This window comes from Cricetulus griseus, assembly GCF_003668045.3.
Source record: "Cricetulus griseus strain 17A/GY chromosome 1 unlocalized genomic scaffold, alternate assembly CriGri-PICRH-1.0 chr1_1, whole genome shotgun sequence".
Classification (NCBI taxonomy): Eukaryota; Metazoa; Chordata; class Mammalia; order Rodentia; family Cricetidae; genus Cricetulus; species Cricetulus griseus.
The window spans coordinates 172,187,429-172,259,517 of record NW_023276807.1 but is presented as its reverse complement, the minus strand read 5'-3'; the positions used below and the strand labels follow the sequence as shown (position 1 = coordinate 172,259,517).

General features: G+C 39.7%; 2 protein-coding genes across 2 annotated transcripts; both read right to left on the bottom strand.

Annotated features, from left to right (window-relative positions):
• Positions 1-30,042: 30,042 nt before the first annotated feature.
• LOC100757545 (olfactory receptor 2T2) lies at positions 30,043-31,017 on the bottom strand. The gene has a single exon (XM_027389310.1). It carries the CDS (start codon positions 31,015-31,017, stop codon positions 30,043-30,045), a length of 975 nt encoding a protein of 324 aa, XP_027245111.1.
• A 20,302-nt stretch (positions 31,018-51,319) lies between these two features.
• LOC100757824 (tubulin alpha-1C chain-like) lies at positions 51,320-52,262 on the bottom strand. Its single transcript, XM_035453211.1, has one exon. The coding sequence runs from the start codon at positions 52,221-52,223 to the stop codon at positions 51,357-51,359; it is 867 nt and encodes a 288-aa protein (XP_035309102.1). The 5' UTR covers positions 52,224-52,262; the 3' UTR covers positions 51,320-51,356.
• Between the last annotated feature and the right edge of the window lie 19,827 nt (positions 52,263-72,089).

The following is a 72,089-nucleotide window of genomic DNA, read 5'->3' as shown; positions in this document are numbered from 1 at the left end:
TTTTTCTTTTCCTTTTTTTTTTTTTTTTCAATGAGACCTTGAACTCAGAAATCCTCCTGCCACTGCCTCCCAAGTGCTGGGATGAAAGGTATGTACCACCACTACTCAACTCCAGCTAAAATAGTGTTATCCTTATAGTTTTCCAGAATGCCACAGGTTCTTTCCAATTCCTTTCTCATCTGAATTTTTGAGACTTTTATCAATTGTCAATTCGTATCCATACTTGTTTGTTTCAAAAACATTCAGCTCTTTCCTGGTTGATTTTGTAAATTGACACAAGCTAGAGTTGTCTGGGAAGGGGAGCCTCCATCAGATTCCCTACAGGCAAGTCCACAGGAGCATTTTCTTGACTGACATGGGAGGACTCATCCCAGTGGGAGCCACTCTACTTCTTGGCAAGTAGCCCTGGGTTGTATCAGGAATCAGGCTGAGTAAACCTATGGAAAGCAGGCCAGACCACCCCTCTGTGGTCTCTGCTTCAGTTCTCTCCTCTAGGATCCTGCACTGCGTTTCTACCTTGGTATCCCCTGATGATAGACTCTAACCTATGAACCACATGAGCCCTTCCTTCTCAAGTTGCTTTTCATCAAGGTGTTTTATCACAGCAACAGAAACCCTAACTAAGACAATCTCTTCTTTCTCTGCAAGGAAATGGTAGCAGATCTCAAGATGAGGAGCCACACACAATGCACTGTTTATCTCAATATGCTGAGAGGGTTAGAGTATCCATAAACCATTGAGGGTACCATATCTGAGGTTCAGGGTTTGTTTCTGTTTTTGATGGTTCATTTGCTGTTTGTTTTTTGTATTATATCTACTCTCAACAAGTAATCAACATGTACCTACAGCTTTGGCCTAAACTTTACACAAACCTCAAACATATCTTCTCACTTGAGTCAGTGTCTGAGTGAGCTATGTTCTGCCTTCCAATCCCCACTTGGGCAAGGAAAAGTCTCATGACCAAGTTTGTTTGAAGTTTCTGATGAAATGGACACAGAGGCAAACCTGGTGGGATTACTCACCCCGTTCTGCCTCAAATAAACAGGAGCCTGGACTCATGCTGAGGAGAAAGTGAGACAGACTGAGTAATTTACAAAAACTGGGGCATGCGCTGGCAACTCCTAGTGAATTATCAATAACAATGCATATCTGCTGCTTCATGAGTACATGTTAGAGAACAGATACGGGTTCCCGCAGGCACAGACCCTGAGATCAACTGCAGAGGAGTTGAAAGGAGCAAGCCCAAGGTGGATGGGATTTTAATAGCAATGAAAATGACTCAGGCCCTGGCTTACCTCCTCAGGCACCAACAATTCTATGTCCTCTTCTTCACCACACTTTCATGCCAAGACACCAGGGAACGGGCAGAGAAGTGGGGACTCATGGCAACAAGTATCTGCCCTGTTCCAATATTGGTTTATTTTCAGTCAAAAATTTTAATTGGTACATAAAAATAGAAAAATTGTAAACATCAATAGAGTATAATCAGGTTAAACAGATCTAGCTCTTAAAATCATTACTTAAAAAATCCCTTCTTACAGGAACACTCCTCCATTGCTCATGGGAGTGCAAACTTGTACAGCCACTGTGGAAATCAGTATGGCAATTTCTCAGAAAATTAAGGATCAATGTACCTCAAGACCCTGCAACACCACTGCTGGGCGTGTACCCAAAGGAGACACATTCACACCATAAGGACATTTGCTCAACTATACTCATAGCAACATTTTTGTAATAGCTAGATCTCAGAAACAGCCTAGATGCCCCTCAAGTGAGGAATGGGTGTATTTACACAATGGAGTACTACTCAGGGGTAAGAAACAATGACATCCTAAAATTCACAGGCAAATGGACAGAACTAGAAAAAAAAATCCTAAGGGAGGTAACCCAAAACCAGAAAGACAAATATAGTATGTACTCACTCATAAGTGGATACCAGACATAAAGCAAAAGATACCCAGCCTATAATTCATAACCCCAGAGAAGCTTGAACCCTCTTCCGGAAATAGATGGAAGCATGGAAGCAGATGCAGAAATCCACAACTAACCAATGGGCCGAGCTCCTGGAGTACAATCAAAGTGAGAGAGGAGCAATAATATGAACAAAGGAGTCAAGGCCATGATGAGGAAACCCACAGAATCAGTTGACCCGGGCTAGTGAGAGATCACTGACTCAGGTCTGACAAATGGGGAACCTGCATAAGACTGAACTAGACTCCCTTAATATAGGTGACAATGGTGCAACTGGGACAATATATGAGGCCACTGGCAGTGGGTCCAAGATCAAACACTAATGCACAAACTGGGTTAGTGGAGCCCATTCTATATGGAGAGATACCTTGCTCAGCCTAAACACAGGGGTGTGGGGGTGGAGAGGTGCCTTGGTCCTGCCTCAACTAGGTGATGGGACAGACTTAGTAGACTTTCTAGGGGAGGTCTTACCCTCTCCATCGAGCAGATGGTAAGAGGGAGGAGTGGGGGGAGGGAGGGGAACTGGGATTGGAAAGTAAAAAAAAATAAAATTTTAAAAATGCAAAAAGGGAGAAGAGAGAGAGAGAGAGAGAGAGAGAGAGAGAGAGAGAGAGAGAGGAAGGAAGGAAGAAAGGAAGAAAGGAAGGAAAGAAGGAAGGAAATTTCTGGAACTTGGTCAAAAGCTTGGCTGTTTTGGTCTCTGCATCTGATTTCATCAGTTACCCGATGAATGCTCACTGATGACAATTAGGGTAGTCACTAACCTGATTACAGGAGAAGGCCAGTTCAGGCTACCTTTCCACTATTGCTAGGAGTCTTAGCTGAGGTCATCCTTGTGGATTCGTGGGAGTTTCCCTTGTACCAGGTTTCTACCTGACCCCAAAATGCTCCCCATATCAAGATGTCTTTTTCAGTCATCTCCCACTCAATCCATCTCCTGCAACCCAGTCCTTCATGTTCCCATTCCTGTTAGCCTCGAGTCTACCAAGGAGATTTTCTCTTTTTCTCCTTTTCAGGGAGCTCCATGCATTCCTCCCTCCCCCTTTGAGCACTCCTTGTGACCTAGCCTCTCTGGGGCTGTGGATTGTTGCATAATTTTCCTTTACAGCTATTATCTGCTTGAGTGAGTGAGAACAAACCATGTTTGTGTTTCTGGGTTGGGGTTACCTCACTCAGGGTTTTTGTTTGTTTGTTTGTTTCTAGTCCCATCCATTTGCCTTCAAATTTTCTGATGTCATTGTTTTTAACAGCTGACTACTCCATTGAGTAAATGCACCACATTTTTAGTGGGGGTGAAGGAGTAGGGGAGGTGGGGTGGGGAAGTCAAAGTCATCACAAGGGAACCCACAGAAACGATTAACCTGGGCTCGTAGAAGCTCACAGACTCTGGACCAACAGCTAGGGAGTCTGTATGGGATGGATGTAGGCCTTCTGCATATGTGTGACAGTTGCATAACTTGATCTAATTGTGGGACTCCTAGTGGTGGGAACAGGCCTGTCCCTAATGCTGGACTCCAGGAACCTAGTCCTCATATTAGGTTACCTTGCCCAGCCTTAATACAAGGAGAGGAATTTAGTCCTACTTCAATTTGATATCCCATGCTTTGTTGACACTCATGGGAGGCCTGCCCCTTTCTGAACAGAAACAGAGGAGTGGATTGGGGGTGGGCGTAGGAGGAGATGGAGGAAGGAATGAGAGGAGAGGAGGGAAGGGAAACTGCCATTGGAGTATAAAATAAATGAATAAACTTAATAGTAAAATAAAAAATTACTTTTTTCCACCTGACTTATTTTTTTTTTAATATGGTACTTTCATTGTAGGAGTTAAATTGAAAAGTGAGAGTGGAATATTTTTAAGAATAACCAAAAAATTACTTTTTATTGTAATGCATTGAAAATATTTGTGCACCATACAAAATTGCTCCTTAAGAGGCACCCAGCCATGCAGTGTTACACTGGGACTTCATGCTCCCAAGAAGCTGCAACTTCAAACTTACTGATCAAACTTCCCTATTTATCTCCTTCCCCTTCTCCTCATAAGGTTTTGTAATTGATGAAGAGATAACAAATTGGAGCCAAATACTTCTCTTTCTTCTAACTTGTGTGATTGATAGGAGTAAAAAGTTATACAAAGAAGGCAATGTATATTAACTTCAAGATTAAATTTCACCAACATCAAGGCCATATTGCTGAAGTAAATACCTACACAAGTCATTGAACATGGAGAGGTTCAGCTGGTGCCTACACAGAACCTTTACCCCTATCTTCTAGGGTCTTTAGTGTGGGAAAGGACTCTGCATGTTACCAAAAGAGAAATATAACCAGCAATCTAGCTACAAACCCCATCATCTACAATGCTGTCCTGCCTGCAAAATATCCTAGAGCAATGGTAGCACAAAGCTTGTGGGAATACTCAACCAAGCTCTGTGAAGATGGAGGTTTCTGTCCCACAGCTGATTTGCCCCAAATAAACACACGGATGCTATATTAATTATAAAACTGTTGTCCAATAGCTAGGGCTTCTTACTGGCTAGCTCTCTCTTAATTATTAACCAATTTCTATTAATCTATGTATGCCCCGAGGCTGTGGCTTACCTGTAATCCAGCATGTTACTCCTTCGGCAACATGACATCTCTTCACAGCCTCTCTCTCCCCAGCATTCTCTTTGTCTCCTAGTCCTGCTTATCTTCCTGGCTCTACTCACCAATCAGTGTTTTATTCATCAAGTAACCAAGAACCAGAGACCAGATAGCCTAGAGACCTAGGGTAAAACCAAAAAAAGTACTGATAAAATGAATCCTAATTGTAGTCTGCTATATTCATAGATCAGTGCCTTATTCAGCCATCATCAGAGAACAAATACCAGGGACCCACAGCTATACATTACTCAGAAAGAGAAAGAAAGACCTTGGAACACAGCTCTAAATGGGATGTCTCCACACAGAGCTTAGGGAACCCTGTAGAAGAGGAGGCAAAAAGAGTATAAGAGCCAGAGGGAAGGGGGACATCAGGGGAACAAGAAAGATCCTCTAAATCAACTGAACAAAGCAAATGTGAACTCATAGACACTGAAGCAGGGCCTGTGTGGGTCTGCACCAGGTCCTCTGCATATAAATTACAGCTTTCAGTTCAGTTTTTTTGTGGAACTAGTGGGTCTCTGATTCTTGTACTTGCTCCTGGGCTCTTTTTCTTCTGTTGATTTGCTTTTGTCTAACTTTAATGTGATTTTATTGATTTATTATATTACATTTTATTTTGTTATATTTTGTTGTTATCCCTTAGAAGCCTGTTATTTTTAAATGAGACAAAAGGAGAGTGGATCCAGAATGGAGGGGACATGGGGAGGAACTGGGAGGAGTAGAGGGAGGGCAAACTGCAATCAGGATATATTGAATGAGAAAATAATCTATTTTCAAGAAAGGGGGAATGGATTTCACCAAAAGAAAAAAAATAATCTTATAGTTCTTTCTGCCTATAATTTCAGATACTTAGGAGACTGAGGAGTTGAAGCTACAAGATCAAGGCCAGCCTGTGATGGGGGATGTCCTTCTGTATATATGTTTCTCTTATTGGTTGATGAGTAAAACAGTGATGGGCCAGTAGCCAGGCAGGAAGTATAGGTGGGGCTACCAGATGAGGAGAATTCTGGTGTGAGGAAGCAGAGAGAGGTGGCGAGAGAGACACCATGTAGCTGCTGAGGGAGCAAAATTCTTCGGTAAGATAAGACCATGTAGAAATACTTAGATTAAGAAAGATCTCCAGAGACCTACAAGGATGACACGATCTGACAGTCCGGGCAGTGGAGGAGAGGATGGCCTAGAAGCCCTTCCCCTAGAATGAGAGTGATGACTACTCTCTATGCTATCCTAGAGTCCTCATCCAGTGGCTGATGGAAGCAGAGACAGACATCCACAGAAATACACTGAGCTGAAATCTGGAACCTAGTTGAAGAGAGGGAGGAATGAAGAACGAAGGGGTCTGTACCAGGTTGGAGAAACCCACAGAAACAGTTGGCCTGAAAAAGGGAAAGCATGTCGACCCCAGATGCTCTTTGGGAGGCCAGTACGGGACTAATCCAGCCCCCTGATCATGGATGCCAATGGGGAGGCCCCTGCACTCCTGGGAGCCTCCAGAGGTGGACTGGCTTTTTGCCCTGGTGTATGTGGGGGACTAGAGAGCCCATCCCACTTGAAGGGATGCACTCTGTTTCTGAACACATGGGGAGGGTCCCAGGCCCAGCACAGGAAGATTTGGTGGACTTGGTGGAGCCCCAGTTGGGGGCCCTACCCTGCCTGGGGAGTGGTGGGTGGATGGGGTGGGGGGTAGGTTGGAGGTGGGGGAGAAGGAATGGGGGTAAAGGGAGGGAGAGGAGAGGGAGAGGGGAATTACATGTGAAACAAGCCTGTTCCCTAACTTGAATTAATAAAAAAAAGAAATACTTAGATTAATAGAAATGGGTTAATAATTAAGAGAGAGAGCTAGCCAATAAGAAGCCTGAGCCATCAGCCAAACAGTTTATAGTTAATATAAGCATCTGTGTGTTTCTTTGGGGCTAAACAGCTATGGGACCAGGTGGGACAGAAACCTTCATCTACAAGCCTGAGCTATAGAGTTAGTTTCAAAATTAAAAACAAACAAATACTAACGAAAAGGGGTAGGAATGAGTTTTTAGTCAACATGCATGGATTTGATCCTCAATGCTGGAAAAATTAGAATAAAAACAGTAAATAAATTATATACAGCAGTAATTAGAATAATGGTTGCTAGAGATTCTTGGAGGGAGGGATTTCAGCTGTGGCTGACATCACAATCAGAATCCAGCATGTCTCATAACCAGTAACAGGGTGGCTAGCCTTTCCCTGGGCATGTATAATGTGCCAGACCACAGTAGTTCTTTGCATATGTGCCCCACTCTGCCTCCCCCTACCTGTGGGTTAGGTTGCAGCAACATTCTAACTCAGGTTTAGAGGAAATCTGTTCTTACATTAGAGTGTGCAATAGGAACTATGCAAAAGTGCAGGATCTTCTTTCTGCCTCCATATTTTGATCTTGTCTGTGTTGCTTACCTTCTGTGAAACAAACGGTACCTAGAGAAATAGTTTTTCTCTATGCTTAACAGAAAGCCTTTGGAAGGATATACCATGGAGGGACAAAAGTTAATGTTTTTGCCTGGTTCCTCAGCAACTCAAGTTTTCCAAAATATGCACAAATAGCTTCAAGTGATGTTTACAGATCATCTGGAACTCCTGCCTGGCAGTGTGTATCCCTTGCACCTGCTTCATGAGGAACTTGCTTTGAGGAAAACAATTTCTCCGCATAGCTTCTGTCTCTAAGCTGGCAAAGGTGTGGGCCTGGGCATCAGAAAGCAAGAGCCGTCTTGAGAAACGAGGTCTCTGAGCAAAATACAGTCTCAAAAATGGTTCATGCATTCAAATGACAGAGGCACCTGGGGTCCATTGCTCATGCTGGCTGCGAACGAGATCACATGGATGTTTGGTCTCCAAGGTTTTTGCTTTTCTTTTAATTTTGCCTCCTAAATATTTCAGTTCTAGAAACGAAAACAATACATTATACTTGATCTCGGTTGCCTCTGCTCTAACATGTACTTAAGGGAGAAAGCATCCATTCTGCCTCACAGTGCAACATGGTGTATTGTATACCAGAGTGGGGAAGTCAAAGTGGCAGGCTCTGGTCACACAGCATCCACATGAGGAAGCACAGAGGAATGCATCCTTGTGATCTGACTGATCTTTCCATTTTATACACCAGGGCCCCAAACCCAGGCACCGGACTGCTCACTTCAGTGTGGGTCTTCCCAATTCAATTAATCTAATCAACATGATCCCTCACAGCCCAGTCCAGAGGCTAAATCATTCCTGACAGCTGTGCCTGTAGGTGTTGTGCCCCCTCTTCGTGACTCCAGATCATCAGTTGACAACACAGACAATGCCCCATTAAACACCACAGGCTAGCAAATAAATTTCCCAGTGCCAGGAATAGATGTTGACAAGTGAGGCCCCACAGATCTCCAAACATTATAGGCTATTGATAATGCTATGGCTCATCCTCCAGATCCTGACAATAGGAACCTATTGCTGAAGACACCACAGTTCTAGAACATGGAGAAACCAAGCTGGTAGTGATCTGAAAGCTTTTGTACTGCTTGCAGTTGCTATGCACAATACAGGAGGAAAAAAGTAAGCATCAATTTATTCAACGGTGAACTCTGAGAGCTGCAATAATGGCTGGCCTGGCAAGATGCCCAATGGTACAACAGTGGCATGAACATCATAGGAGCAACCAAGTGTTAGGAACATAAGTAAAACATCATTTTGTGTAACTTTAAAAAGTCCATTTTATATGACTTGAAATAATATGACGATTGACCTTGCCACCAGGCAGCTCTGCTAAAAACTAGTTCTCAGAAGCAAGCCCCTAGGACACAAACTGGCTATGAGCCTAGCCCAGGACAGTCCTTGATATGCTAATGAACTAACCCCAAGATGGTGTTGATGTGCTTGTGAATTAGTTTCAAGCTGTGAGTCATGATAGCAGCATGAATGCCCAATGAATGATATAAAAATTGGAACTTTGAGATTGGTCTCTAGAACTGCATTGCCATACTCCTGAGACACAGCTTCTCTACCTCAGCGTAGGTACCCATAAAGCAGAAAGACTTGAGACTGTGTGTAGCACTGGTTTCAGGGACCCTTGAACTTCTAGCACTGTGTCTGGGCCCACACAGGCTTGCTTGTCAGTGACAGCCACTGGCCATCACTCTCAAGGACCTTCTGGTCCTCTATCAGTACCATGCCCCCACCTCCTGAAGGACTTCATGTTGGACATGGTTAAGCTTGCAAGCTTCTGAAGCATCCTCACCAGAAAAGATTGCCCAGTGGAACCCTGTAGCAGATTTCTGCCCATACAACTGTTCTCTACTTGGTGAGATATCTGTTTATATTAGCATGATAGTATAAGGAATGTTTGTGTGAACGGAGAGGGCGTATTCAAATGACAGACCTTGAGTGGACATCTTAATTGCCAAGAACCTTACAACTCACAGGCCATGCTCTCCACACCAACCACTTTCTGATTTGATTTATTTCTCTTCCACAAGATGAAATCTATATCATTATTGGGCCAAGAACCTGTGGATAGACTGGTCAAAGACCACAGGGGAGAACCTACTACTATTATTCTGTTCAACGGACATAATATTAAATCGCCTCGTATTGATTTATCCTTATGCCCATAGATTAACACCTCTCTCAACCTTGTGTGAGAAGCATTCCATATCCAGTAAATGTTAACATAGAGACCTACAACTGGCCAAAGTGTCATGTGTTTTGATTAGTTTTAAAGTAACTCTTCAATGCTGTCAGCAGGAAGTCCTTTTCCTCCACAGCCCAGCAAGTCTAAAAAAGTGAATGTCTGCCATCTTGTGTTCAAAGCCACAAAAGCACCCTCAGCATGTGGAAGCAGCAGCTACACTTCAGTCTAGTCTAATGAGACAATTACTTTGCATTGTCAAGGCCACATAACTGCTTGAGTGAGATAGGAAACAGTAGTATTTGTGGGGAAAATGTACACTCTACACTCGCTTAATGAACAACTTGGCAGTCAACAAATTATATCACTGATGTCATGATCCATTTATGTATGTACCTTCTGATTTAATTACTTTTATAAACTATGCTGCCAAAACACCAAAAGGCAGCTCCAGCTCTGGGGTGCAGGATACATTTTCCACACGAACCTTAGAAGCTTGAGAAATTTTGCTATCTTGTCAAGTAATGGATTCTTTTAAACAATGATAATTTGATTTAACCTCTAGTTCTAAGAGCCATTGAACAATTAATGGAATGGAGACAGGTGTCCATGTTTTGCTTTAGGAATCTGAAGATAACAGTTTTCTCTTAGCCCATACAATTTCACTTCCTGTAATGAACTAAAGTGATAATTTAACTGTAGTTAATTGTAGTGGATGAGAAGAAAGAGAAGGAGGGAAGAGGACAAACTTTTTCAGGCATCTCCTTCAATACTTTATAGGCTAACAAATGCTGGAGAAAAGTAATGGGGTGTTGTTGTTAGTATTACTATTTAGAGTCAGTCTCTTATTATATACTGGACAGACATAGAACTCTCTCTGTAGCTCAGGAGTGGCTCTAACTCACTATGAGGCTCCAAGCACTGGGATTACAGGTGTGAGCTCAAGTATGGCTCAACATATTATTTAAATATTTAGTCACCTGCCACGAGATAGAAATAAATAGATGTGAATGTCTACCCCTCAACACTCTTACTGACATGCATTTTTATTTACATACACACACACACACACACACACACACACACCACAAACACCTTTTTAAGACAATGTAAAACTACCACTCTTCCTACTTTCAGAAGAGCCCTAAAACTAATCCAATGGTTAGACACAGAAGGTTAACCAGGACAACAGCCAATATTCCTTATTTCCTGATATCAACTCACACAGTTTGTCCCACCCATCCAAGAGAGAGCCCCTTCAGGGCATGGCCCTGTGACACATTCATCTTTGTATGCCCATAGTGCTAGGATGTGTGAAACACCGAGCACAGGAGTATATGCACAGGAGAGTTCCACAACATGGCCTAAAACATTTGTAATTCCTAATCTTTCCAAAGGGAGTAAAGGAGATTATATACCCACCCCACCCCCCCACACACACTATTGGCCTAGGCATATGTATTATCATCTAATACCCATTTTTGGTCCTTTTTTTTTTCATCTGAATGAGGATAATGGAATCCTCTGACTTGCAGCGTTTTGGAAGGATTGAATTATAGTCTCCTTAGATCACTACCATGCTATTTAAGGATCGATCAGGTATTGGAATCACTGAAAAAAGAAACATTAATAACAGTGAAGCCCACTCGGCCCTGCAAAGGCAAGCATGAAAGCAAATAGCCTAGGGAAAGCCAGATCACTGGGTTGGTTTGCAAACTTACTCTACAAAGGACTGTCTCCTAAACACATTAAACTTTGTAGGCCAAGACCATAACCCTAACTATCTCACAAAAACTAATAGTTTTTGTAAAATAAAACAAAAACTAACAATTTAAAACTGTTTATACTTTACTTTCTAAACTTGAAGACCTGATTTTGTGGCCATTTAAAAAAAAAGTGCTTTTCTTTGTCTGGTTTTCACCCTGACAATACCACTGTCAGTGCCTTTTGTCAGTGCCTTTAAAGGATGAGTGAAGTGGACTGCCTGACTTTAAGGTCCTGATAGGCAGGACCAACTGGTTTGGTCAGGACTCTCCAAGACTGCAAGCACTTGCCACTTCCTGCAGTCTGGACTAGTTGCCACCTTCATCCAGTTACCACCTGTGGCCAATCACTAGCTCCAGTCTGCACAGCTGTTACAACTTGAAGCCATTGCTTATGGTGGTGGCCAGGCATCTCTAGCACTCGCCAGGTCTTTAGGATTGGCGACGAGTTTCCTCTGTCTGGTGGCAGCTGTGGTTATGGTGTCTGTCTAGAGTTCTGCTGCAAGCACTGTTCAGCTATTGGCTAGTCAGCTTCTTCATTAAGCCAATCACTGTGACAAATCTTCATAGTGTACAAAAGAATTATTCCATCTCAGTCAAAGGCTACACAGACTCCTCATGAGCCCATAGATAAGTTACTGCTTCAAAAAGATGTGTGTCTCCTACCCTGTCCAGCATCCACAGGGTTAAGAGTGGGCTTTGAAGTCCCTGGTGTCTTCCTCCAGCTCCTCACCAGAGCTCAGAGACAATGGGGGAACTACCATTGTCAGAGGAGGCATGCCTCTGGGTGCCTGTGGGACTCAGCCTGAAAGGATGAAGAGAAAATTCTCAGTTTTGAGCAGCAGGAACTGTCTGTCACCCTGATTTAGGCACTTTCCACAGTGGAACTCTGTGCTTAAACCTGGGACACATCAGGAGGCGTGACCTCTAGCTACAGTGACCTGCACACTCATCACTGGCTAGTGTTCCTGGACTGAACTCATTGTATTGCTTTTCTGTTGCTGGATAAAACATCACAAACTTAAGAAAGCTTATTTAGTTCCAGAAGGCTAACATTGCATTGGGATGGGAAAACATGGCAGCCAGGGTAGGAAGCTGAGAGCTCACAGCCTCCTCGGCAAGAAGGAAGTGGAGAGAGCAATGAGACAGTGGCATAGGCTGGAAACTCCAGCAATGCTCCACCCTTAAACCTCCCCAAAACAGCACCAACCACTGAGGACCAGGTATGCAAATGCCTGAGCCTAAGAAGGACATTTCTCATTCAAACCACCATGTACCTTGTGGGGTTAAGGATAATGATTAGTATTAGGAGTTAGGGTTATAGTTGTGGGTTATGGTTAGGGCTAAAGGTGAGACTTTTTCCCACCCCCCTAGGGTGATGTGAAGAAATATCTAGTCGTACCATATCGGACATTGTCAACCAACAATAGTGATAATTATGCCAAAGTCCAGTTTGGCACACTGGTGAACTTATCAGTTACAAAATATGGGCAAGGGGTTACATCCAGAAGCAAGAATGACTCAGAGGCATGTGTCAGCAAAAAGTCCACTTTCCTACTTTGTGTTACTATTGCTATGATAAAACACCATGACCAAAACAAGTTGGGAAGGAAAGGATTTATTTGGTAGCCCTTCCCTAAGTAAGTCAGGACAGGAACTAGAGCAGGTCTGTTACCTGGGGGCAGGAGCTGATGAAGAGGCCATGGAGAGATGCATGAGCAACACACCAGTGGCTACATCCTCAAAGAAGAGCAGCTGTTCCTCCCTTAGTTGCCATCACCAGCCAATAGCTCCTCCACTATGGGAAGGCTGCAGCCCACTGGCTTCTTTACCTGATTCATGCTGGAGTTTTTATTGGATTGATCTTGTGCAGCTAACTATATTGGCTCATATAAACATCCCATCAGTGACTACTTTCCATTGTATTGTGATTTTTTTTTTTTGAGCCTTGGAGGCAATGATCAAGTGTCTCTCTACAGCTCAGTATTGGACCACCATGATGGATAGTTTTTGTCAACTTGTAACAAGCTAGAATTATCTGAAAGGAGGGAACCTCAATTGAAAAAAAAAAATGCCTCCATAAGATCTGGCTGTAGGGCATTTTCTTAATTGGTGATTGATGTAGGTGGGGGCCAGCCCGTTGTGGGTGGTGTCACCCTTGGGCTGATTGTCCTGGTTTCTTTAAGAAATGCAGCAAAGCAAGCCAGGGAGAGCAAGCTAGTAAGTAGAATCCCTTTATGACCTCTGCTTCAGTTCCTGTGCTATGGAATAATTCTTTTGTACACTATGAAGATTTGTCACAGTGATTGGCTTACTGAAGAAGCTGACTGGCCAATAGCTGAACAGGATAAAATTAGGAGGAAAAGCCAAATTGAGAATACTGGGAAGGAGTAGGATGGAGTCAGGAGACACCAGCATTCCACCAAGGGAGCAGAATGTGTAGAAAATGAGGTTAAAAAGCCATGAGCAACATGGCAGAGGGTAAATAAGAATAAGAATAAATAAGAATTTCAGTGCAACAGTTAGCTAGTAAGAAGTCTGAGCTATTGGCTGAGGACTTACAATTAATATTAGTCTGTGTGGTAATTTGGAAGCATCTCCCAGGATGGGAAAACTCCGTCTACATATGGCATTTCAATGTGGCACAACTACATCATACTGCTATTAGTTATTTGAAGTACTGTTATAATCATACAATGAGTCCATCACATCCTTGGATCTTCTTGGGGGGGTTGAGACAGGGTCTCCCTGTGTAGCCCTGGCTATCCTGAAATTTGCTTTGTAGAACAGGCTGGACTCAAACTCAGAGATTCACTTGCCTCTGCCTCTCAAGTGTTGGGATTAAAGGTGTGTCCTCCACCACTGCCCAGCTCCTTGGCTCATTTTATTTGTTAGACATTTTATTACTGTTTCAATTTCATTACTAGTTGTGGATCCATTAAAATTAATTTTATCTTGATTTAAATTTGGCATGTTTTATGCATCTACAAGTTTAGCCATTTCTTTTAAGATTTCTAGTTTTGTGGAATATAGGTTTTCAGGTATATCCCATGATTTTCTGAAATTCTTTGGTGTCTGTTGTAATGTCTCCATTTTGTCTATTTTTATCAAGTCTTCTCATTCCTCTTAGCTCATTTGGCAAAGTTATAAATTTGGATTATCTTTCCAAAGAGTAAATTCTTCATTTTGCTAATTCTTTCTGTTTTTGTTTCCGATTCATTCACTTATTCTCTGATTTTGATTATTCCTTGCTGTCTACTGTCTTTAGTTTGGCTTGTTCTTGTTTTCCCAAGGTCATATGGTATATCATTATTTATTTGTGTTCTCTCTAACTTTTGATAGGTGCATTTAATGCTGTAAACTTCCCTCTTAGGACTGCTGCCCTAGTTACATTTGTACTGCTTAGATAAGACACCATGACCAAGGCAACTTACAAAGAAAAGTATTTAGTTGGGGCTCCCTGTTCCAGAGGGTTTGAGTCCATGCCCACCATGGTGAGGAGCGTAGCAGCAGGCAGGCAGGTGTGGTACTGCATGGTAGCCGAGAGCTTAAATCTTGATGCACAAGCATGAGTCAGAGAGCAATAACTGGGAATGGTCAGGACTTTTGAAACCTCAAGGCCCACCTCAGAAACACACCTCCTCCAACAATGACATACCTTCTAATCCTTTCCAAACAGTCACCACCATGAGACTGAGTAGGCCATTTTCATTAAAACCATTGCATTCTACTCCCTGCCCCCATAAGCCCCCATGTCATAATGCGAAATGCATTTAGTTTGATTTCAAAACTCCCCATAGTCTTTCACACTCAGTACAGTTTAAAAGTCCGAAGTCTTTTTTGAGACTCAAGGCAATCTCTTAATTGTAACCATCTTTAAAATCAAAAAGCCAATTATATACTTCCAACACAAAGTGGCACACAATATACATTGTTATTCTAAAGGGAGAAATGGGGATATAGTGTGGAAATATTGGACCAAAGCAAAATCACACTCAGCAGGGCAAATTCCAAACCCTGTAGCTCTACATCTGATGTCCAAGGGTTTAGGTCATGTCACACTCCAGCTTTTCTGACTGCAGCACACTTCCCTCTCTTGGGCTGGCCCCACACCTGTCTTCAACTCTCCTTGGCAGATATTTCATAGACCTGGCAATTATATCTTGATAACTCCAAGGTGATCCAGGCTTCACTTACACAGCTTCACATGATGGCCTCTCAGGGTCTACATGAAGGAACTCCCCTGCCACATGTCTGGTCTCAGTGGATTTCCTTAACCACAGAAGATTTTATAACCTGTATTCTTCATGACTCTGAATCCATGTGCCCTATGGTACCAAGTTCAGCCAATTGCTTGGGCAGAGCCTGGCCCTCCTTAATCATCATTGCATAAGCTTTCCTTGATTTTTAGGAACAGAAAATCCTTAGGCCTTTCCTTTCATAAGTTGCAGGTTAGCTGGTAGTACCTTGCCCTGAGGGCCCCATTTCCTCAATTACATTTTGTGTCAGGCCTTTCTTTATCTCCTTCAGCAAAAGATTTGGCTCCAACATTAAATTTTGCTGTTTTCTTTTTCTTCTCAAATTGTATATTTTGTATTTCTTTTGCCTTGTTTGTTCTTTTTTATTGTAGAGCCGTGTAAGAGTGATTGCTAATAACCATTGACAGTGTCACTTCCAGGCTATCTTGAAATCTCCTCTGCCAGTGAAATTAGTTCAAAGCATTTCAATTTAGCCTCAGACTTTTGGTAGGGGTAAAAGGCAGCCACATTCTTTGCAAAAGTATCACAAGAACGGTCCCTAGCCCAGTTGCTAATACGGTTCCATTTGAAACCTCTTGAGCTATGCCGCCATAGTCCACATTGCTCTCAGCAATATTAATCTTCCATGCCTTGAATAAAATAGTTCATGAAGCTCCCACTTACACCATCCAATAGCTTTCTTAATCCAAAGTCCCTAAGTCTTCAATGTTCCTTCAAAAACCAGTGCCATCATGCCTGTCACAGCAATACCCCATTGCTATTACCAAATTTTGTCTTAGTTTTATACTGTTGTGAAAAAAACACCATAACAAAAACATCTTACAGAAGGCTTTAAATTTGGATCTCATGGTTCCAGGGGTTAGAGCCCATGACAATTATGTAGGGAGCATGGCTGCAGGCAGGTAGGCATGTTGCTAGAACATAACTCAGAGAACACGTCTGATCCACAAGCACAAGGCAGACAGAGAGCTAACTAAAATGGCATAGACTTTTCAAACCTAAAACCCATCCCCAATGACACACATCCTCTAACAAGACCATATCTCCTAATCCTTTCCAAAAGGTTCTGTTAACTGGGCCATTTTAATTGGAAATCACAATAGTTGCCTCAATTGTGTCATATAGGTTTTGATATTTGTATTTTCATTTTTATTCAACTCTTGGAATTTAAAAAAGTTTCTTCTGGATTTCTTCAGTGAACCATTTGCAATTCAATACTGTGTTGTTCAATCTCCATTAGTTTGTGCACATTATGTACAATTTATTGCAGTTGATATCCATTGAATATAGGCTATTTCAATTTTCCTATATTTTAGGAGACTTGCTTTGTTTCCTAGTATGGGATCAATTTTGGAAAAAGTTCAATGGGCTGCTGAGAAGCATGGCTACTGAATTTATAATATATTTATCAATCTCTCTTCTTATTCCAAGTGCCCCCATGTCTCCCACACTCACTCTCAGATTATTGACTTCTTTAATTCTTGTTGTCACATCCCTGTGTGTGTGTGTGTGTGTGTGAGAGAGAGAGAGAGAGAGAGAGAGAGAGAGAGAGAGAGAGAGAGAGAGAGAGAGAGAGAGAGATGCTGAGTTGATTTAGTGTTGCTCAAATTTTTGTGTTTAGGGATGACCGCTTGGGATTGGATAGTTTATCAGGGGTCTATCCCCAAGGAACACTTCCTCCCTCTTTTAGCAGCAGTTAATTGAATGTCCAAGCTATTCACTGTGGGTGGGACCTTCCACCATCTGTGTTGTCTTGTTACCTGATGTCACTGCTTAGTTCTTATTTAGGTGACAATATTGTTCTATACTCATGGGTGCAGCTTCATGTCAAATATAGAAGATGGCATCTCACAGCAAGCATATTGGCCCTATGGCTCTTAACAATGGTTCTGTGTTGTGGAATATTGTTACTGTACACTGTGAAGTAGTGTCAACGGATTGGATTAATAAAAAGCTAAACATCCAATGGCTAAGCAGGATTTTGTGACAGAGAGAAATCTGGGAAGAAGAAGGTAGAGTTACCAGCTGGACAGAGAGAGAACAGAGAGGAAGGAAAAGAGGTAAAAGCCATGATTCATGTAGCAATATGTAGATAAATAAAAAAGGGTTAATTTAAGTTATAAGAGCTAGTTAGAAACAAGCCTAAGCTATCAGCTGAGCTTTCATAATTAATAAGAAGTCTTTGTGTTGTTTATTTGGGAGTTGGCTGGCAGGAAAAAGAAAGACTAGCAACATATAGTGCCCAATGTCCAGGCACATGTTTTCACATAAGACCTGAGAAAGCTCTAAATAAAAAGATTCCAAACACGAAAACAGAGCCAAACCTGGCTTCCTAGTCTCTCATGCAGGCCACAGTACAGAGATGTGTCTCCCAACCTCAGTCTGCAGGCTTGAGAAGCCAGCATGCCATGAACTAAGCTGTGTGTAGTAGTTTAAAATTTTGTTCATGAAGACAGAAAAGGTTACAAATATGCAGTAAAGCAGGTTCAGGTGGGAAAAAACTCTAAACAGGTTAAAATGTGTTTAAAAATGTGTGTAGGCTTAAGTAAAAAAAAAGAATATAGAAAGCCATAAAAATAAATAAATTGTTGAAACATAATAAGGTATTTAAAGAAAGAGTAAATTAATAAAGAAAGAATAAACCACATAGAGATGGAAAGTATTCAGGGAGTCTGGATCCTGTATGTTATGTCTTTAAATTTTTTAATAACTGATGGACAAACAATAGCTGTTGAGAGACATTGGATCATGGGATTGCTAAATTAAACCAACCTATATATTTTAAAAATGTCCTAACTTTAAAATTGGGGAAGAGGTTATGCTTTTCTTTCCACAGAAAATGTAAGGCTGTGTGTAACGATAGTCTGTACCCCATCCACCCAAACCCTGCCAACACGTGGGTGCCCATATAAACACAGTCTTATATTAGTTACAATGCTTCTGGACAACTGACTAGGATTTCTTATATGCTAGCTCAGTCTTAATTATCATAAATCTGTATATTTTATAAGACTTATCTTATCTAGGACACCTTCTGCTGGCGTCCTCTTCCTGGGATCACATGGCAGCTCCATAGAGAAGAGAGCAGGAGGAAGAGGAAGAGCAAGCAGATGATTTCCATCTTGTCCCTGCTTGTATTGTAAGTCTGCCTGCTATGCCATTTCCTGCCCAGATCTTTATACCACTTCTTTACTACATTTCCCAGACTCCTCCTCGATTCCTAGCCCCACCTATCTTGCTCTCCTATTGGCCAACAGTGCTTTATTCAATAACCAATAAAATAAACATACATGGAAGGACATTCCCCATCAGTTGTGGATTCATTCAAGGTTAAAGAGGATCAGGTTTTATTGGAGGACTCCCTGAAAATCCTGGCTACAGACATAAAGAAATAAACCTAAAAAAACCTACAAGACAGGTGATCTATATTTTACCTACTCAAACATAAAACAAAAATTTATCTTAGGTTGACTTGTGTACAATGCAGAGCCTGTACTTGTATTAATGCAGATATGTATGTTACCTTTGAAAGTTTCTGTGTTTTCAGATCAAGGAGACCAGACCAATGAAAAATGGTGGTCCAGTTGATCCAGCCTCTCAGAGTACCTCTGTTGCAGTGTTCTCAGTTTTGCATCCAGACCACTTCAAGGCTGCTGGCTGAGTTGATCCATCCTCACAGACTATTCTAGCTAGGACTTGACCATCATCCTATTTTTTGCAGCACCCCCCCCCAAAGATTCCGGCATCCTCAGACAACAGGAAGCAGTCCAGAGAACACAAGAGATGGGGTGGATGGGTTTTGGTCATTCAGTGAGTTATGGATATTTGTCATCATTTAGGGGAGTTGGTTACAAATTGTTATTGGTCATTGTCAGAGAGAAAGCTAAACAAAGATTAGTTTCAAGGATGCTCTTTCTGAAGAGAAAAAGGGGGGATATAGTATAAAAATTATGATATACAAAAGTGGATTGTTGAATCTACTTTTGAAAACCACTAGTCTCAAATAATTTACATTGGTATGGATTTTTGTATATTGATACAAATATAAAGTTATTTTTGTTAGAACATACTGTATATACATTACTACTCTTATTCAAGGTATTGTACCTATGTAGCTCACTTAACAATGTAATGTAAATTTTGGTCCTTTAAAGTCATTATTATGAACTACTTAGGATAATAAAGAAATACAGATTAGTAGTTAGCCACCAATAATAATCAAATTTGTAGTCATGTTAGGTAACTTTTCAAGGTCAAACAGATATATTTTAGACAGATATATGATATTCAAACAGTTCAAAGACTTACAGAATATAACATTTAAAATGTTTTGTTAGCATAGAGCTTTACATGACAATGAGACATCTCTACTCTTGGCAGCAACAGTTTAATTCAAACTTCATATGGAGTTTGCTTTATATGTGGCAAAACCAGCCATTGGACAAGAAATTGCTCTTGTCTTGACTGCTGACAGTATGCTGTACTCACTGGACAAGCAGGACACAAAGAAAAAAAAGGTGTTGAACTTTGCCAAGATGAGGTTGTACAATCCTTCAAAACTCCTGCTTCATAGAAAAGTCTGCCACACATTCTGCAGGACACCAGGAACTTTGTCAAAACAAGGTGGAACAGCCATTCAAAATTCCTGCTTCATAAAAAGTCTGTCAGCTATTCTAGGCCTGTATGCCAAAGATGGATGCCTCTATGTTGCAGACGAACCTTGGGTGACTGTTTAGACATCCAGATGTCTGTCATTTTTGTAGGTTTGGAAATGGCTTGTACTGCATTTCCTGTTTACTAAGGTAATATTATATCCCTCTGGGGCCTTTAATGGAGTTGATCACTAGGTAGTTATAGTTGCAGTTTTCCTTAGTTATGCTAGAAGGTAAATTAGGTAAAGAGCTTTGGATTCATCAAGATAGAACAAATAGTGGAGTATTTTCCCCAAATATGCCAAATACAAATGAATTAGACATTGTAAATGTAAATCTTACCTGATAATTGTTCTGATTGTATATAGTTTTAGTATGTTAATTGTTAAAACCTTTTCTTTTTATTTAGATAAAAAGGGGGAAATGTTTTGGAATAATCCTTTGTACACTGTTAAGAAGTGTCACTCATTTTATTTTAATAAAAAGCTAAATGGCCAATACCTAGGCAGGAATTACAGGGCAGAGAGAACACTAGGAAGAAGGTAGAGTTGACAACTGGATGGAGAGAGAACAGACATGCAGGAAAAGGGATAAAAGTCATGAGTTATGTGACAATATGTAGAAGAATAAAAATGGGTTAGTTTAAGTTATAAGAGCTAACTAGAAACAAGTCTGAGCTATCAGCCAAGCTTTCATAGTTAATTGGAAGTCTATGTGTTGTTTATTTAGGATCTGGCTGTCAGGACAGAGAAAGAATAGCCACAGTTCTCTTCTGTGTTGTTCCCTGAGCCTTAGGCATAGTGTTTGCCTTGCAGATACATCAGTTAGTGTTAACCACACTGTGGTCAGCTGTTCTGTGCATTTTGACCAGCTGTGCATTTTTGTAATGGTTTCCATTTGTTGCAAAAGGAAGCTCCTTTAAGGAAAGGTGAAAGCTACATTTATCTGTGAGTATAATGGTAAGTATTAAGAATGTTGTTAGAAATTATACTGTTTTAGGAAAGTGGCAGTAGTAGGTTTCCTGTAGGGTCCATGTCCTCACTAATTAATTATCAGCAGTTGTCTAGGTTTACAGAACAGGCATGGATTACAACCTATTGAGTAGGCCTTAAGTCCAATTGGACAATTGTTGGTTATCCCCAAAACATAAGTGCCACTACAATGAGAATGTCATTTATGTGATTCCTTGGCTTTACAGATGGGCAGTTGACTGCCTTTGGTAGCTTGCATAGCCCCTGTGAGTACTATGAGAATTAGTCATTAGGTAGGAAACTTCCATATCAGTTTCAGCTCAATTTCTGTGATTTCTTCAGCAATAAGATCTTATCTTCACGTTCTAGGAGGAAAATCAGGACAACAGTATTAGCCTATATTGTTTTGGAAATCCCTTGGACTCTCCCCAACAACTATGTGAAGAAAGGCTTCCTATGCCTGGCACTGGAGGTTTTGTTAAATAGTATATGGCTCTTTGGGAAAGCTTTAGCACTCCAAATGCTGTAAATTCATTAAATGCACTTATAATATATTCACATATTTATTCATTTATTTTTTTTTTACTGATTCTGTGTGGATTTAAGTTTATGCATCCCAATTCCATTCATTTTCCATTCCCCTCATATCTGCCCTCTGCCAGTGCAACCTCCACCCCACAAATAAAATTTAAAAGAAAAGCTAAAAACCAAAAAACTAACTAACATACAAAGAAAGAAAAAGAAAGAATGATCTCAGCCTGGAAATTGTAGTGTGACATAGTGTTTGTTGCAATGAGACACTGGTGTGGATCAAGGCCCCTGGCTTCTGCTATACCCTCAATATTCGGCCTCCACTGAGACTCCTCGTTCACATCCTGTTGTTGCCCTGTGTCATGGAGATCCTGCAGCTTTGGATCAGCAGGTCTGGCCCCTTCACTTGCTCCAGCCATTCACAGATTAGGCGGATGCTGGGGTGGGCCAAATCATAGCCCTTTTTCTGGGCCTAGGTTGTTTCTTGATTTTAGCCATTTTGGTTGAAATCTTAAAGTAGTTTGATTTTAATTTCTCTAATGGCTAAGGATTTTAAATACATTTAAAGATACTTCTTGCCCATTTTTATTTCTATTTAGTTCTCTTTTTAATACTCTGGGATATTAGTCCTCATTCTATCACTTCTCTTCCTGTAGAGAACCCTGACTAATATACTCATAAAACTAAAAGGCTTATTACAGCAAAGTAAATAGTCGAGGATAGAAGTCCAGAGAGTGGAAGAGAATCTTTTCCAGCTGTACATCTGATAGAGGACTAATATTTAAAATATTTTTAAAAGAACCATATAGGAATAAACATGGGCAAGAAATAGCTTTAAAGGTGTTCAATATCCTTAGCCATCAGAGACAAGAAAATCAAAACTACTTTGAGATTTCAGTTTACCTCAAATTGTTGTTTGTTTTTGTTTTTGAGACTGGGTCTTTCTATGTAGTCCTGGCCTGTGACCAGACTGGCCTCAAACTCAAAAATCTGCCTCCAGAGTGCTATGATTAAAGGCTTGTACCACCATTGCCAGCTAGTTTACTGTGTGTGTGTGTGTGTGTGTGTTGTGTGTTATCTCATGGCTTACAGGCTGTGGTCCTGCTAGCTAGTCCAACAATGGCTATATACCAAAAGAAGCCCCAAGAATCCAGTAGTTGTTCTGTCTGCAAGGCTTACCTGGTCTTCAGTATAGTCCAGAATCCTGATGACATAGGCTTAATGCCAGTGAAGGAATGGGCTCGCTGGCAAGAGTGAGAGCAAGGAGACCAAAAGAAAGCAAGCAGAATGTGTGGCCCATACTGAAGGTGGATCTTCCTACCTCAATGATCTAGACTGGAAGCGGGTCTTCTCACTTAAAATAATTTTTCTGTGTGCGAAATTTTTTATTTGAATTAGAAACAAGATTGTTTTACATGTCAATCCCAGTTCCCACTTCCTCCCCCCCCCCCAACTAACATCCTACCTATCAATACCCTTTCTGCTCCCCAGGGAGGATGAGGCCTTCCAAGGGGTCATCAGAGTCTGCTGTATCCTTTGGGATAGGGCTGAGGCCCACCCCTGTGTGCTTGGCTCAGGGAGTATCTCTCTATATGGGATGGGCTCCCAAAATCCACACCTGTACTAGGGATAAGTACTGATCTACTACAGGAGGCCTCATAGATTTCCAAGTTCTCCTCACTGACACACATGTTCCTGGGGTCTGGAACATGCTGGTTTCCCAGCTATCTCTCTGGGGACCAAGAGCTCCTGTTTTTCAGGTCTGATGTTTCTGTGGGTTTCCCCAACCTGGTGTGGACCCCTTTTCTCATCACTCATCCTACTCTGCAACCAGATTCCAGTTCAGTTCAGTGATTAGTTGTGGATGTCTGCTTCTACTTACACCAGCTGCTGGATGAAGGGTACAGGATGGCATTTAAGTCAGTCATCAATCTCATTATCAGGGGAGGGCATTTAAGGTAGCCTCTCATCTGTTGCTTAGATTGTTAGTTGTCATCTTTAGAGCTCTCCAGACATTTCCCTACTGCCTGATTTCTATTTGAAACTAAAATGTCTCTGTCTATTATGGTATCTCCTTTCTTGTTTTCTTCTATTCTTGCCCCTACTCAACCTTTCTGCTCCCTCATGTCCTCCTCACCCCTCCTCTTATCCCTTTCTCATTCTCCTAACTTTCTCCCCACTCCCCCATGCTCCCAATTTGCTCAGGAGATCTTGTACTTTCCCCTTCTTCAGGGTACCATGTATGTCTCACTTAGGGTCCTCCTTGTTTACTAGTTTCTCTGGCAGTGTGGATTGTAGGCTGGTAATCCTTTACTCTATGTCTAAAATCCACATATAAATGAGTACATATCATGTTTGTCTTTTTGAGATTGAGTTACCTCGCTCAGAATGGTTTCTGATAGTTCTATCCATTTTCCTGCAAATTTCAAGATTCCATTGTTTTTTTCCACTGAGTAATACTTCATTGTGTAAATGTACCACATTTTCTCTATCCATTCTTTGGTGGAGGGGCATCTAGGCTGCTTCCAGTTTCTGACTATTACAGATAGTGCTGCTATGAACATGGTGGAACAGATGTCTTTGTTGTATGAATGTGCTTCTTTTGGGTATATGCCTAAGGGTGGAATTGCTGGATCTTGTGGTAGACTGATTCCCCTTTTCTTGAGGAGTTGCCATACTGATTTCCAAAGTGCCTGTACAAGTTGGCACTCCCACTAGCAGTGGAGAAGTGTTCCCCTTTCTCCACATCCTCTCCAGCATAAACTGTCATTGGTGTTTTTCATTTTAGCCATTATAACAGGAGTAAGATGGTATCTCAGAGTTGTTTTGATTTGCATTTCCCTGATGGCTAAGGATGTTGAACACTTTCTTACGTGTCTTTCAGCCATTTTAGATTCCTCTGCTGAGAATTGTCTATATAGTTCTGTACCCCACTTTTCAATTGCATTGTTTGGTGTTTTGGAGATTAGCTTCTTGAGTTCTATTTATATGTTGGAAATCAACCCTCTGTCAGATGTGGGGTTGGTGAATATCTTTTCCCAGTCTGTGGACTATTCTTTTGTCTTGCTGACTGTGTCTTTGCCTTCAGTTCAGAAGCTTCAGAACAGAAGCTTCTCAGTTACAGGAGGTCCCATTTATCAATTGTTGATCTCAATGTCTGTGCTACTGGTATAATGTTCAGGAAATGGTATTCTGTACCAATTAATTCAAGGGTATTTCCCAATTTATCTTCTAATAGGTTCAGTGTGTCTGGGTTTGTGTTGAGGTCTTTGATCCATTTGGACTTACATTTTGTGCATGGTGATAGTCATGAATCTGTTTGCAGCCTTCTACATGTTTGCATCCAGTTATGCCAGCACCATTTGCTGAAGATGTTTTCTTTATTCCATAGTATAAATTTAGCTTCTTTGTCAAAAATTAGGGGTTTTTAGGTGTGTAGGTTAATATCAGGTTTTCAACTATTTCATTGGTTAACCTATTTTTGTGCCAATACCAAGCTGTTTTCAGGACTATAGCTGTGTAATAAAGCTTAAAGTTAGGCATGGTGATGCCTCCAGAAGTTCCTTTATTGTACGGGGTTGTTTTGGTTATATTAGATCTTTTGTTTTTCCATATAGTTGAGAATTGTTCTTTCAAGGGCTGTGAAGAATTCTGCTTTGATTTTGGTTGGGATTGCATTGAATTTATAGATTGCTTTTTCACTCTGTTGATCCTACCTATCCAAGAACATGGGAGATCCTTCCATTTTCTGGTATAGTCATTAATTTCTTTCTTTAAAGACTCAAAATTCTTATGGTACAAGTCTATCACTTTTTTGGTTAGTGTTACTCCAAGGTACTTTATGTTGTTTGTGGCAATTTGTAAAAGATGATGTTTCTCTGATTTCATTCTCCACAAATGTATCTTCTGTATATAGTATGACTACAGATTTTTTGAGTTAATCTTGTATCCTGCCACTTTGCTGAAGGTGTTTATCAGCTGTAGGAGTTCCTTGGTAGAGTTTTTCAGGTCACTTATGTAGACATGTCATCTGTAAATAGTGACAGTTTGACTTCTTCCTTTCCAATTTGTATCCCCTTGATTTCCTTTTGTTGTCTTATTGCTCTAGCTAGAACTTCAAGGACAATATTGAAGATGTATGGAGAGTAGACAGCCTTGTCTTGTTCCTGATTTTAAAGGAATTGCATTGAGTTTCTCGCCATTTAATTTGATGTTCACGGTGAGCTTGCTTTATATTGCTTTTATTATGCTAAGTTATGGTCCTGTTATCCCTGATCTCTCCAAGAGCTTACTCATGAAGGTGTGTTGGAAATTGTCAAAGGCTTTTTCAGCATCTATTGAGATGATCATATGTTTTTTTTTTCTCAGTCTGTTATATGGTGGATTACATTGATGGATTTTCCTATGTTGAACCATTCTTGTGTCCCTGGGATGAAGTCTACTTGATCATGGTGGATGATTTCTCTGATGTGTTCTTGGATTCAATTTGCCAGTATTTTATTGAGTATTTTTGCATCAATGTTCATGAGGGATATTGGTCTGTAGTTCTCTTTCTTAGTTGTGTCTTTGTGTGGCTTGGGTATCAAGGTTATTGAAGCCTCATAAAAAGAGTTTAGCTATGACCCTTCTGCCTCTATTGTGTGGAATATTAGATGTTCCTTGAATACTTTGAGGATAATTCGTATTAGCTGTTCCTTGAATTTCTGGTAGAATTCTACACTGAAGACATCTGGCCCTGGCTTTTTTTTGGTTGGGAGACTTCTGATGACTGCTTTAATTTCATTAGGGGTTATAGGTTTATTTAAGTTACTTATCTGTTCTTGATTTAATTTTGATAAATTAAATCTGTCCAGAAAATTGTCCATTTCCTTTAGATTTTCCAATTTTGAGTAATACAGGTTTTCGAAGAATGACCTGATTGAGTCTCTGGATTTCCTCTTTGTCTATTGTTATGTCCCCCTTTTCATTCCTGATTTTATTGATTTGCCTGTTCACTCTCTGCTGTTTGGTAAGTTTGGATAAAGGTTTGTCTATTTTGTTGATTTTCTTGAAGAACCAACTCTTCATTATATTGATTCTTTATTGTTCTTCTTGTTTCCACTTTATTGATTTCAAGTCTCAATTTGATTATTTCCTGGTGTCTACTCCTCCGGGGTGTATTGGCTTCTTTGTGTTCAAGAGATTTCAGTTGTGCTGTTAATTCTCTAGTGTGATTATTCTCCTGTTTCTTCGTGTGGGCACTAAGCACCATGAATTTTCCTCTTACAACTTCTTTCAAAGCATATGCTGTGTCCACATTCTCATTGATTTCCAGAAAATCTTTAATTTTTTTATTTCTTCTTCGACCCAGGAATTGTGCAATTGGGAATTATTCAATTTCCATGAGTTGTAGGTTTCCTGCAATTCCTGTTGTTGTTGCATTCTAAGTTTAAAGCATGGTGGTCGGATAAGATACAGGGGGTTATTTTAACTTTTTTGTACCTGTTGTGGTTTGCTATGATGCCAAGTATGTGGTCGATTTTAGAGAAGGTTCCATGAGGTACTGAGAAGAAGGTATATTCATTTGTATTTGGATGGAATGTTCTATACATGTCTGTTAAACCCAATTGGGCCATATCTTCTGTTAATTCCTTTGATTCTTTGTTGAGTTTCTGTCTGGTGTTCCTGTCCAGTGGTGAGAGTGGGGTGTTTAAGTCTCCGACTATAAGTGTTTGTGGTTTTATGTGTGACTTGAGTTTTAGTAATGTTTCCTTTATGAACGTGGATGCCTTTATATTTGGGGCATAAATGTTCAGATTTCACCTGTGATGAGTAGGAGGTGACCTCCTTCATCTTTTTTCATTGATTTTAGTTTAAAGTCCAATTTGTTGGATATTAGGATTGCTACCCTTTCTTGTTTTTGGGTCCATTTAATTGGAAAATCTTTTCCAAACCTTTAATTCCTAGGGGCCGTCTGTCTTTGAAGTTGAGATGTGTTTCTTGTATGCAGCAAAAGGGTGGATTCTGTCTTCTTATCCATTATGCTAACCTGTGTCTTTTTATAGGTGATTTAAGACCATTTATGTTGAGGGATATTAATGACCATTGATTGTTCATTTTTGTTTTGGATATGGTGGTGGTGGTGAAATTATGTGTGGGATTCTATCCCTTTTCCCTTTTGACTGTTGGTAAAGTGGGATTATCTATTGCCTATATTTTTTTTTTTTTTGGTTGTAGTCAACTTCCTTGGGTTGCAGATTTCCTTCCAGAAATTTCTATAGGGCTGGATTGGTGCATATGTATTGTTTGAATCTGGTTTTGTCATGGAATATCTTGTTTTCTCCATGTATATTGATTGAAAGCTTTGCTGGGTATAGTAGTCTGGGCTGGCATCCATGGTCCCTTAGTGTAGGTAGAATATCTATCCAGGACCTTCTCACTTTCAGAGTTTCTATGGAAAATTCAAGTGTAATTCTGATAGGTTTGCTTTTATATGTTACTTGACCTTTTTCTTTTGCTGCTCTTAATATTTTCTCTTTATTCGTGTGTTTGGGGTTTTGATTCTTATGTGGCAAGGAGACCTTTTTTTTTTTTTTTTTTTTGGTCCAGTCTATGTGGTGTTCTGTAGGCTTTTTTTTTCTTTCATTGGCATGTCTTTCTTTAGGTTGGGAATTTTTTCTCCTATCATTTTTGTTGAATATGTTTTCTGTGCCTTTGAGTTGGGTTTCTTCACCTTCTATACCTATTATTCTTAGGTTTGGTCTTTTCATGGTATCCCATATTTCCTGGATATTTTATGTTAGGGATTTGTTGACTTAAGATTTTGTTTGGTTGATGAGGCTATTTCTCCTAGTGTATTCTAAACTTCTGAGATTCTCTCTTCCATCTCTTGTATTCTGTTGGTTATGCTTGCATCTGTAATTCCTGATCATTTACTCAGCTTTTCTATTTCCAGCATTCCCTTCCCTCAGATTGTGCATTCTTTATTGTCTCTATTTCAGTTTTTAGGTCTTGAACTGTTTTCTTGAAATATTTGTTGATGTCTTATATTTTTGGGTTTGTTTTTTCTTCCATTTCTTTAAGGGATTTTCTCATATCCTCTTTGAGGCCCTCTATCATTTTGATGAAGATGTTTTTAAGGTCATTCTCTTATGCTTCATCTGCATTGTGATGTTCAGGTCTTGCTGGTGTAGGTTCCCTAGTCTCAGGCGGTGTCATATTGGTTTTTCTGTTGTTAAGTGTGCTTTTATATTGTCTTCTTCCCATCCTTTCTTCTGGTGGATGTAGCAGGAGTCTCTTCCTCTCCTGGTGAGTATGGGACCAAGGTAGCCTTCTGGTTGATGCAAACATGTCCAATACTCTGATGTCTGTCCTCTTCTCGTGGATGGAGGCAAGACTGGTACTGGGGCCTTGGCAGTCTCTGGGTGTGTTGTCTCTGTGGAAATGGGATCCCTTGAGCAGCCCATGGACCTCAGGTGTCCCCAAGCAGGACAGCATAATCCATCCGAAAACAGCCCCTAGCCTACCTTTAAAATAATTTTAATTAAGAGAAAAGTCCTCATAGGTGTGACCAGCCAGATTCAGTAAAGTTGACAATCAAAAATAGACATCACAATAAGGTCTCACTTGCTAAGTGATGTCCTTAAATTCCTGAACAAATAGAAAGTCTTTTCCTAAATCTATATTTTGTAGGGTACCATCAATGTTTTCTTCTAGCACTTCCAATGTTTCAGGTTTCACATTGAGCTCTTTAATACATTTGCAGGTCTTTGTTTGTTTATTTGGTGTGTGTGTGTGTGTGTGTGTGTGTGTGTGTGTGTGTGTGTGTGTGTACATGTATAACCTGCTGATTCAATTTAGAAGACTTGTATGTACAGGTGTTTATGAATGACCACATGGGATTGTATAATATATTTTCCTAGGAAATAACTAATTCTTCCTCCCTCAGTAGCCATTAATTGCCTGTATCTCTTCGTCTAGGAATAGGACCTTGCCACATGCACACTGACATGTCAACCAGTATGGCCATTATGCAGCTTTTGTTTAAGAAAACATATCGTTGAGATTTTTTGTATACAACAAATCTCAAATCAGACATTGTTTTTCTGACTCTTAAAATAAAATTATATTGTCATCATTAGAAAATCTTCAATCTATATTTAATGCTTGATGTTATATTAACATTAAATCCTCAAGGACTTGGAAAGTACTCCTAGTATTTTTGCATCCAAAGGCTGTCAAGGAAGACTATGGCTTTTCAGCTGTAGAATATAAACGAGAATGGGTAGAGTTGTAGGCTTCACCCCCCAAAGATGTAATAATACCAACACAAAGAACATATGGACAAATGCTGCACATAAGGATACCAGTACAGGGTACTTCAGAGGGATATTCATCTTGCCTGGTAAGATTCATGGTGAAGTTTGGCTAAAAATACTGACACAGTTTGCTGCTGAATCTAGACAAGAAAGTTAGTAATGGTGAGAACTCTGCCTTTAATTTCATATCTCATTCTAAGTGATGAGTATAACAGAGTGGTTTCGTGGGGTGATAATTTTTGGATTATTAAAATGATGCTGAGAAGAACAAAGAATGTATTTTATAGAAAGAGTACAGCATCCACACAGAAGCAATAGCTCCATCCCACTAGGATTTCCCAGGCATGTGTCCCACTTGCAATCTCTGAGAGAAAGCATGTTTCCTTAGGACTTTCCTTAGAGCTGCAGCCACATCTCTATTCCTCAAGCTGTAAATGAGTGGGTTCAACATGGGAGTGAGAATGGTGTAGAAGGCTGACACAACCTTATCTTTCTCAGGTGTGTGGTAGGAATGGGGCAGTGCATTGGTATAGAAGGCTGCCCCATAAAAAATGCTCACTACTATAATGTGGGAGGAACATGTGGTGAAGGCTTTACGCCGGCCCTCAGCAGAGCTCATGTGGTAGACAGTGATGAGGATGCGTGTATAGGAGACTAAGATGAAGGATATTGGGATGAGCAGCATCAGCACACAGCATGCATACATCAAGGTTTCATAGAGCGATGTGTCTGTGCAGGATAGCTTCAGCACAGCTGGGATCTCACAGAAAAAGTGGTTGATCTCTCGAGATCCACAGTAGGGAAAGCTCATAGTGACAGGTGTCAGCATGAATCCATCCAAAGACCCACCAGCCCAAGAACCCAGCACCATAAGCAAACACACCCTCTGACTCATGATTATGGGGTACCGTAGAGGGTTGCACACAGCCACAAACCTATCATAAGCCATGAGGCCCAACAGGAAAAACTCTCCCCCAATCAGTGTCAGGTAGAGAAATATTTGCAGTGCACATCCCAGAAAGGAAATGGTTTTTTCTGTGGACAGGAGGTCTTGGAGCATCTTTGGAACAGTGATACAAATGTAGACAGTATCCATGATGGACAACTGGCTGAGCAAAAAGTACATGGGTGTGTGAAGACTAGAATCCACACGAATGAGCATGATCATGATCAAGTTGGCTGTTACAGCCACCACAAAGATGGAAAAGACCACAGCGAAGATCAGCCCAGGAAATTCTGGGTTGGTGATGAGGCCTAGGAGGATGAAGTCAGTGGAGTTCTGGTAAATAGTCTCCATTTCCATAGTGCATGGAAGCTCTGTGGGCTGTAGAGGAAGAAAGTTGGTGAGTCAACTAATTATCTCTCTCTCTCTCTCTCTGTGTGTGTGTGTGTGTGTGCGTGTATGTTGTGAAGAACTCGCTGTTAGCCATGTCCAAAGCAATATGGATTAAAGGAAAGAATGTTCACCTCATAAACCTCTTGACTCCTGTCTTGAGCATTAGCAGTAAGACATTACACAATCAAAGTTTGAACTTGAGTTTTATCATTTTGATGGAATGTTATGAATCTAAACTAAGTTGTACAGCAGAATTAAATGTAAGCATCGGTAATAGTATGTCTTTTTGTTCTTCCCTTATATTTTGAACCAACTTCTACATCGCACTTGCAATCTTATCACTCCAAACTGAATTTTTTATGACTATATCCATTCTATTATCTTGCAACAAGTGTACTTCATTACTTCTTTAAATTAAGTTCATTAATTATGTTTTTCTCTCCTGATAATTACATGTTAATATTTTATGCAAATGTTATTTGTGACTAAATAAATTCTTGTGATATGAACATATGACCAAGTTTTGGATAAAAATCATTCCTTTTTTGCTGTTGGTATTACTACAAGTCTGTAAATAAGTTTGGGATATCAGATTGGCAAGCCATTGAAGACAACTTCCTGTGAGTGTTAGCTCCATCCTGTCCTAGCATACAATGTTGCAACATAGAGAAGGTTCTTTAAGGATTAATTTCTGTTTGTTCTTGCAAGACAGCATGGGGTTAGATTTCTTGGATCACGGACTCTAGAATCTCTTCTTAGCAAAAAGCACTTTAGGTTCCTTAGTATAGAGGACTTCAATATGTCCAGTGATATAGAGGGATATATTGTCAACTTCTATTATTATTAGATCATGGCATGTCATTTCATGAAAGAATTTCCAAAGAAACATGTCTATGTAAGATAATAAATCCTTTAGATGTACCTGTATCTCCTAGTTCACAGTACTCAAATAATTTCTGAAGCACTAAGCTGAAATAAAACTTATTTGTACTGAAGTAAAAATTAAGTAATAAAAGCAACAGAAATAATTTATCTTGACTCTGTAAATCCTGCCCTGGGGTCTGCAGGCAGACTGAATCTGTCCCTGAAGTCCCAGGGACTCTGACTCTGCTGAGATAGCTGGGATATTCTGGCCCCCATTGAGTGCAGAAATGGGCTGCTTTGGCCCCTGCCTTGAGCCCAACTTCTGCCTGCCCACTTTGGGAACTCCTGACAAGGGGTCTACAGTCAGGTCTACTGGGCCCCTGATGACCGAGCAACCCAGAGTCTGCTGACATCTCTGTGCCAGTACTGCTCTTGCCCATCTGGACAGTGAGTGCCTCAGACCTGTCTGCACCCACCTTGAGACCCATCAGAGTATTGGAGCCAATTACACCCACCTGAAGAGAACCCTAGACCCATACACACCAGGAAAGGAAGTGACATCACCTGCACCCACTGGAAGAAGAGATGGGAAGATGACAATATAAGAATACATCCAACAAGAGGAAAACCAATATGACACACCACCAGAGTCTAGGAACTCTACACCAGCAAGACATGAACATCCCAACACAGAAGAAGCAGAAGAGAGCAACCTTAATAACAGCTTCAGGCAGATGATAGAGACCCTAAGAGAGGACATCAGAAAATCCTTCAGAGAAATGGAAGAAACGATGAACCAAAAGATGTAAGAAATCAAGGAAAGCCAAGAAAATACAATTAAACAGCTGAAGGAAACAGTTCAGGACCTGAAAACTGAAATAGAGACAATAAAGAAATCACAAACTGAGGGAATGCTGCAAGTGGAAAAGTGGAGCAAACAATCAGGAACCACAGATGCAAGCATAACCAACAGAATACAAGAGATGGAAGACTAAATCTCAGACGCTGAAGAAAAACTAGAGGACATAAATTCATCAAGCAAAGAAAATATTAAGTCCAACAAATCCTCAACACAAAATATCCAGGACATATGGTGTAGGGAGCCGTCCCTGCATTCTCCATTACAATGATGGCGCCTGCAGGCACTGAATCCGCCCCGTCCGAGGGGTCTCCACAGTGCCGGCGATGTTAACAAGTTCCCGGGTTTCGGCACCAGATGTCCCTCGCTATCGTCTCGCCAGCAAGAACCACACAGGACATTCGGATCCTTCTGTAGGAAAGCTTTAATGCGTCTTGAGAGGAGAGAATAAGCTTACCAGAGCGGAGACCCCGAGCCAAGAATCCCGTCCCCTAATAAAGGCTGGCAGCCGCCGCCTGGGACGTGTCACCCTATGATTGGCTTCAGCTCCTCAGGCCATATGACGCCACGGAATAGGCAGAGATCAAGGAAATGGAAAATTACCCAGCGCCTGCACAATAATTTACATTCAGTGCCTGCAGGCGCCATCATTGTAATGGAGAATGCAGGGACGGCTCCCTACAATATGGGACAGCTTAAGAAGACCAAACCTAAGTATAATAGGTATTGAAGAAGGCGAAGAAATCCAATTCAAAGGTGCGGAAAACATATTCGACAAAATCATAGAAGAAAACTTTCCCAACCTAAAGAAAGACATACCAATGAAAGTACAAGAAGCCTACAGAACGCCAAATAGGGTGGACCACAAAAGAAAGTTCCCCTCATCAAATAATAGTTAAAACACCAAACCTACAGAATAAAAAATGAATATTAAGAGTAGCAAAGTAAAAAGGCCAAGTAACATATAAAGGCAAACCTATCAGAATTACACCGGAGTTCTCCCTGGAATCTCTGAAAGCCAGAAGGACCTAGATAGATATTCTAGCAACTCTGAGTGAACATGGATGGCAGCCCCCCCTACTATACCCAACAAAGCTTTCAATCACCATAAATGGAGAAAACAAGATATTCTACAACAAAACCAGATTTAAAAAATATGTAACCACTAATCCAGCAATACAGAAAGTACTGGAAGGACAACTCCAACCTAAGGAAATTAACTACACTCACAAAAACATAGGCAATAGATAATTTCACTTTACAAAAACCAAAAAGAAAAATCAGGGTAAATCAACATACAATACCACTACCAACAAAAAATAAAAAACTAACAAGAATAAACACTCAATGAACCTTAATTTCCCTCAATATTAATGGTCTTAACTCGCCTATAAAAAGACATAGGCTAACCAATTGGATACGAAGACAGTATCCATCCTTCTGCTGCATACACCTTGAATTCAAAGACAGACATTACATTAGAGTAAAGGGTTGGGATAAGATATTCCAATCTAATGGACCCAATGAACGATCTGGGGTAGCTATCCTAGGATCTAACAAGTTAGACTTCAAACTAAAATCAATCAAAAGAGATGAATAAGGTCATTTTATATTCATCACAGGAAAAATCCATCAGGAAGAAGTTTCAATTCTAAACATCTATCCCCCAAATACAAATGCACCAACATTAATAAAAGAAACATTATTAAAACTCAAATCACAAATAAGACTTCACACAGTTATAGTGGGAGACATCAACACCCCACTCTCACCACTGGACAGGACCAACAGACAGAAACTTAACAAAGAGACAAAAGAACTAACTAAAAGAAGTTATGACCCAATTGGGATTAACAGACATCTATAGAACTTTCCATCCAAACACAAAAGAATATACCTTCTTTTCAGCATTACATGGAACCTTCTCAAAAATTGATCACATACTCGGCAACATAGCTAACCTCAACAGGTACAAAAAATTGGAATAATCCCCTGTGTCTTATCAGATCACCATGCTTTAAAGTTAGAATTCAAAAACAACACAAATAGCAGAAAACCTACCAACTCATTGAAATTGAACAACACGAAATTGCACCATTTCTGGGTCAAGGAAGAAATAAAGAAAGAAATTAAAGATTTCCTAGAATTCAATGAAAATGAAGACACAACATACCTAAACTTGTGGGACACTTTGACAGCAGTACTAAGAGGAAAGTCCATAGCTCTAGGTGCTCACATGAGGAAACTAGAGAATACTCACACCAGAGAGTTGACATCATAGCTGAAAGCTCTGGAACAAATGGAAGCAAATTCACCCCGTGGAGTAGACTCCAGGAAATAATCAAAGTGAAGACAGAAATCAATAAAGTCGAAACAAAGAAAACAATTCAAAGAATCAATGTAACAAAGAGTTGGTTCTTCGAAAAAATCAACAAGACAGACAAACCTTTATCCAACCTAACCATAAGGCAGAGAGAGAACATGCAAATTAACAAACTCAGAAATGAAAAAGGGGACATAACAACAGGCACTGAGGAAATTCAGATAATCTTCAGGTGATACTTTGAAAACCTGTACTGGACAAAATTTGAAAATTTAAATGAAATGAACAATTTTCTGGACAGATATCACAAAAATTGAATCAAGAACAGATAAGCAAGTTAAACAGACCTATAACCTATAAGGAAATAGAAGCAGTCAGCAAAAGTCTCCCAACCAATAAAAGCCCAGGGCCAGATGGATTCACTGCAGAATTCTACCAGAAATTCAAAGAAGAACTAACACTAATATTCCTCAAATTGTTCCACCCAATAGAAGCAGAAGGTTAATTGACAAACTCTTTTTATGAGGCTACAATTACCTTGGTACCCAAGCCACACAAAGACACAAGTAAGAAAGAGAACTATAGACCAATATCCCTCATGAACATAGATGCAAAAATACTCAATAAAATACTGGCAAACCGAATCCAAGAACATATCAGAAAAATCATCCACGGATACATGGATGGTTCAACATAGGAAAATCCATCAATGTAATCCACCATTTAACAGACCGAGAAAAAAAAATAAAAAAACGATATGATCATCTGACTAGATGCTGAAAAAGCCTTTGACAAAATCCAACATCCCTTCATGATAAAGCTCTCGGAGATATCAGGGATAACAGGAACATATCTTAATATAATAAAAGCAATATAAAGCAAGCTGACATGATGGGGCAGGGAGGATGAGCTGGGGGAAGAACAGAAGAAAGCAAGATAAGATATAATATAATAGAGGGAGACATTATAAGTTTAAAGAGAAATCAGGCACTAGGGAAATGTCTGGAGAGCTACAAAGATGACACCAACTAACAGTCTAAACAACAGAGGAGAGGCTACCTTAAATGCCTTTTCCTGATAATGAGATTGATGACTAATTCATATGCCATTGCATAGCCCTCATCCAGCAGCTGGTGGAAGTAGAAGCAGACACCCACAGCTAAACCTTGAACTGAACTGGAATCCCATTGCAGAGAAGGAGGACTGATGAGCCAAGGGGTCCAGACCCCCCTGAATGTGGGTGTCAGTGAGGAGACCTTGGAAATCTATGGGGCCTCTTGTAGTGGATCAGAAATTAATGCTACACTAGGAATGGACTTTAGGAGCCCATCCCACATGGAGGGATACCCCCTGAGTCTAGACACAAGGGGATTGGCCTAGGCCCTATCCCAAAGAATATGACAGACTTTGAAGACCCCCTATGCAAGGCCTCACACTTCCTGGGGAGCAGAAAGGGTATGGGATGAGTAGGGTGTTAGTTGGGTGGGCAGGTGAAGAGGGGAGGGAGAGGGACCTGGGATTAACATGTAAAATAATTTTCTTGCTAATAAAAAAGAAATAAATTATCATATCTTTCCTGTGAGATGGCTCTTTGTTATTGTTAATAAGCCAAATAGAAGAGTCAAAATACAAAGGGAAATAATGGAAAACAATTTTTGTTAGTATGTACTAAAATAAGTATTTGTCATACATTATCAGGCAAGGACAGGAAAAAAAACTGTATTAAATATTAATTCATGACAAGGTAATAAAAACTAGCTATTTTGTCTACTTTAATGTATGAATCTAGTTCTGAGCCACTTACAAAGAAACCATACTTAAAAGCATTACAAACTGAAATTCCACTTCCAGAGCTTCTGTTATGACTGGTTGGAAATCACAATACTGATGCAGGAAGACAATATTATTTTGGCCCCAAATCTTGGTTTATCATTTGGCAAAAATAAAAGATTTTTACATGTTAGTTTTGATATTGCCAAATGATCTTCCACTTCTCCATTTAAAAATATATTCTCAAGACAACCGAAATAGCAAGCATATGACAACGAATTCAAATTCAAAATAACCCAAGAAAATAAGAATTTGCTTTTGAATAAGTACACCAGTTAGGGAGTTTAGTTTAATGTAAATATTCAGATCACACCACACACTGTATTAAAGAGATCCAGGATCCTTTTAGACACCCAACACTCAGGAACAAGTGGTACCCAAATGCTTTTCTTAAAGCCATATCATCAAACCATCTGGGTATGCCTCACAGAGCTGATAAGCTACTAACTCCCAAGTCTCTGTCTAGGCTGGTTAGATCAGCATGGATACCCTGGTTGACATGTTACTTGAACTTCCAGTGGTAGCCTGACAACTGCACCTAAAACCAGCCTTGTGCTTTTGGCAGGCTTTAGCCTGAGCAGTTTTGCAAGTGACCTGTCAGTGAGTAATCTGGGGACATGCACTCATTTTGTTTACATTTATGTTTCCTCAGTAAGCCTTCTTAGATCCTTGAAGATTTTGTCCCTTCCATACGTTTTCCTATAACCTATAATTATGTGAACTATGGTATGGGATCTAAAATTAACTAATTAGCAACTAAGTTAACAATGGAATAGAAAAGCCCATGATTGTCAATGATCATCAGTGCCAAGTTAAATCAAGAATATTTACTGAGTTAAAACTAATAAAATTTATGCAGCTGGTAAACTTATTGTTGTTTAATAAAACTTGACATTGTAAAAAAAAAGACACAAACTTGACTGTGTTATAAATAAAGCTCTCTCAGGACAATAGATAGATATTAAATTGGTGTCTGAATTGTGAGCAAAGTATTCTGTGGTTTTACATAACTTCCCAAAGTCCTATTCAAAACCGGAGTTGGCATACTTGTTTTGAATTATCTTTCTTGTTATCTTCTAAGAGGACCCTGCTCTTCATTCCCAGTCAAGTAGCCTTGCATTCTTGATCATCATTTTTCATTGCTCAAAGCCTGAATTACCCACACCAATTACAGTCTTCTAAAAACTGTAAAGATAAAAGAAAAAGAGAGAAAAGAACAATAACAAAGAATAAATAAAGATTTTTCATCTGCATGATGTCATGGTCAGGCCTTTCTGCTGTTTGTAGTTGTAACATCTTGAGTTATAACATCTCCTAGGATAACCTCACAGTCACCTATTCTAACAACACTGGGTAGAAGGAGGCAGCAAGCCCAATGTAGAAGGTGTTCGGACTAAGACTCTGTGTCTGAACGGCAGAACTTGGTGAGTGGTATTTTACTACCTGTGGTCTTCTCCCTGGAAAGAAGAGGTAATGGGAATAAAGTAGGCCTCTCTGAAGGTGAAGGGCCAAAGTTCAGGACAGCAGGTTAGGAGGTGTCATGGAAGTCCAGTCAAGGTCAGCAACCCTCACTGTGCCTTAAAGAAGTACCCTTCCAGTGAGTAAAGAGGATGTCCCTTCAAGTGCAGTTTAGACCAACTCCTGCACTTCCTCTGGACCCAGGACCCATGAATCATTGAAAGTCAATGCTAGTGCCCTTCATGTGGAGGAAAACTGGTGGGGATGTCCTTGGCTGGTCCATTGTTCCTGCCACACTTTCTTTTTTAATAAGATAATTTTTAATGATTTATTTAGTGTTATTGTATGTGCATTGCTATTTTCCTACATGTACATGTGTATGAGGGTGTCAGATCCCATGGAACTGGAGTTACAAACAGCTGTGAGCTGCCCTAGGGTGCTGAAAATTAAGGTTAGGGCGTCTGGAAGAGCATTCAGTGTTCTTAACTGCTGAGCCATCTATCCAGCCCCAAGTCTTGCTGCACTTTCAAAGAAAGGTTCCCAGAACATTCTCAGAGGTGGAATGCCCTGTGTGCATACACCTTCTGTGTCCAAGGCACTCTACCTAGCATTGGTGATGCATAAAGGTCCACAGCCATGACAGGTACCCTAAGGAGTATTTGATAAAGCTTGAGAAATGCAATGTATACCAATGATGCCCATTAAAGCAAATTGTAGATGTAATGGAAATTTCTAGAGAAAATATTTTGTTAGTTTCTTAGCAAAAGAAATATCAGGGAAGTAGCTGCTCATGTAGCTATGCTATGCGGAGCTACACAAGTAAACCAGGGCTGACACGATAGGCATCCATCTCTGGAACTCATACTGTCTTCAGGAAAAGGATTAAATTGCACCTCATTGCTTTAAATATAATTATTAATTTCTGAGTGGGGAAAAGTTGATCAAGGATTGCATTTAGTATACATGTATATATGTGCTTTGGATAACATTTATAAAAAGAGAAAAACAAAAGACAAAGATGTGAAACATACAAAGACCCAAAGAGAAATGGAGAGTTGTAGAATACTCACTATACCGAGATGGCATGTGTGTACACATGCTAGAAGCTTTACATAGTTACATCATAGAAAATGTGAAAATGCTACTCATTTATGGCTCTATCTTCTAGGGACTTTATCTGAAGGGCTCAACCTAGGACTAGAGGCTGAAATACTTTAAAATCAGGAGACAGTTGAGCAGAATAGAGAGATGGCTGCTTGGAACAATGGACTTAGGAACCAAAAGAAGACAACAGGATCTCAACCAGGGCAAGCTGTAAAGAGCATAGGTGGAAATAGGCCTGGATTAAACTGTGAAATTTTAAAACCGAAAATCCCTTTGTGACTACTGTCACATCAGAAGATGCCTGCACACAGGCTCTGGCAGGCATGTGCGGAGGGATAGGCTGGGTTAGTTCAAAAGCAGCTGCTAAGGATCCTTCAGATATAGGGTACAAGGATGAGAAACCAGGATAAAGGATGGAAGACTGTCTCAAAATGCTTGGCTATGGAGTATGCATGCATGTTATTCCACTGAAAAACAGAAATAAAATAGTTATCTAAGGAAGATACATTTGATAGCTTTGTGGTTTTAAAGCAACATCATAGGTACTAAGTGCTAATATTAAATGTTTTATAGCCACATGAGCTGTGTCTACCGACATTTTCTTCTACTCTTACTTTTCCTCCTCTGAATGCATTACTAAGACTATATTCATAGATGAAGAACCAATTTTTGTCATCAGACATCTCCAAAATTGCTCCTCCCTCCAGTTTCTGTACCCACTGCAGTGACCAGTGATTTTAGCTGCACTATCTAGCCACCTCTCCTCACCCTCAATTTAGAACTTGTCAACGTTAAGCATGAAAATGTCAGAAGAGACTTGTCTTACTTCTAAAAGGTAGTAATAAGGTGGCAAATGGGTAACGCATGACACTTCACTGAGCAGGAATTAGTTGGGTGAGAGTGTGTGTTTCTGTTTCAGATGCTAATTCACCTAAACTATCAGTGCCCCTGAGAACTGCTGTTTCAGCACACAGATATAAATGACTGATCAGTGATGCCAGCATAAGAGCTGACACTATACAAAGTGGCAAAGAGAAATCAAAGAATGCCTGTCACATACGCACCAGCCAGTCCACCCACTAGTTCCACGGCTAGGGAGATGAGGTGAGGGAAGGAGCGATTCCACAGGAGCAGCAACAGCAGGGCGAGGAGCGAAGCAGAGAGCTATGGTTCCACACACAGTGCCATCATTGCAGCCTGCAATCTAAGCTTCCAGCGTGAAGTCATCACCCTGTGATACTGCATTACTCAGTCAAGTAGACTTCCAGATGACATAATGCCTCCTTAGGGTTTAGTCAGTGAGTGTTATCTATTCATAATGAAAACATTTGATATTAAGGTTCACATGTATGTCCTACAAGGGAAGAAAACCAAACCTTTAAAAAGACAACAGCTAGAAAAAGACAGCATTCAACTTCTGCATTCTCCTCCAAACACAGAGTCCTTCTTCATAGCCACCTACATATAGAGACATCAGTCATCCAGCTAAGATTATTTAAGCGGACTCTTAATTAACTCTTGTCAGTTTAGCATGGCCATCTTAAAACTCCCAGGGATGTATACTAGCTGTACCCGTTTAAGCATTAGCTCTTTTAAAAATGAGTTTCTAAAAATATTTTTATTTATGTGTCAATGACAGTGTGTGTGATATTTGTGGAGGTACTAGTGGAGGCCAGGAATAGAGGCTGGATCCCCAGGAATTGGAGTTACAGGCAGTTTGAGTCTCCTGACATGGGTGCTGGGAACTAAAATTGGGTCTTCTGGAAAAACACCAAGTATTCTTTACTGCTGAGCCATCATTAGAATTCCTTCCGACCCATTTTCCTTGAAATAAATGCATTTCTGTCCTTATTCTCAGTTTCCTCTTATCCCTGTTGTCAAGCTAAATAGTCTTCTTGCCAAAGAGTAAATGCAAGCACTCATGCCCCTTAGTCATGGAAAGACTCCGGTTTGCATCCTATACTGTGACTCCAGAGTGGCCTCTAATAGATTCAGCGACACCCATAGAAGGACTCTCAGCACTTCCATCATGCCCTCCTAATTTTCCATAACAGCCCAGCAACATCCTACCTCAAGCTGGTGAGTCCAGGACTTAGCGAACCAGCAGTGGAAAGCAAACTTCTTAAATACCTGGTTGTGGGAGTGAAGCTAAGTCAAAGCAAACTTTCATCAAGAGTGGATTGCTCAAGCCCCAGGAGGAAGCTCTGGGTCATTAATCAGCCTGGTGCCTTGTGCTTTGGAGGGTGCTTTGCTCAATCTGCCAGGATGTTCTTTCCCCAAGTGAGAGCCGGCATTAAGTCTTGATATTTCATCATATAAGTTATTTTCTAATCTTGATATCTCTCTGGTATAATAAATATGATGAACACCCTGAATAAATGTTTTTAACACAGTCAATCTGTGTTAAATGGATGTTTTTCTTATGTGACTTCCACTCAGGGCTGATCCCTTAGACACAAGCTTTATAACTGATACCTCCTACATTTAGATGAGGAGAAAAGCAAATGTGAAACCCCGATCCTAAGTTTCCACTCACAGTGTTACACAGTCCCTAATTCCTTCTAATCATTATTTCACAAGTCACCCAGAAATGCACAAATCATTCTACCAGTTGCTGGATTGACCTGAGTAGACGTTGCCCCACGTGTTGTTTCTCTTCAAAGAGCTCTTCAAAGAGTTGAATGATGTCTTTTTTTACAACTTGATACTTGTCCTCTCAGTTCTGCATTGCTGCATGGCTCTGGCCATCCCTGTGCTGCCTGTAGCCACCAGAGTTTAAAAGTTGTGGTCAGCAGTCACTTCCATATATCATATTGCACCAAATGGCTATAATCACCGGATCTTGAAAAGGTAGAGATGAGTTGCTGGAGCAAATAGATGAGGCTTCTCCTATTATCATCACAAGTTTGTTAAAGAGAAGCCAAAGGCCAGTGAACATGCTATTGATTGGTGTATATTTCTAAAACATATGTCAGAAATTTTTTGTCTAGTGTTGAACTGGATTTGAATTTAAATGTACAACAGCCCAAGCTTTTGATACATTATGGGCAATTTATGATGCCACAATCTTGTTCACATTTCTTTCTCATTTTTCTTTTCTTGTTCTCTTTCCATCTCCCATCACTCATTCCCTTTTCCAGAAGTGAAATTTGTATGGAACTAGAAGCTGACAGAGTCCCAACAATTTGAAAGTAATTTAGGAAACTGGGGGTTTAGGTTATCAATGCTTGGTTTGATTGTAAATGATTTTATCTACCCACGCAACTCAAATGTGAATCCTCATTTGAAAAACAATTCTGCTATTTATCATGATAAAATTTAAGAAAGTTCTTTGTACATTTCCACTGGTACCTCTGAAAGAAAGAGGCACTTTCCAGCTGGTCTGTGGCAAAAGGAAACCACAGGAGTCAGGCACCCAGGACAAGAAGATTTCACAGAATGTCATCAGATGGTTCTTTTTGTTTGTTTGCCTTTTTGTTTGTTTTGGGGTCTTTTTGTTTTGGCTTTGGTTTTTTGAAACAGAGTTTCTCTGTAGGTTTGGAGACTGTCCTGGAACTCTCTTTGAAGACCAAGCTGGCCTCACGCTCACAGGGATCTGCCTGACTCTACCTCCCGAGTGCTGGGATTAAAGGCATGTGCCACCAGCATCCGGCCATCAGGTAGTTCTTAAAAATCACATCATTTGACTCTATCTCTTGATAAATGGCTTTAAAAAACTTTTTTACTGATTCTATGTGAATTTCAAATCAATGCACTCGAATCTCACTTATCTTCCCACTTCTCCATATCTATCCTCTTCGCTTGCAACCTCCCCTGAAAAAGAAAACAAACAAATAAAAAAAAAAATCTCAACCATGAGAGCTGCTGAGGTGTGTCACACAGTATACTCTTTGGTCCAAACAGCTTTACCTGCAAATGTTCACTGCAGTAAGTCTTTGGATTGGTCCAGGCCTCTGGCTTCTGCTTCACTGGATCCTCACCAGGAATCCTCTTGGATATCTTATTGTTGCTCTATGTCATGGTGATCCTGCAGCTTTGGTTCTATAGGACCATCCTCTTCACATGCCCCAGTGTTCCTGGATGGCACAGATGTTGGGGTGGGCCAGCTCAAAACCCTGGATCTGGGCCTGGGTGGTAGCTGAGTTTGTCAGCCTGCCTGCTCTTTTGTAACCATGCCACCAAGGCCACCACTCCTACTTTACCCAGGTGAGGAATGTGGCCAATTCATCTGCTGGTGGCAGTTGACAAGGGTCAGGACCAACTCTCCTATACGTGTGTCATCAAGGATAGTTCTCCCTCACCCACACCACTGGGCTAGTTCTACTGTACTGTCCAAGCAAGGTTTGGGGATTCTCCTGACTGCTGCACTTGTCAAAGGGTGCCAACTACCCCCTTCTCAGGACCAGCTCTCTAGTGTATGTAGGTGGCAAGGGGAAGGGTGGAACCAGCTCTCACCCTTAGGGCCAGCTCTCCTATGCTGCCCAGGTGAGGGAGTGGTACCAGCTCTCCCATGCCCACACCCATGCCATGAGCATGGGTCTTCTGCAAACAGCTAAGCATTGTTCTTGGACTTCAGCTTTGCTTCTGGCAGCAGCCCAGACCAGGGACATCCACTTGGTCTTTGGTGGTAACATGAACATGGAAATGAATACAGGCCTGGCTGCGAAAGACCATGGACCCAGTCACGGCCCTCTGTGGCAGCCCTGACCCAGACAACCTTATGACCTGAGATAACAACCCAGGCCACTCAGATCAGTGTGGCCCCACTGGAGGCCTGACCCCAGGACACCAACATGGCTTCAGGTGGCAGCACAGGTTCCTCAAATCAGCCTGTTCCTCACTGCCACTGCATCTCCAGGTCCACTTCTCTCGAACCATTCCACTTCTCTTTCTCTCCCATCTCTCCATGTCGTATTTGTTCATTATAGTGGGCCAGGGTAGGCACTTGTGTGTCATCTTTCAGGCTGTGGATAAATGGCTTTTAAAGGCTCAGGGGGAATGCTGAAAGGACTTAAATTTGGGGTGGGTATATTTAACTGCAACTTAAGTTCTGAAACTTTCTGTGTGTCCTTGCATGTGGATAGTTAGGGGTAGATATTTTGCTCACCTGTTGAGTAAAATGCTTTGGTACCATCCGTCATCTCTGAGCATATCAGACTCCATTATTTATGGATGCTAAGTTTAAGCTATATAACTTTGTTTCTGTTTCAATACATGCTGCTTTATTACTTCATGAGCAGAACTTACATGGCTATCTCTAATGTGCACTTAAAGAAAAATAAATTAAGGAAACAATCTTTTCCTCATTTTCTTGAGAATGTGCTGAGAGCAGCTTGCACACCAGACAAAAATGACATGTAGTCAAAATTAGGGAATCTGGTCCTTGCTGTTGTGTGATACTATTTCTGGTGAGACATAAACAATCATCTACTCACCCATGACAGGGAATCAACACCAGGCCAAGGTAAGGCTACCACCAAAGTTCAACTTGGTGAGCCAACGACTTTCATTAGGATTATTTATAGGACTATGGGTGAGGGGTTAATTACAGGAGCAGATGTGCCCAAGAATAGGTTGTACCACCACAAACCCACTCTTTATCGGGTGATGGCTCAATAAAACTGTAAGCCTGGAGCTCACTGCATGATTAACACGCATCTCTACAGGTTAGAGAGTGTCTCTTCTAGGCAGCTCAGTTAGTCTGAGCTCTTTCAGGAAGTTCAGTTGATTTTTGTCTTCTAAGCAACTTGCTGGTTTCCCTCTTCTAGGCATCTCAGTATTTCTCTCTCTCTCTCTCTGTATCTCTGTATCTCTCTCTCTCGTGTGTGTGTGTTGTGTGTGTGTGTGTGTGTGTGTGTGTGAGAGAGAGAGAGAGAGAGAGAGAGAGAGAGAGAGAGAGAGAGAGAGAGAGAGAATGTAGCATGCCCAAAGCATTAGGTTCAGTGTCCAGTACCAGAAAATATAGACAATTTGTTATTCCCGTCTTTGTATCTCCAGCTAATTCCGGATCATTAAAACTGGATGTGCCATATGAGATTTACTTCAGAACCAAGATTGATTGGATGTTGAAGTAATGCAACATTGTCAAAACAAGGTGGAACAGTCATTCAAAATTCCTGCTTCATAAAAAGTCTGTCAGCTATTTTAGGCCTGTATGCCAAAGACGGATGCCTCTATGTTGCAGACGAACCTTGGGTGACTGTTTAGACATCCAGATGTCTGTCATTTTTATAGGTTTGGAAGATTTCAAAACAAAAATATTAATGTTACCTGGAATATAATATACCAAAGATGGCATAATTATTAGTAACAAGGGATATAAAATGTAAATGCTGCCCATGTTTACCAAGGCAATGTATTTTCATACCCAGATCATTTCATGCTGATTTAGCAGGAAAATGAAGACAATTCCAAGGGACTGGTCTCCAGAATTTGACATGTAGTTATGTTGCTAAAGTTCACAGAGTCAAAATTGTTTTTCCCAACAAGTACTAATGGTTTAATGGTGGAATTAAGTGTTTTTATAGGTGAAATAATCAGATGCTGAAACAATATTTGAAATACAGTAGAATTATCTTTGTCATGGTCAGTTGGCAGAGGGAGATGCCACTGAGTAGATGGTAGGGCCCATTTCCTTCGACACAATAGGCTGCCACAGAAACAGCTTACAACACAGCTCCTGGGAGACATGCACCTAGTCAGCAATAGTGTGACTCCTAAAGTTTTGGCTTCATTCCTTCTCCATCCAAAATTATTCATTGATCACATACACAACAGTTTCAAAAGTGAAAACATTACTAGTACCTGTTACATTAGAAATTTACACCAAGCCCCACCGCACAGTTAGAATTCTAAGCCAGATCTTTACTAAGCAGACCTACATTATGCTGACTTTTCAACTTTCTTGGCCTTAAAATAATGCCAAATTCTGCCCAAGCTTCTCACTGGCCTCTCTCCCTCATTGGATGCACTTTGTCTATCCCGGTGTTCTTCTCCCACAGGGGAAACTTAAAATAAATATTCAGCAGCAACCCATAGGCAGGAAAGGATATAAATGTCCACTCAGCCCTGCCCAAAGTCATAACAAGCTTCTTAGGGACTGTGTTCATTATCTCACTTAAGCCAGAGTATGCTAAATGGCCAGTAGAGACTAAGTACAGTGACTTTCATTGATCCAGGGGGGATGATAAAGACTCAAAACATCTCCTAGGAAGGTCAGCTCTGGTTGCAAATATCCAAGGTACTACAACTCATTATTAAGACCTTGGAAAGTAACTCATAATTACTTACAAAAGCAAAGGGATATTTGAGAGGCTACTGGATTCCCCAGATTTTAATAACTTCTTGCGTTTACTCTGTTACTGTTGACTTGTGTTCTATATTTAAATATTTATAAATGAATATAACATTAAAGAATATATAGAAATAATAAATCAGCAGGAGTACTCTAGGTTACCATATATTATTGTATTATAGATACCATATAGATATGTAAATATTTCCCCCTTCTCCTTTCTCTTGCTTTCTCTCTTTATTGGAATGTGGTGTAACAGAGTCAGGGCCTTGCATATATTAACCATATCATAAACTAGCCATATATTCTACTAATTAGCCTTGTGCATAACTTTAAACTCTGGTCTACTTTCAATATTTTATATACTCAAGGGTATGTACTTCATCTCTCCCATGTAGATATGTAATATGTACTCAAAATAATCCTATGGTTTAATTATACTGTAAGCTCTCTCTGAACTGTTCTTCAGTTGGTTGGCATAAACATGGCTTCTGTGTTGGCCTACAGATATAGTATTGTAGGGTTAGTTCTCTGGGAATAGAACACAGAAAATGGCATGGATGGCAGCTTATTGGGCTTTGGATGCCTATCAATAAAATGTTAGACAAAATTGTTGATATTGGGTTGGACAGCAGGATACTTGTTACAATGCTTGCAATAGAATTTAGTAATAGTGTTCAGTTCAGTGTGTATCTGTGGATATCTGCCTCTGCTTTAGTCAGCCACTGGATGAGGGCTCTTGGATGTCGTTAAAAAGTAGTCATCAATCTCATTTTAGGGGAAGGGCATTTAGGTTATTCTCTCCACCACTGCCTGGATTGTCAGTTTGTGTCATCCTTGTAGATCTCTAGAAGTCTCCCTAGTGCCAGATCTCTTCTCGGACCTATAATGGCTCTCTCTAATATGGTATATCTCATCCTGCTCTCCTCTATTCTTCCCCCAACTCAATATTTCTGCTCCTCCATTTCCTCCTCTCCTTTCCTCTTCTCCTGCTCTTATTCTTAGTTGCAGAGAGGGAGGAATGAAGATCCAAGGGGTTGGTACCATGTTGGAGAATCCACAGAAACAGCTGGCCTGAACAAGGGAGCACACATCGACCCCAGATGCTGTCTGGGAGGCCAGTACAGGACTGATCCAGACCCCTGAACATGGATGTCAATGAGGAGTCCTCTGCACTCTAGGGGGCCCCTGGTAGTGGATTAGTATTTTTCCCTGGTGTAAGAACGGACTTTGAGAACCCATCCCACATGAAAGGATGCACTCTTGCCCTGGACACATGGTGAGGGGCCTAGGTCCAGCCCAGGATGATGTGGTGGACTTTGTGGAGCCCCCGTTGAGGGCCCTACCCTGCCTGGGGAGTGGAGGGTAGATGGGGTGAGGAGTAGGTTGGGGTGGGGAAGGAGGGGTGAGGCTGAGGGGAGGAAGAGGGAGAAGGGATTGACATGTAAAACCAGCTTGTTCCTAATTTGAACTAATATAAAAATTATTCAGTAAAAGCATATAAACCTTTAAACATAAGACCCTTTTCACAATAAGGCACATTTTCTAAATAGTATCATTTGGGAAGTCATTAGAAGAGTAAACCTCCATGAATCCAATGTCTCATCATTCATCTTAAAACCCAACCAAGGTCATGTTCACCTTCTCAAGAAAACTTGCTGATGACGACTTCTCTGTTACATCATTCATACTTTGGACATTTTCTTCTTTTACATTTATATCTTTATTTTTCTCCTCCATGAATAAAGGAAAAATCACACCTAAGATGAGGCTTTCTTATGAAATACATACCATTTTAAGTCTATCACTTAACTTTCTCCCTACCACATAATTGGAAAGTCCTTCTTACAGTTTGTCCTTCCACCAGGAAACACTGAACATTGGAAGATCTTGAAGTACACAGTGAAACAGTTTTAGTGACCAGAACTTTGAGTTACTTTAAATGAAGGAGCTCTTCTTTCTTTCTTTCTTCAAGAAAGAAAGTGCCTGCATCCACACTTTGCTTTTGCTGGAAGCCCCAGGCCTTGGGGTTGGCTGTGCTCATTTTCTGTGTATTTCTTGCTTCAGTATCTTGAACATCATAGTCATTTCAAAATGGCCTATTCACAAATAAGGTAGAAGGAACTCCAACTTGAGTTCAAGAGACCCGCAGTCTGACTTACATGGGGACAATTCTTTGAAAATTTAATGTTTATAATAATCTCAATTCAAAAAGAATAAGTTAAGTGAATTTGTTATATTTACATTGTTGATGCTAAACACAGTTCTTACTCCAAAGAGAATTCATTTTAATTTTTAGCCAACTATGAGTGACCATGGCCACAGAGCATATTTTCTCCATAATGACACTTTTCACCATGGATGTGCTTACATAAATGCATTTGCTAAACATTGGTGAGAAGAGCAGGAAGGCAGATTATAGGAAAGTGATATAAATTTTTGCTTTCTGTTCTTGGAGTGAATTAGCTTATGAAGAGTTCCTTATGGGAAGATTATAATCAGGATTACAAAGAAACATGGATAAGTATTCTCTTAGGGCGTGTGATTGTTTATTCTGATTTATGAACTTGACAGGATCTAGGATCACACAGGAAACACTTAGGATTGTCTCTGTGCAAGCCTATCAAGGATTAGCTACATTAAATTAATTGACCCAGGAAGATACACCATAACTGTGCCAATCCATGGGTCAGTGTCTTGGACTGAATAAAGATGAGAAGGCATATTGAACACAGCATTTGTCATTCCCTGATTCCCGACTATGGACTCAATGTAACAAGCTGCCTTGGGCTCCTGCCACTGTAACTTCCCTGCCATGGTGAACTGGACCCTTAAGTTGCTTTTGTTGTTATGTTTTATCCCAGTACTGAGAAAAGTAATGAACCCAGGCAGAGAAAAGAAGCTATACGTGTACAACTTTTGAAAAAATGACAAGTCTTCAGAAGTCCTGACTAACCATGAAATAATTTTATTAAGCTACTTGAATCAGCACTTTTCCTGTTGTTTTTAATGTTGGCTACATACACTGCCATTATACATTATAAAGAAGTATTATTTTTCATAGAAAGATTGGCTGAGATTTTCTTAATAATTAAAATCTCTCTCTCTCTCTCTCTCTCTCTCTCTCTCTCTGTATGTGTGCATGTGGTGTGTGTGCATGTGGTGTGTGTGTGTGTGTGTGTGTGTGTGTGTGTGTGTGTGTGTGTGTGTGTGTGTGTGTGTGTGTGTGTGTATTGTGTGTGTACTACTTCTCCAGGATTATTAACAATCTGCTATTACATTTGTTTTTATGAACTGAGTTTTTTTACTATCACCTTTTCAAAGCTAGGAAAGCATTTTCATACATATGCCACATAATTGGTTTATATTCATCCCCATTTCCTGGTAATCTTGCCTATCGCTCAACTTCTCTTTTTAGTACCTTTACTTCCTATCCAAAATAGTATGCCATTCTGTTTTAATGATATATATATATATATATATATATATATATTAATCACATCTGTCTCCTCACTTCTTCCCTCCCACAAGATCTCCTCTGCACCATTCATGGTCTCTGTAATGGTTAGATCTGTCAACTTGACAGAATCTATACTCACCCAGGAGAAGAGGCCTGCAAGAGGAAGAGTATCTTGATTTTGTTATAAAAGTAGGAAGACCTTACACAATGGGTGACACATTCCACATTGGTGATCCTGCACTATTCAAGTAGAGCAAAACAGGCAGCAGCAGACATTTACTGCTCTCTTCTGGACAGTGGAGGGTTTGTGATGAGATGCTTCAAATCTTGACTTCCTCACCATACCTGTGAACTGAGAACCAGTTCCTTAAGTTTCTTTAGTCAGGGTATTTTATCACATTGACAGAAAAAAAGACAGCATCTTCAACATCTTCAACAAATGGTACTGGTCAAACTGAATGGCTATGTGTAGATATGCAAATAGATACATACTTTTAAATCTCTGCACAAAACCCAACTTCAAATGGATTAAACAGCTCCACATAAAACCAGATACACTTAATCTGATAGACAAGAAAGTGGTGAGTAGTCTTGAATGCATTGGAACAGGAAATAACACCAATAGCACATGCTCTAAAATCAACAATTAATAAATGAGACCTCAGGAAACTGAAAGGCTTCTATATGTCATAGGACACCATCATTCATGCAAAGTGCATGCTCCAGAATGGGAAAAGATTTTTTTAAATTCATACACTAGAGAACTAACACCTAAAATATATAAAGAACTCAAAAAAAATCAGGAAAACAACCCAACTCAAAATGGGGTACATATCTAAAGAAAGCATTGTCAAAAGAGGAAAAACAAATGGCTGTGAGAAACAATTAAGAAATATTCAACATCCTCAAATGGACAATGTTCAGATGGTGAAAGACCTTGGAACACTCATCATAAATGGGATACATTCATCAAATCCCTCACATCAGGGCTCAGTGAGCTATGCAGAAGAGCAGCAGAACAGATTCTGAGACAAAGAACATCTGATAGACAGTTCATTTGAGATTTCATCTTACACAAGTCATAATAGCCAATATCAGTAACACAAATGACAGCTCATTCTGGCAAGGGTGTGGGATAGGCTTTCTCAGCAGAGATGACAGGGGCATATGTGGCCAGAGGGAAATGGATGCGAGGGTAGGGTACCAGGTTGGTCTGGAATTCTGTCAGGTCAACATTCAGAGCTCCATCAAATCTGAGAGAAGCAGTGATGGAAGACACAATCTGGCTAATGAGGCGGTTAAGGTTAGTGTAGGTGGGGCGCTCAATGTCGAGGTTTCTACGACAGATGTCATAGATGGCCTCGTTATCTACCATGAAGGCACAATCAGAGTGCTCCAGGGTGGTGTGGGTGGTGAGGATGGAATTGTAGGGCTCAACCACAGCAGTAGAAACCTGGGGGGCTGGGTAGATGGAGAACTCTAGCTTGGACTTCTTTCCATAATCGACAGAGAGCCACTCCATCAGCAGGGAGGTGAACCTAGAGCCAGTTCCCCCACCAAAGCTGTGGAAAACTAAGAAGCCCTGAAGACCTGTGCACTGGTCAGCCAGCTTGCGAATTCTGTCCAAGACAAGATCAATGATCTCCTTGCCAATGGTGTAGTGGCCACGGGCATAGTTATTGGCAGCATCTTCATTGCCTGTGATGAGCTGCTCAGGGTGGAAGAGCTGGCGGTAGGTACCAGTGCGAACTTCATCAATGGCTGTGGGTTCCAGATCTACGAACACGACCCTGGGGATATGCTTGCCAGTGTCTGTCTCACTGAAGAAGGTGTTGAAGGAGTCATCTCCTCCCCCGATGGTCTTGTCACTTGGCATCTGGCCGTCAGGCTGGATGCCATGTTCCAGGCAGTAGAGCTCCCAGCAGGCATTGCCGATCTGGACACCAGCCTGGCCAACGTGGATGGAGATGCACTCACACATGGTAGCTACGGGTTAGAAGGCAAGGGTGACAAAAGCAGACAGCAGGTCACGGTTACGGTTCCCGACAGCTAAGAGTCGAGGTAAGTAACGCAATCGACCAAAGGAATTTATAACCAACAGGTAAGCCTTAGAGAAGATACTAAAAGAAACTGTTCAGACTGATAGGCAAGGCTAACTCATCTAAGAAGGAAAACATAAAGTATGCTAGGACAGCCTTTAAGCAGATGAACACTAGCAAAAGCAAAACAGAAATTCAACAAAATGATGGGAATCAATGCATAATTGAATAATACTCTTTATCAATGGTGCCAATTCCCCAACCAAAAGGTACAATAGAAGATTGTATTAAAAACAGGATCCATTCATTTGCTGCATCCAAGAAAACAGCACCTCATCTTAAAAGAAGAAAGTAGATTAGGGGAAAAGGTTACAAGAACCTATGCCAGGCAAGTGTAAGTAGAAAGCAGACATCATTTTTCTATTACTTAATATATATTCTATATATGGTCTAATATATATCCTAAGGGAATCCACACCAAAATTACAAAGGGAAAATAAATATTATATCATTCCAATTAAATAATTAACCTAATAGGAAAATATTATAATTCTAAACATAACATATATGCACCCAATTCCATAAGGCACACACTACCATATACAAAGAAATGGATTAATCTCAACAACCCATGGAACTTGAGCCAAATAAATTATAGGATTTGGACCCAAAGGAAATCTTAGCAAATGTAGGAAAATTCAATAATTCCTTGTATACTCTTTGGTCAAACTGAAATAAAAGTACAAATTAACAGCAACTACAACTATAAATTGCACACTCCTGCAACACATGATTAAAGATGCTGAATAAATTTGAGGAATATTGTATTAGCTCTTCTGTGAATTTGTGGTAGAATTATGCACTGAAACCATGTGGCCCTGGGCTTTTTTTTGGTTGGGAGACTTTGGATGACTGCCTCTATTTCATTTGGGGTAATAGGTCTGTTTAAATTGATTATCTGTTCTTGATTTAATTTTGTTAAGTGACATTTATCCAGAAAATTTCATTTCAATTTTCCAGTTTTGTGGAGTACAGGTTTTCAAAGTATGACCTGATGATTCTCTGGATTTCCTCAGAATCCATTGTTATGTCTCCCTTTTCATTTCTGATTTGTTAATTTGCAAATTCTCACACTGCCTTTTGGATAGTTTGGATAAAATTTTATCTATCTTGTTGATTTTCTCAAAGAAGCAGCCCTTCATTACATTGATTCTTTGGATTATTTTCTTTGTTTCTACTTTATTGATTTCAGCCCTCAATTTGATTATTTCCTGGCATCTACTCCTTCTTTTTGTTCTAGAGCTTTCATTTGTGCTGTTAATTCTCTAGTGTGACTATTCTTCAGTTTCTTAATGTGGTCACTTAGTTCTACGGACTTTCCTCTTAGTACTGCTTTCAAAGTGTCCCATAAGTTTGGGTATGTTGTGTCTTTATTTTCATTGAATTCTAGGAAGTCCTTAATTTCATTTTTTATTTCTTCCTTGACCCAGGAATGATGCAATTGTGTATAGTTCAATTTCCATTTATTTGTAGGCTTTCTGCAATTTGTGTTGTTGTTGAATTCTAACTTTAAAGCATGGTAGTCTGATAAGATACAGGGGTTTTATCCATTTTTTTGTATCTGTTGAGGTTTGCTATGTTGCTGAGTATGTGATCAATTTTAGAGAAGGGTCCATGTGGTGCTGAGAAGAAGGTGTATTCTTTTGTGTTTGGATGGAATGTTCTATAGATGTCTGTTAAACCCAATTGGTTCATAACTTCTGTTAGTTCCTTTGTCTCTTTGTTAAGTTTCTGTCTGTTGGTCCAGTTTAGTGGTGAGAGTGGGGTGTTGAAGTCTCCCACTATAAGTGTGTGAGGTTTTATGTGTGATTTGAATTTCAGTGATCTTTCTTTTACCAATGTGAGTGCCTTTGTATTTGCAGCATAGATGTTCAGAATTGAGACTTCATCCTGATGGATTTTTCCTGTGATTAATATGAGGTGACCTTCTTCTCTCTTTTGATTGATTAGTTTGAAGTCCAATTTGTTAGATACTAGGATACCTACACCAGCTTGTTTCTTGGGTCCATTTGATTGGAAAAATCTTATCCCAACCCTTTACTCTGAGGCAACTTCTGTCTTTGAAGTTGTGTGTTTCCAGTATGCAGCAGAAGGATGAATTCTGTCTTCATATCCATTCTGTTAGCCTGTGCTTTTTATAGGTGAGTTAAGACCATTAATATTGAGGGAAATTAAGGACCATTGAGTGTTAATTCTTGATTGTTTTGGATTTGATGTTGCTGGTGGTATTGCATGTGGATTTGCCCTGCTATATCTTTTGTCTTTTGGTAAAGTGGGATTATCTATTGCCTATGTATTTGTTAGTGTAGTTAACTTCCTTGGGTTGGAGTTTTCCTTCCAATACTTTCTGTAGGGCTGGATTAGTGGATATTTATTGTTCAGATCTGGTTTTGTCATAGAAAATCTTGTTTTTTCCATCTATAAAGATTGAAAGCTAATAACAACACACCTCAAAGTGTACTATAGAATAGATGCAGAAGGATCATTGCCAAACTCTTTTTATGAGGCTACAATTATCTTGGTACCCAAACCACACAAAGACACAACTAAGAAAGAGAACTATAAACCAATATCCCTCATGAACCTTAATGCAAAAATACTCAATAACATACTGGCTAATCGAATCTAAGAACACATCAGAAAAATCATCCATCATGATAAAGTAGGCTTCATCCCAGGGATGCAGAAATGGTTCAACATACAAATATTTATCAATGTAATCTACCATATAAACAAACTGCAAAAGAAAAACCACATGATCATCTCACTAGATGCTGAAAAAGCCTTTGACAAAATCCAACACTCCTTCATGATAAAGGTCTTGGAGTGATCAAGGATAACAGGAACATACCTAAACATAATAAAAGCAACACCAAACTAAATGGAGAGAAACTCAACACAATTACTCTAAAATCAGGAACAAAACAAGGCTGTCCACTCTCTCCATATCTCTTCAATATTATACTTGAAATGCTTGCTACAGCAATAAAACAACAAAAGGATATCAAGGGGATAGAAATTCAAAAGGAAGAAGTCAAATTTTCACTATTTGCAGATGATATGATAGTTTACATAAGTGGCCCAAAAAAATTCTACCAGGGAATTCTTACAGATAATAAACACCTTCAGCAAAGTGGCAGGATAGAAGGTTAACTCAAAAAACAAAACAAAACAAAACAAAACAAAACAAAACAAAAAACCCAGTAGCCCTAATATATATAGACGATAACTGGGCTGAAAAGAAATCAGAGAAACATCACCCTTTACAGTTGCCACAAACCACATAAAATATCTTGGGGTAACATTAACCAAACAAGTGAAAGACCTATATAGCAAGATCTTTGAGTCTTTAAAGAAAGAAATTAAAGAAGATACCAGAAAATGGAAAGATCTTCTATGCTCTTGTATAGGTAAGGTCAACATATCAAAAATGACAATCTTGCCAAAAGCAATCTACAGATTCAATGGAATCCCCATCAAAATCCCAGCACAATTCTTCACAGACCTTGAAAGAATAATATCCAACTTTATATGGAAAAACACATGACCCAGAATAGCCAAGAGTACAATAAAGGAACTACTGGAGGCATCACCATCCCTGACTTCAAGCTCTATTATAGAGCTATAGTCCTGAAAACAGCTTGGTATTGATACAAAAATAGACAGGTAGACCAATGGAATTGAATTGAATACCCTGATATTAACCCACACAACTACGAACACCTGATTTTTGACAAAGAATCTTAAGTTATACAATGGAATAATGACAGACTTTGAAGATACCCATGGAAGACTACCCCCTCCCTGGTGAGCAGAATGGGGATGGGATATACAGCTGGTAGGGGGCAAAGAAGGAGGGGAGGGAGAGGGAACTGGGATTGACATACAAAACAAGTTTGTTTCTAATTTAAATAAAAAAGGGAAAAAAGATAAAAGATACTGAATAAATCAAGGAAGAGAAAAATATTCTGGATAATGAATACATAGCATACTAAAAACCCATGGACTTCTATAAAAGTGGTCACAAGGGGGATGATTATTGATATAAATGTCTATTTAGACATATCAAATCAATCACTTCATACTTTAGGGCATTTGATAAGCAAGAAATGAAACACTAAATCAATATAAAGAAACAAATCTCTAAGATAAGATTAGAAATTAATGAAATAGAAACAACTACAAAACACAAAGTATCAAAACGAAGAGTACCTACTGAAAGGCTAAACAAGATGTATACCTTAGAGAAACTGACTACATTAAAAAGAGAAAGGACCTAAATTAATGAATTAGAGCTGAAAAGAAAGACATTTTTTCTTTTTAATCTTATTTATTTATTTATATTATATACAAACCATAGTTTCCCCTCCCTCCTCTCCTCCAATTCCCTCCACCCACCTTCTCTCTACCTAGGCATCCCCATCTCCTCCTTCTCAGTCTCCAATCTGAAGGAGTAAGAGCTCCAATGGGAGTCAACAAAGCATGGCATATCAAGTTTAGGCAGGGCCAAGGTCCTACCCCTTGAATCGAGGCTGGGCAAGGCATCGTACCATAAGGAATAGGTTCCAAAGAGTCAGCTCATGTAAAAAGGACAGTTCCTGGTCCCACTGCTAGGAGCCCCACAAACAGACCGAGCTACACAGCTGTCACCCTAAAGTAGATTTGCAATACAGAGTCAGGTCTAGATATAAGGGTAGTTTATTCAGGAAGATGCTACTCACTCAGAACAGCCTTGCCAGTGGGCAGGGAGCAAGGCAAGTAGAAGGGGCCCCACATCGGTGTACCTCACTCTATTTTCATTATTATTTTTATTTCAATTAGAAACAAGATTGATTTACATAACAATCCCAGTTCGCTTTACCCTCCCTTCCTTCCCTACCACCCCCCTAACTAAAACTCTACCTATAACATATCCTTTCTTCTATTCTTTACTGACTCAACCTTTCTGCTCCCTTATGACCTCTGCATCCTTTCTCTCATTCTCATAGTGCCCTCCCCCCTCTTCCCATGCTCTCAATTTGCTCATGGGATCGTGACCCTTTCTCCTTCTCCAGGGGACAATGTTTGTCTCTTGTAGGGTTCTCCTTGTTTACTAGTTTCTCTGGCAGATTGGATTGTAGGCTGGTAATCCTTTACTCTATGTCTAAAATCCACATATGAGTGAGTCCATATCATGTTTGTCTTTTTGTGATTGGGTTACCTTGCTCAGAATGGTTTCTCTAGTTCCTTCCATTTTCCTGCAAATTTCAAGATTCCATTGTTTTTTCCGCTGAGTAGAACTCCGTTATGGAAATGTACCACATTTTCTCTATCCATTCTTCATAGAGGGACATCTAGGCTGTTTCCAGTTTCTGGCTATTTAAATAGTGCTGCTTGTTGTATGAATGTGCTTTTTTGGGTATATGCCTAGGAGTGGAATTGCTGGATGTTGTGGTAAAATGATTCCCATTTTCTTGAGGAGTCGCCATACTGATTTCCAAAGTGGCTGTACAAGTTCGCGTTCCCACCAGCAGTGGAGAAGTGTTCCCCTTTCTCCACATCCTCTCCAGCATAAACTGTCATTGGTGTTTTTCATCTTAGCCATTAGAACAGGAGTAAGATGGTATCTCAGAGTTGTTTAGATTTGCATTTCCCTGATGGCTAAGGATGTTGCACACTTTCTTATGTGTCTTTCAGCCATTTTAGATTCCTCTATTGAGAATTGTCTATTTAGTTCTGGACCCCACTTTTTAATTGGATTGTTTGGTGGTTTGGAGACAAGCTCCTTGACACATTTTAACATATACTGATGAAATAAAAAAAATCTTATGGAGCCGGGCATTGGTGGTGCACGCCTTTAATCCCAGCATTCGGGAGCCAGAGGCAGGTGGATTTCTGTGAGTTTGAGACCAAGCCTGGTCTGCACTAGTTCCAGGACAGCCTCCAAAGTCACAGAAAAACCCTGTATCGAAAGAACAACAAAAAAAAAAATCCTTTGGGTCCATCTTTAAAACATAAACTACATTAAAGTAGGAAAATCAATAAGAATGATTTTCTTATAGAATTCATATTTCTTTTCAAGACAAGGTTTCTTTGTGTAGCTTTGGCTGTCCTGGAGATCACTTTTTAGACCAGGCTGACTTCAAACTGACAGAGATCTGCCTACTTCTGCCTCCTGAGTCCTTGTATCAAAGGCATGCACCACCATCACATGGCTAAAAATTCTTATAGAATTAATTTTTAGATACATAGACCCTATCAAAATTAAACCAAGAAAAAGGCAGGTAACGTAGATGTGGTGATATCTTGCTTATGCTCTAACAAATAAAGCTTGCCTGGAGATCAGAGTGCTAATTTAGCCACTAGCTAACCATAGAGGTCTGGAGATCTATATAGACAGGATATGAAATGGCCACGTGGAGAGAGGAATATAGGCAGGGAGAGATAGGAACACACTTTTTCAGTCTGAGGATTTCATAGAGGTAAGAGGTCTAGTGGCTGGCTGCTTTGCTTTTCTAATCTTTCAGCTTTCACTCCCTAATATCTGACTCTGGGTTTTTATTATTAAGACCAATTAGAACTTGTGTGACATATTGGTGTCCAACTCAAAGGCACAAATTCCTGAAAAATCGCTTGATCTTGGCTTTCCAGCAACTGGCACAAGCTGAAGCTGTACTCCGGGCTCCCACTGGAGTCACTACTCAACCTGATTAGGTTTTCTTTTCTTTTTTCCCCAAGCCTTTGAGTGAGTTTGGGATTTTCCTGTTATAGCCTCTCTAAAACAGTCTCCATCTGCCACCCAAATTCCAGAAGCATCTGGGCTCCAAACACCACAGTACTTGTCTGCTGTAGACTAGGCTGGCTCTGCCTTTAGGCAGCTCCTACCACATGTGCTTCTTCAACACAATCCCACATGTGTTATAAAGACAGCTGGCTCCCACTCCCCTGTGGATTGTGGGCTTCCCCTGTACCTCCTCTTCGAGTTGCTGGCACACTAGGTATCTGCCTTGACACTTCCTCAGGCTTCTCCTGTTGTTGCAGCTGCCACACACTCTCAGCTCATGGCTACATGCTAGCAGCTCCAGCTGCCCTCAGCCAGGCTGTGCACCACCTGTGTTCTCTGCTCCGATGTTTTATGCAGCCTCAGCCTCATGCTCCACTGGCAGCAGATTTGGTGAGACAATTGGGATAATCTCCCTTTCCAAGAAGTTGGTCTTGGGAGATTCCCATACCTTTAGCCCTACTTTGTTGTTCAATGGGTCTTAGACCCATCTTTTACCAAGCCTTCCATTGTGAGGAACAGGTTCCAACACTACTTTAACCAAATCTCCTGAGTTTCTAGAGATAATTCTTTTACAAATTGATCACAAGTTTAACAACTGCTTCACAAAAGGTGAATTCATATCACATGAGACTATCACTTCCTTGAATCTCCTTATATCTAACATTTTTACAGAAGTTCTTTTAACTCTTGGTTAGTTTGAATAAAGGTTTGTTTTGTGTCTTCATTTTCATTGACTTCTAGGAAGTCTTTAATTTCTTTCTTTATTTCTTCCTTGACCCAGGAATGGTGCAATTGTATGTTGTTCAATTTCCATGAGTTGGCAGGTTTTCTGCAATTTGTGTTGTTTTTGATTTCTAACTTAAAGCATGGTGATCTGATAAGACACAGGGGACTATTTCAATTTTTTTTGTACCTGTTGAGCTTTGCTATGTTGCCGAGTATGTGGTCCATTTTTGAGACGGTTTCATGTAGGAGATTCCTTAGGGAATAAAATAACCAAAAGTGCAATCATGCTTTGGATCCAAACGATCCCCCTGTACATCCTGTAACTTCTTTTCCACCAAAGCTAATTCTGTCTCAGATTCAGCTGATAATTCTTTCTATTTAAATCCTTGTCACCATCTAAGGTTTTGAAGAAATTACTCAGTTTTTTTCTATTCTAGTAGTGTGTGTTTTAGAAAGAAAATTATCTCCTAGCAATCTTTGAAAGTCATGTAGAGTCAGCAATCGATCTCTCCTAATTTGTACCTTCTTGGCTTTAATTTTCTGTAGACCTATATCCTAAATATTTAACAGAAACTTTTCTTTGTACTTTTTCAGAAGTAATTTGTAATCCCCAACGTTTTCTTCTTTAAAATTCTTTCCAAAGTATCTGTGTTAGTATTTAGGCATCTGTACTGGTCTGTTCTTGGGGTTCTGACAGGATATGCCCTCAGCTGCAGCCACTAAGAGCACCACGTGTGCACCTTCACTGTGTTCCCACTTTATTACCTAAAGGATGGCCTCTTATAAATATTGTTTATTTACTATACATTTACAAGAAAAAAACAACTGGGTGGTGGTGGTACTCACCTTCAATCCCAGCACTCGGGAGGCAGAGGCAGGCAGATCTCTGTGAGTGTGAGACCACCTTGGTCTACAAGAACTAGCTCCAGGACATCCTCCTAAGCATGGAGAAACCCTATGTCAGAAAACAAAAAAAAAAGAGTAAGAAAGAAAGAAAGGAAGGAAGGAAGGAAGGAAGGAAGAAAGAAAGAAAGAAAGAAAGAAAGAAAGAAAGAAAGAAAGAGAAAGACAAAAATTTGACCTCATGGTGCCTACTTATAAAATATTGGCACAGGGTGTGCTATTTAACATGCCCTTTGGGAACACCTTCCACTGACATCTCTTTAACAGGCTGAGAATTAGTATAAGTTGACTATTGAAAATAATATGTAAGCAACTTCCTCAAACTATAGTTTACCATTATATGGACAATATCTTATTAGCTGACTGAAATGTAGATCATTGTAATTTTTAAAAGTGACATATGAATGAATGATACCACGTGACAGAACTTTGGTGGAGGGTTTTTTATTGGGGGACCATGAATGGAAAAAGGGGGAGGGGAGATGAGTGGAGAGACAAGCCAATAGAGAATGGAACAGCAGAAGAGAATAGAGAAACAGAGAGAAAGGGAGAGGGGGGAGAGACAAGGAGAGACAGAGAGCCAGACAGAGACAGAGAGAGGGAGGAAGACAGGGAGAGATGGGAGGTGGATAGGGCCTTTTAAAAAGAAAATGTTATCATTTACGAAAGTTATACAGGGCCCAAAGGAAGCCTTAATGGATTTCTTACAAAGACTAACTTCATCAGTAAATAGAATGGTACCAGATTCAGAAGCTAGACAAATAATAGTTGAATCTAGGGCTTTTGAAAATGCTAGTACACAATACAAAATGGTAATTAGACCATTAAAAGAAAAACAAGTACACTTGGAGGAATGGATTTGAGATACAATCAATATTATCTCATGACTGTGATGATGCATGCATAGGAGCGGTGATTTTCAGAGGTTTGAAGAAAAAAATCAAAATTTCACAATTTTCAGTTGTGGAAACAAGGTTACTTAAAAAGGTTGAGAGACTAGAAAGATAGTTTTGGTAAGGCAAGTTAGGATAGAAAGTAAATTCGGTACAAACTTTGGACTCACCAAAGTAGGATAGATATGGAGTATTTTCTCTATGAGTTTGTCAATTAATAATGGAATAGACATTATTGATGTATTTATTGCCTGTACATATTGTATATAGTTATTGTACTTATTGTATATAGTTTTCTTCTCTGTAACATTTTTTATTTTTAAACAAAAAAGGGGAAATATGGTGATATTTTGTTTATACTCTAGCAAATAAAGCTTGCCTGAAGATCAGAGGGCTAAGGTAGCCACTACATAACCATAGAGTTCTGGAGGTTTGTGCAGTCAGACAGGCTGGGTGGAGGGAGGAATATAGGCAGGGGAAGATAGGAACTCACTCTTTTTCAGCCTGAGGATTTTGTAGAGGTAAGAGCTCTAGTGGCTGGTTGCTCTGCTTCTCTGATTTTTCAGCTTTCACTGCCTAGTATCTGACTCCAGGTTTTTATTATTAAGAAGAATTAGAACCAGCATTACACTTAGACCTATAGGAAGCTACAAGATTGAAACTTACAATATCCCCAGGACTAAAAAATTAGAGGCGCCAATGGGTTCACTAGTGAATTGGACCAGGTCTTCAAAGAAGAACTCAAACAAATGTTTCTTAAATGTTCCCATAAAATAAGAAAGGAAGGCTCATTAACAGTAACATTTAATGAAACCAGTATTATCTTGATACCAACATCAGATAAGGGCACAACAGAACCAGAAACTTAAAGCCCTAGTTTTCTGATGAACATTGGTGCAAATTTTCCCAGCTAAGTATAAGAGCACTTAAATATCATTCACAAAAGAGATCATTCATTCAAGTTGGCTTTATTCCAAAGATACAAGAATGTTTCAACCCATGTGAATCATCAAATGCAGTGCACTATATAAATGGATCGATGAACACAATTACCACGATGGATGCAAAAAGGATTTTAGAACACAATACAGCTTCATGAAAAAAACGCTGAAGAAATTGGAAGTAGAAGAAACATGTCACAACATGATAAAGGCAATCTACAACAACCCTAGGGCTAACAATACATTAAATGCAGAAATCAGTAAATAGACAAGGGTGTCTGCTTTCACCACTCCTATTCAGTATAGTGCTGCAAGTGTTAGCTTGAGTATAAGGTCAGAGGAACAGAGAAAATGAATGAAAATGCAAAAAAATAAATTAAAATATCCTTATTTGTAGATGATATGATTTTCTACATAAAAGTTCTCAAAGACTCTTACAGGAAACTATTAGAGGTGATAAACTTTTTGATTAGAGTGATTGTGTAGTTTTTGTAGATCTATGAAAGATGACATCAGAGATTTGATGGTTATTGCATTAAATCTGTAGATTCACTTTTGTGGTATCTCCATTTCACAATGTTAATTCCTCAACTCTTTGGATTTAAAAAGTTTCTTCTGGATTTCTTCAGTGAACCATTTGCAATTCAGTACTGTGTTGTTCAATCTCCGTTAAGTTTGTGCACATTACGTACAATTTATTGCAGTTGAATTCCATTGAATATAGGCTATTTCAGTTTTCCTATATTTTAGGAGACTTGCTTTGTTTTCTAATGGGATCAATTTTGGAAAAGTTCAATGGGTTGCTGAGAAGCATGGCTACTGATTTTATAATATATTTATCCATCTCTCTTCTTATTCCAAGTGCCCCCATGTCTCCCACACTCACTCTCAGATTATTGACTTTAATTATTTTATATTAATTAATAACTAATTAATACTTAATAATTAATATAATTAATTAATAATTAAATATTTTTATTAATTAACCTTTAGTTATTGTTGTCACACCCTCCCCCCCCACGTGTGTGTGTCTGTGTGTTTGTCTCTCTGTGTGTTTGTCTGTGTGTGTGTGTGTGTGAGAGAGAGAGAGAGAGAGAGAGAGAGAGAGAGAGAGAGAGAGAGAGAGAGAGGGAGAGAGAGAGAGAGACTTGCTGGGTTGATTTAGTGTTACTCAAATTTCTGTTTTTAGGGATAACCACTTGGGATTGGATAGTTTATCAGGGGTCTTTCCCTGGGGAAGACTTCCTCCCTCTTTTAGTAAGAGTTAATTGATTGCCCAAGCTATTCACTGTGGGTGGGACCTTCCACCATCTGTGTTGTCTTGTTACCTGATGTCATTGCTTAGATCTTATTTAAGTGAAAATATTGTTATATACTCATGGGTGCAGCTTCATGTCAAATATAGAAGATGGCATCTCACAGCAAGAATACTGGCCCTATGGCTCTTAACAATGGTTCTGTGTTGTGGAATAGTCTTACTGTACACTGTGAAGTAGTGTCAACAGATTGGATTAATAAAAAGCTAAACATTCAATGGCTAAGCAGGATTTTGTGACAGAGAGAAATCTTCGAAGAAGAAGGTAGAGTCACCAGCTGGACAGAGAGAAAACAGACAGGAAGGAAAAGAGGTAAAAGCCATGATTCATGTGGTAATATGTAGGTAAATAAAAAATGGGTTAATTTAAGTTATAAGAGCTAGTTAGAAACAAGCCTAAGCTATCAGCTGAGCTTTCATAATTAATAAGAAGTCTTTGTGTTGTTTATTTGGGAGTTGGCTGGCAGGAAAAAGAAAGACTAGCAACATATAGTGCCCAATGTCCAGGCACATGTTTTCACATAAGACCTGAGTAAATTAATAAAGAAAGAATAAACCACATAAGATGGAAAATATGCAGGAAGTCTGGATCCTGTATGTTATGTCTTTAAATTTTTTAATAACTGATGGACAAACAATAGCTGTTGAAAGACATTGGATTATGGGATTGCTAAATTAAACCAACCTATATATTTTAAAAATGTCTTAACTTCATAACTGGGGCAGAGTTTATGCTTTTGTTTCCACAGAAAATGAAAGGCTGTGTGTAAAAATAAGTCTTTATTCCATCTACCCAAGCCCTGCCACCACGTAGGCACCAAGTAATACAGAGTCTTATATTTATTACAATGCTGCTGGCCAATTGACTAGGATTTCTTATATGCTAGCTCAGTCTTAATTATCATAAATCTATATATTTTATGAGACATATCTTATCTAGGGCACCTTCTGCTGGCGTCCTCTTCCTGGGATCACATGGCAGCTCCATAGAGAAGAGAGAAGGAGGAAGAGGAAGAGCAAGCAGATGATTTCCATCTTGTCCCTGCTTGTATTGTAAGTCTGCCTGCTATGCCATTCCCTGCCCATATCACACCAATTCTTTACTACATTTCCCAGAATTCTCCTTGATTCCTAGCCCCACCTATCTTGCTCTCCTATTGGCCAACAGTGCTTTATTCAACAACCAATAAGATAAACATACACAGAAGGACATTCCCCATCAGTTGTGGATTCATTCAAGGTTAAAGAGGATCAGGTTTTATTGGAGGACTCCCTGAAAATCCTGGCTACAGACATAAAGAAATAAACCTAAAAAAACCTACAAGACAGGTGATGTATATTTTATCTACTCAAACATAAAACAAAAATTTATCTCAGGTTGACTTGTGTACAATGAAGGACCTGTACTTGTATTAATGCAGATATGTATGTTACCTTTGAAAGTTTCTGTGTTTTCGGATCAAGGAGACCAGACCAATGAAAAATGGTGGTCCAGTTGATCCAGCCTCTCAGAGTACCTCTTTTGCAGTGTTCTCAGTTTTGCAACCAGAACCACTTCAAGGCTGCTGACTGAGTTGATCCATCCTCACAGACTATTCTAGCTAGGACTTGACCAACATCCTATTTTTTGCAGCACCCGGCCCCCAAAGATTCCAGCATCCTCAGACAACAGGAAGCAGTCCAGGGAACACAAGAGATGAGGTAGATGGGTTTTGGTCATTCAGTAGGTTATGGATATTTGTCATCATTTAGGGGAGTTGGTTACAAATTGTTATTGGTCATTGTCAGAGAGAAAGCTAAACAAAGATTAGTTTCAAGGATGCTCTTTCTGAAGAGAAAAAGGGGGGATATAGTATAAAAATTATGATATACAAAAGTGGATTGTTGAATCTACTTTTGAAAACCACTAGTCTCAAATATTTTACATTGGTATGGATATTTGTATATTGATACAAATTTAAGGTTATTTTTGTTAGAACATACTGTATATACATTACTACTCTTATTCAAGGTATTGTACCTATGTAGCTCACTTAACAATGTAATGTAAATTTTTGGCCCTTTAAAATCATTATTATCAACTACTTAGAATAATAAAGAAACACAGATTAGTAATTAGTCACCTAAAATAATCAAATTTGTAGTCATGTTAGGTATCTTTTCAAGGTCAAACAGATATATTTTAGATAGATATATGATATTCAAACAGTTCAAAGACTTACAGAATACAACATTTAAAATGTTTTGTTAGCATAGAGCTTTTCATGACAATGAGACATCTCTACTCTTGGCAGCAACAGTTTAATTCAAACTTCATATGGAGTTTGCTTTCAATTTGGCAAAACTAGCCATTGTACAAGAAATTGCTCTTGTCTTGACTGCTGACAGTATTCTGTACACACTGGTCAAGCAGGACACAAAGAAAAAACTGTTGAGCTTTGCCAAGATGAGGTTATACAATCCTCCAAAATCCTGCTTCATAGAAAAGTCTGCCATTGCCGGGCATTGGTGGCGCACGCCTTCAATCCCAGCACTTGAGAGGCAGAGGCAGGTGGATCTCTGTGAGTGTTAGGCTAGCCTGGTCTCCAGAGTGAGTGCCAGGATAGGCTCCAAAGCTACACAGAGAAACTCTGTCTCGAAAAACCAAAGAAAAAAAAAGGAGAAAAGTCTGCCACACATTCTGCAGGACACACAGGAAAGTGACTTCTGAATTTTGTCAAAACAAGGTGGAACAGTGATTCAAAATTCCTGCTTCATAAAAAGTCTGTCATCTATTCTAGGTCTGTATGCCAAAGACGGATGCCTCCATGTTGCAGAAGAAACTTGGGTGACTGTTTAGACATCCTAATACCTGTGAATTTATAGGTTTGGAAATGGCTTATACTACATTTCCTGTTTACTAAGGTAATATTATATCTTTCTGGGGCCTTTAATTTTTTTAATTTTTTATTTGAATTACAAACAAGATTGAATTACATGACAATCCCAGTTCCCCTTTCCCTCCCTTTCTCCCCTACCACCCCCCCAATGAAAACCCTATCTATCTTACATCCTTTCTTCTAATCAACACCTGACTCAACCTTTCTGCTCCCTCATGACATCTGCATCCTTCCTCTTCTTCCCTTCTCATTCTCATAGCTCCCTCCCCCCTCTTCCCATATTCTCAATTTGATCAGGGGATCGTGACCCTTTCCCTTTATCCAGGGGACAAAGTTTGTCTCTTTTAGGGTCCTCCTTGTTTACTAGTTTCTCTGGCAGTGTGGATTGTAGGCTGGTAATCCTTTACTCTATGTCTAATATCCACATATGAGTGAGTAAATAGCATGGTTGTATTTTTGTGATTGGATTACCTTGCTCAGAATGGTTTCTTCTAGTTCGATCCATTTTCTTGCAAATTTCAAGATTCTATTGTTTTTCCCCGCTGAGTAGTACTCCATTGTGTAAATGTACATTTTCTCCATCCATTGTTCGGTTGAGGCTTCCAGTTTCTGACTATTACTGATAGTGCTGCTATGATAATTGTTGAACAGATGTCTTTCTTGTATGAATGTGCTTCTTTTGGGTATATGCCTAGGAGTGGAATTGCTGGATCTTGTGGTAGACTGATTCCCATTTTCGTGAGGAATCACCATACTGATTTCCAAAGTGGCTGTATAAGTTGGCACTCTCACCAGCAGTGAAGAAATGTTCCCCTTTCTCCACATCCTCTCCAGCATAAACTGTCATTGGTTTTTAGATTTTAGCCATTCTGACAGGAGTAAGATGGTATCTCAGAGTTGTTTTGATTTGTATTTCCCTGATATCTAAGGATGTTGAACAATTTTTTATGTGTCTTTCAGGCATTTTAGAGTCCTCTGTTGAGAATTGTCTATTTAGTTCTGTAACCCACATTTTAATTGCATTGTTTGGTGTTTTGGAGACTAGCTTCTTGAGTTCTTTGTATATTTTGGAGATCAGCCCTCTGTCAGACGTGGTGTTGGTGAATATCTTTTCCCAGTCTGTGAGCTGCCATTTTGTCTGGCTGACTGTGTCCTTTGCCTTACAGAAGCTTCTGAGTTTCAGGAGGGCCCATTTATTAATTGTTGATCTCAGAGTCTGTGCTATTCCTGTTATGTTCAGGAAGTGGTATCCTGTACCAATTAATTCAAGGGTATTTCCCACTTTATCTTCTAATAGGTTCAGTGTGGCTGGGTTTATGTTGAGGTCTTTGATCCATTTTGACTTAAGTTTTGTGCAGGGTGAAAGGCTTGGTTCTACATGTTTGCATCCAGTTATGCCAGCACCATTTGTTGAAGATGTTCTCTTTGTTCCAGCATATATATTTGGATTGTTTGTTAAAAATCAGGTGGTCGTGGGTGTGTGGGTTAATATCAGGGTTTTCTACTCTACTCCATTGGTGTACCCGTCAATTTTTGTGCCAATACCAAGCTATTTTCAGGACTATAGCTCTGTAATAGAGCTTGAAGTCAGGGGTGTTTTGGCCATTCTGGGTCTTTTGTTTCTCCATAGAAAGTTGAGAATTGTTCTTTCAAGGTCAGTGAAGAATTTGTTGGGATTTTGATGGGGATTGCATTGAATCTGTAGATTGCTTTTGGCAAGATTGTCATTTTTACTATGCTGATCCTGCCTATCCAAGAGCATGGGGGATCTTTCCATTTTCTGGTATCTTCTTTAATTTCTTTCTTTAGAGACTCAAAATTCTTACATACAGGTCTTTCACTTTTTTGGTTAGTGTTATCCCAAGGTATTATGTGGTTTGTGGCAATTGTAAAAGGTGATGTTTCTCTGATTTCTTTCTCCCCAATGTGCCATCCGAATATAGGAGGGCTACAGGGAAAGACTAGCAACAGTTCTGTCTTGTTCTCTGAACCTTAGGCATAGTGTTTGCCATGTAGATACATCAGTTATTGTTGTAGTAAAACTGCAACAATGTATGTCTCTCTTAGGGTCCTTCTTGTTTACTAGATTCTCTAGCAGTGTGGATTGTAGGCTGGTAATCCTGTACTCTATGTCTAAAATCCACATATGAGTGAGTACATACCATGTTGTCTTTTTGTGATTGGGTTACCTCGCTCAGAATGGTTTCTTCTAGTTCCATCCATTTTCCTGCAAATTTTAAGATTCCATTGTTTTTTTCCCACTGAGTAATACTCCATTGTGTAAATGTGCTACATATTCTCTATCCATTCTTCAGTTGAGGGGCGTCTAGGCTGCTTCCAGTTTCTGGCTATTACAGATAGTGCTGCTATGAACATGGTTGAACAGATGTCTTTGTTGTATCAATGTGCTTCTTTTGGGTATATGCCTAAGGGTGGAATTGCTGAATCTTGTGGTAGACTGATTCCCATTTTTTGAGGAGTCGCCATACTGATTTCCAAATTGGCTATCCAAGTTGGCACTTCCACAAACAGTGGAGGAGTGTTCCCCTTTCTCCACATCCACTCCAGTATAAACTGTCATTGGTTTTTTGATTTTAGCCATTATAACAGGAGGAAGATGGTATCTCAGAGTTGTTTTGATTTGCATTTCCCTGATGGCTAAGGATGTTGAACACTTTCTTATGTGTCTTTCAGCCATTTTAGATTCCTCTGCTGAGAATTGTCTATTTAGTTCTGTACCCCACTTTTTAATTGCATTGTTTGGTGTTTTGGAGACTAGCTTCTTGAATTCTTTGAATATTTTGGAGATCAGCCCTCTGTCAGATGTGGGGTTGATGAATATCTTTTCCCAGTCTGTGGGCTGCTGTTTTGTCTGGCTGACTGTGTCCTTTGCCTTACAGAAGTTTCTCAGTTTCAGGAGGTCCCATTTATCAATTGTTGATCTCAATGTCTGTGCTACTGGTGTAATGTTCAGGAAATGGTATCCTGTACCAATTAATTCAAGGGTATTTCCCAATTTATCTTCTAATAGGTTCAGTGTGGCTGGGTTTATGTTGAGGTCTTTGATTCATTTGGACTTATGTTTTGTGTATGCAGATAGACCTGGATCTGTTTGCAGCCTTCTACATGTTTGCATCCAGTTATGCCAGCACCATTTGTTGAAGATGTTTTCTTTATTTCATTGTATAAATTTACTCTTTTGTCAAGAATTGGGTGTTTGTAGGTGTGTGGGTTAATATCAGGGTGTTCAACTATTTCATTGGTTAACCTGTCTATTTTTGTGCCAATACCAAGGTGTTTTCAGGACTATAGCTGTGTAATAGAACTTAAAGTCAAGGATGGTGATGCCTCCAGATGTTCCTTTACTGTACAGGATTGTTTTGGTTATACTGGGTTTATGTTTTTTCATATAAAGTTGAGAATTGTTCTTTCAAGGTTTATGAAGAATTCTGCTTTGATTTTGATTAGGATTGCAGTGAATTTGTAGATTGCTTTTGGCAAGACTGCCATTTTCACTCTGTTGATCCTACCTATCCAAGAACATGGGAGATCCTTCCATTTTCTGGTATAGTCTTTAATTTCTTTCTTTAAAGACTCAAAATTCTTATGGTACAGGCCTTTCACTTTTTTGGTTAGTGTTACTCCAAGGTATTTTATGTTGTTTGTGGCAATTGTAAGGGATGATGTTTCTTTGATTTCATTCTCCACAAATGTGTCATCCATATATAGGAGGGCTACAGATTTTTTTTGAGTTTATCTTGTACTCTGCCACTTTGCTGAAGGTGTTTATCAGCTGTAGGAGTTCCCTGGTACAGTTTTTTGGGTCCCTTATGTGGACATGTCATCTCCAAATAGTGACAGTTTGACTTCTTCCTTTCCAATTTGTATCCCCTTGATCTCCTTTTGTTGTCTTTTTGCTCTAGCTAGAACTTCAAGGACAATATTGAAGATGTTTGGAGAGAGTGGACAGCCTTGTCTTGTTCCTGATTTTAAAGGAATTGCATTGAGTTTCTCTCCATTTAATTTGATGTTCGAGGTGAGCTTGCTTTATATTGCTTTTATTATGTTAAGGTATGTTCCTATTATCCATGATCTCTCCAAGACCTTTATCATGAAAGTGTGTTGGAAATTGTCAAAGGCTTTTTCAGCATCTATTGAGATAATCATGTGGGTTTTTTTCTCAGTCTGTTATATAGTGGATTACATTAATGGATTTTCCTATGTTGAACCATCCTTGTATCCCTGGGATGAAGTCTACTTGATCATGGTGGATGATTTCTCTGATGTGTTCTTGGATTCAATTTGCCAGTATTTTATTGAGTATTTTTGCATAAATGTTCATGAGGGATATTGGTCTATAGTTCTCTTTCTTAGTTATGTCTTTGTGTGGCTTGGGTATCAAGGTTTTTGAAGCCTCATAAAAAGAGTTTGGCTATAACACTTCTGCCTCTATTGTGTGGAATATTAGATGTTCCTTGAATTTCTGGTAGAATTCTGCTCTGGGCTCTGGGCTTTTTTTGGTTGGAAGACTTTTGTTGACTGCTTCTATTCCATTAGGGTTTATATGTCTATTTAAGTTGCTTATCTGTTCTTGATTTAATTTTGGTAAGTGAAATCTCTCCAGAAAATTGTCCATTTCCTTTAGATTTTTGAATTTTGAGAATACAGGTTATAAAAGTATCACCTGATGATTTTCTGGATTTCCTCTGTGTCTGTTGTTATGTCCCCCTTTTCATTCCTGATTTTATTAATTTGCATGTTCACTCTCTGCCATTTGGTAAGTTTGGATAACGGTTTGTCTATCTTGTTGATTTTCTCGAAGAACCAATTCTTCGTTATATTGATTCTTTGTATTGTTCTCCTTGTTTCCACTTTATTGATTTCAGGTCTCAACTTGATTATTTCCTATCATCAAATCCTCCAGGTTGTATTGGCTTCTTTGTGTTGAAGAGCTTTCAGTTGTGCTGTTAATTCTCTAGTGTGATTATTCTCCTGTTTCTTCATGTGGGCAATAAGCGCTATGAATTTTCCTCTTAGAAGTGCTTTCAAATTGTCCCATAAGTTTATATATATGCTGTGTCCACATTCTCATTAAATTCTGGAAATCTTTAATTTCTTCTTTATTTTTTCTTTGACCTAGGAATTGTGCAATTCCGTGTTATTTAATTTCCATATGTTGGTAAGTTTTCTGCAATTCCTGTTGTTGTTGAATTCTAAGTTTAAAGCATGGTGGTCTGATAAGTACTGGGGGTTATTTTAAATTTTTTGTACCCGTTGAGTTTTGCTATGTTGCCAAATATGTGGTCAATTTTAGAGAAGGTTCCATGA

What these genes read in the sequence shown, in the direction of transcription:
- LOC100757824 (XM_035453211.1), bottom strand. Translation starts at nt 52,223, where the DNA reads ATGTGTGAGTGCATCTCCATCCACGTTGGCCAGGCTGGTGTCCAGATC.
- LOC100757545 (XM_027389310.1), bottom strand. Translation starts at nt 31,017, where the DNA reads ATGGAAATGGAGACTATTTACCAGAACTCCACTGACTTCATCCTCCTA.